The sequence below is a fragment of the Delphinus delphis genome, chromosome 3 (genome assembly GCF_949987515.2).
Source record: "Delphinus delphis chromosome 3, mDelDel1.2, whole genome shotgun sequence".
NCBI lineage: Eukaryota > Metazoa > Chordata > Mammalia > Artiodactyla > Delphinidae > Delphinus > Delphinus delphis.
In genome coordinates this window covers 36,513,064-36,584,720 of record NC_082685.1, presented here as the reverse complement: position 1 = coordinate 36,584,720, position 71,657 = coordinate 36,513,064, and the positions used below count along the sequence as shown (strand labels likewise).

The 71,657-nt window shown below is 48.1% G+C and overlaps 2 protein-coding genes across 2 annotated transcripts; one reads left to right on the top strand and one right to left on the bottom strand.

The window, feature by feature from the left end:
- Positions 1-8,004: 8,004 nt before the first annotated feature.
- FABP6 (fatty acid binding protein 6) lies at positions 8,005-13,901 on the top strand. The gene is made up of 4 exons (XM_060006823.2): positions 8,005-8,071; positions 9,198-9,373; positions 11,328-11,417; positions 13,848-13,901. The coding sequence occupies exons 1-4, from the start codon at positions 8,005-8,007 to the stop codon at positions 13,899-13,901; spliced, it is 387 nt and encodes a 128-aa protein (XP_059862806.1).
- Positions 13,902-20,296: 6,395 nt separating this feature from the next.
- CCNJL (cyclin J like) lies at positions 20,297-70,209 on the bottom strand. Its single transcript, XM_060006822.1, has 5 exons — positions 70,110-70,209; positions 42,813-43,026; positions 26,105-26,407; positions 24,137-24,296; positions 20,297-22,628 (listed from the first exon to the last, which is right to left on the bottom strand). Exons 1-5 carry the CDS (start codon positions 70,173-70,175, stop codon positions 22,205-22,207), a joined length of 1,167 nt encoding a protein of 388 aa, XP_059862805.1. The 5' UTR covers positions 70,176-70,209; the 3' UTR covers positions 20,297-22,204.
- Positions 70,210-71,657: the final 1,448 nt, after the last annotated feature.

Below are 71,657 nucleotides of genomic sequence, written 5' to 3'. Positions count from 1 at the left end.
TGTCCTCCACTGGTTTGTAATCCATGAACTTCCAGAAGATCTTCAGCCCCACCCTACTCACCTCAAGTAATACCACAGTTGACCCTTGAACAACAGGGGATTGAACTACCTGCCTCCAATTATATGCAGATTTTTAAAAACAGTAAATACTATGGTACTACACAATCTGCAGTTAGTTAATCTGCAAATGCAGAGGAACCACAGATACAGGGGGGAACTAAAAGTTTTTCATGGATTTTCAACTATACAGAGGGTCTGTGCCCCTAATCCCTTGCATTGTCAACTGCATTCATGTTAATATATGATCTTGAATAATGTTTTTGTTTTTGTTTTCTCCACATGGTGGTGTTTCCTAGTCACGTGTGCACTTTTCCCTACCTAACCTGACTATCCAATAACAGGGGACTGGTTGAAGAAGTTGTGATATATCCATACAGTGCATTGCTATATGGCCATTAAAGCGATGGCTGGGGCTGCGGTGAGCAGGCGGGCAGTGGGAGTGATGTAGAAGACTTGATAAGGGTAGTTGGCATGGAAAGTGAGGTTGAGAACCACCCACTGATGAAGGGGAGTACCACTGAGCTGTTCAAAACTTGGCTGAGGGCGGACCATGAATCTGTGGTGATGTGCACCCCCCGATCCCATGCCTTTTCTTCTGGTTGTAGCCAGCAGTCCTGGAGATGGGAGGTAGAAAGACACTTTTTTTTTGGTCCAAAGATGGGACCTGGGAAGTCAAGGTGGCCAAAGGACATTGAAGATCCTAGTGAAAGAAGTGAAGCAGCCATGGGCTGGATAGGAAAGGAAGTGAGGCTTAGAGTAGGGGATGAACTGGGGGAAAGGGGATGAGCTGTGAGGCTAGGAGATTCATTCAATGGGGGTGGGGACTATCTTCTATTCTGCTGCATATCTTCCTTCCCTAACACAGCCAGGTGCTCAGTAAATGTATTTTGAATGAACGAATATGTGGGTTATAACTCTGACATTAGAGCCAGAGACTGGCATTCTGCTTTTCGTCAGAGAACCAGCGGTACCCATAGTGGTGGCAAGTAGCACTTCAGGTCAGAGAAAACTGGGTTCACATCCAAGCTGCATCAACAAGCTGTGTGACCTTGAACAAGTCACCTAACCTTTCTGAGCCTAGGCTTTCTTTTCAGTAAATAGGGATAATGACAGCTTTCTTGGAAATTTGTTGCAGGGATTAAATGAGATGCCATGTGTCGAGCACTTAGCACAGTGTCTGGCACTTTGGGATCACTTGCTAAGTACTGCAGGAGGAATAATGGTCTCCAAGAGCCTGGCTGGTTCTGGAGGCTGCATCCTAATCCAATTGCTGCATTTAGTTAGAGTTCATGAGCGCAAGACCTGAAGCTAAACCGCTTCCTCAGTCAACTAACTGTGACATTTCTGAGCCTGTTTACTCATTTATACAGTGGGAATACTATCAGGACCTATCCAATAGACTGGTGGGGAAAATTGGGTGATAATTTATGTAAAGCATTTAGCATACTGCAGGTGCACAGCAGAGGCTGGCTGCTGGGATCCCTCATTATCTGAGATGCAGAAGGCCATGAGAGGAGCTGACTTTGTTGAGGGCGGAAGAACAGTTTTGGACCTGTCAAACTTTGAGATGGCATAAGACATGAAGTGCAGCTGTTAGGTGGGCAGTTGGATGTAAGTCCAGAGGGGAGGTCTGAGATGGGGAAAATATCTGGGAGTCATCAGCATACAGATGAGATTTAAAGCCATGGACTGGATGACATCACCACGGAAGTGAGGGCTTACAGAAAAGACAAGACTGAGGACTGAACTCGGGGTCATCTGATGCTTTGCAATGATGGGGATGATTGCTACTGCAAAGCTGGTGACCAGACACAGTGGGGCTGAAGCTGCACAGCCAGCCTGCCCCAGCAACATTTACTTAACATGCTCTTATATACTCGGCCAGGCTCTGAAAAAAGCGCTTTACAAAAGTTAACTCATTTAATGCTCGTAACAACCCTTTAAGTTAGAGGCAATTACTATCTCCATTTTGCAGATGAGAAAACTGAGACACAGGAAGATAGTTAACTTGCCCTTGCATACACAGCCAGCAAGTAGCAGAGCTAGGATTCAAACCCAGGCAGGCTGACCTCTGAGTCTCTATCTCTTCCAATTTTAAAATTCTAATTCTAATTTCTAATTGTGGATAAATAAAGTGCCAACTGGACTTTCCAAGGGAATGCTGAATTTCTTAGTCTCTGACCCTTGAGAGCACAGCTAGGCGAATCATCCTGGAATAAACTACCATCAGAGGTCCCATTGATCCTCCAGGATCAGCCCCAATTAGCATTTCAGATCCTTGGCTGAGAAAAGAAGAGGAAGGGGGGTTTGTTCAAGGAATCTAGAGGATTGGCCAAAAAGTTTGTTTGGGTTTTTCTGTAAGGTGTTATGGAAAAACCCCAACGAACTTTTTGGCCAACCCAGTATAACACTGATGGATCAATTACTACACCCACGGCTCTGGAAAGTCCTGGGGTGGGGAGGTCAGGGAGAGGTCAAGGGTTCCTCTTCCAACCACAGACTCCAGCACCTGCATTTCCTACTTTCTTCACTAGTTACTCTTAGAATAATGGTGGCTGATTTGAGGCAGGAGCCAGAGTCCAGGTGGGAAGTTGGGATGGCCCCAGGAGATTAGCCTTGGGGCCATTCTTTATCTCCATGGGGTATAGCTGCTCTATTGGTTCAACTGCCCCATAAAACCTCACTGTGATAGGGAGGCAGTTTGAGTTCATTTACTCCTCTTGGAAGGTTCTCAATAATGAGTGTCTGAGCAAATAGGTGAACCCCAGTTGAAGAGGGAGAGAGAGAGGGTGTGGACGGGAGGAGGGTTGGAGGGTAAAATTCACACATAAACTCCAGTGAAAGGGAGCACAGCTGAGTCAGGTGTCTCAGTGCCAAGGCTGTCCTTTCCCACACCCTTGCCACTCCCATCCTGCCCTTGACGCTGGCTTTGGATGAGCTACTAAGGAGAAGAAGGTTCTGACCATGCACAAGGAAGTCGATGGGAAAGGGACTTAATTGGGGTTCTGGAGAGCCCATCTGCCAGCTCCTGCCCATGTCCGCTGGCCTGGAGCTTCTCAGGGTAACTGCAGCACAACCAGCAGGGAACTTGTCAGATGCAGATTCCAGGGCCCCACCAGGCCTACCAAATCAGAACTCCTGTGGGTCAGGGCCCAGAGGTTTCCGTTTTTCACAAGCCCTCCCCTCCTGCATGTATGATAAAGATCATGTATGATAAAGTGTATGATAAAGATCACATTTGAAAAACTGTCTCACAGCCTATTCCAGACTGATCTGAACAAATAAAATCAGAGGGATCCCAGTGCCTACTAGCTGCACAGCCGTAAGGAAGTATGAAATGCAGCCTCTTTCCTTAAAGGGGTTATAATCTAATTGGGAGGGACTTCCCTGGCGGTCCAGTGGTTAAGACTCTGCATTTCCATTGCAGGGGGCATGGGTTCAATCGCTGGTTGGGCAACTAAGATGCACATGTCGCGTGGTCAAAAAAAAAAAATCTAATTGGGGGATAAAAGACATACTTTGTGAAGAGTTAAGTTAATGCTACAATGAATAATTCAAAACAGTAGGCAGATAGGCTGGACAAACTGCCAATGAGTGGGAATAACAGTATCATTCAATAAGCAGCTACAAAATACTAGATCCTATGCTAAGCTCTTTATTTATATACTGATTATCACACTAAAATCCTGGAAAACAGGTATTTTTATCCCCATTTAATAATGAGTAAATTAAGGATTTGGCTTATTTGCCAATCTCTCTCACATCCGCCTTCCCTGACCCTTAAGAGGTGATCAGGGTGATGCCTCTGTTTTCCCACAATACCCCAATGTTACAGACTTTATCTCAGTTATCACACCGTGTTACAATTGCCTGTGTACTAGGCTGGTTCTCTCACAAGATTTGAGGACAGATACTTGGTAGTTCCAGAATCTAGTGAACAGTAGGTACTCAGTATTTTTTGAATGACTAAAGATTGTGTGTCTGAAGTCTCAGGGCTAATACTGTGACTCACAAGCCCAGGTTTCCCCCTGAGCTATTACAAGCAGCTGGTATACACCTGGGGGGTTCCTGTAAAGGACAATCTACAGGTTGGAGTAATCAGAGAAGACTCCCGGGAGGAGGTGGAGTTGGAAAGACAATTCAAATTTGGAAAGATGGCTGAAAAGTGAGCAGTCATTCTATGCAGGCCAAGGCATAAAGGTGAGATTCTGCAAAGGGCACACCTCCTTCGAGCCTAGAGACCCCAGGGGATTTCGGGAGACTACACCCCTTTCCCTAAGCCTCCCTAGCCTCCTTAACCATCTTAAATCGAACCTACATCCCATACTTCTGTGAAATTACAGGGAGATGGCAAATGCTCTATTGTTTCCCCATGCCCAGACCGGTATGACATGTTTTTTATTAGTGGATTTCTCCATTTGGAAAGTCCCTTTTAAGAATTAATGGGAGGGCTTCCCTGGTGGCGCAGTGGTTGAGAGTCCACCTGCTGATGCAGGGGACGTGGGTTCGTGCCCTGGTCCGGGAAGATCCCACATGCCGCGGAGCGGCTGGGCCTGTGAACCATGGCCGCTGAGCCTGCGCGTCTGGAGCCTGTGCTCCGCAATGGGAGAGGCCACAACAGTGAGAGACCTGCGTACCGCAAAAAAAAAAAAAAAAAAAAAAAAAAAAAAGAATTAATGGGATAGTTTTCAGTTTCCATGAAGAAATAAGACTTTACCCAGCTTTGAGCTTTTGTCTTCTTAAACACTGAGTATGTATTAATTTTACAACTGAAAAACAAGACCCCATCGTGGGATTATACGTAGGTTTTAGTTTATTTGTGCTTTGTTCTTCCCAAAGTATCTACTATGAACAACTATTGCTTTTATGAACAGAAAATTAAAAACCCTTTCCTCCATAAAGATTGTTTAAAGAGGAAAGAAAGAGAATCTCAAAGTGGCACAATTCATGATGTTGGGAAGCAGGATGTTTGGGGGAAAAGAACTAAAGATGTTCTAAATTCTGAGTTCCAAGAACTTCAGCACCCAGGCAATCTGGGGCTAAACCAATTCAGTCTCAACATGGCAAAACATATTAAGAGCTGTAAGAATGTTCCAGAGCCCATAACTTTGTAATCCCATCCTGGGGCTTTAGCTCAAGGAAATACTTTAAAAAAATTATCTACATATAAAGAAGCTCACTGTGGCCTCTCATTTAATGGGGTAACCTGGGCTCCCCCTAAAAGTCCAACAGCAAACATTATGCAGCCATTTCTAACAATAAACATGGCAGCTTAATAGAAACATGGCACTGTGTTTACAAACTAATACCGAGCAAAGAAAAAAAGAATGGAATATTGCATTATATAGTGACGATGGCTATTATACACCTGCTATAATTAGAGTGGTGGGAAAGAAAGCAGGGATGACAGAGGAGAGAGATGAATGAAAGAGGCAGGAAGACAATTAAAAAAGTAAAAATAGTTATAGTGTTAGGGTAATGGGATTATGGAGGACTTTTGGAAATCTGTTTAAATGATGATGAAAGTTGCCTTGGTAGTAAATATGAACTATACATAGGGGCACTGTGACTTTGAGCAAGTTACTTAACTTCGCTGAACCTCAAGTTTCTTCCCTGGCAAAATGGGGACAATAATGGCACCTACTTCATAGAGTTGTTTGGAAGATTAAATGATATAATTCATATAGAGCACTCGGCATCATGCCCAATGCATGATAAATATTCAATAAGTGTTAGCTATTATTGTCAGTGTTATTTCATCATTATTATCAATGAGGGGAAATTCTCATATGCTCCAGGTGGGAGTGTAAACTGTTCTAGCCTCTGAGAAAGGCATTAGGGTATAGATATAAGTTTATATATAACTTTAGATACAAAACCCCTTTGGTTCCAGGAATTGCATGTCTAGGAATTTATCCTTAGCAAATAATCTCAGTAAATAATCTGACATGTACACCAAGGGGTGTGAATGAGAATGTTTATCTCAGAGTTATTTATAATAGAAAAAGACTGGGAACAACCTAAAGACCTGGCAATAGTTACATAAATTATGTTTTGTTTTTTTCTTTTTTTTTTTTTTGCGGTACACGGACCTCTCACTGTTGTAGCCTCTCCCGTTGCGGAGCACAGGCTCCGGACGCGCAGGCTCAGCGGCCATGGCTCACGGGCCCAGCCGCTCCGCGGCATGTGGGATCTTCCCTGACCGGGGCACGAACCCGTGTCCCCTGCGTCGGCAGGCGGACTCTCAACCACTGTGCCACCAGGGAAGCCCCTCAGAGTTATTAATAGAAAAAGACTGGGAACAACCTAAAGACCTGGCAATAGTTACATAAATTATGAAACATACATACCACAGAATATGTACGATATACCTTTATGTAATGATATACACGTGTACTTACATCATTACATGAAAAAGAAATGACAGAACAATATAATCTTATTTATAGAAGAAAGTATAGGTGTGCATTTAAAAGTCTAGAAGGATAGCTACCGACCGTTATCAAGGGCCATCTCTGTCACTTGCTCTGAATTATGAAATTTTAATATATACAATTCAGCATCAGAAAATCCACGATGAGGTGTGGGTGAGGGGAGTGTGGGTGTGTGGTTTTGTGCTTTTTTAAAGTGAGACACCTGGCTGGAGTGAGGAATTCTAAGATTGGAGATTGCAGACTGGCAAAATGTGGCAAAGCTGGTTTCATCAGTTCAGAAACCACTCAGTCCCAGGTCTGGGGGGTTAGCAACTGTGGTGAATTCTGCTTTGGATAGAAATGATGGGGATTCTTGGAGAGCCCACTCTGGAAGAGGAGACAGATGCAAAACTTTCCTTATTTATAACAATAAGAGTGACGGCCTTTGTAAGTGCTTCATACTTTCATGGCCAATCGGTTTGATCCAGAGAGCAGTCCCACGAGACAGGCAGGGCAGGAGTTATCACCGAGGAGATGGGAGTCCTTAAAGTGAAGTGGTGCCAGAATCAGAACAGGGACAGGAAGTGGGGGCTGAATTACTAGCCCTCCCAGTGGTGAAGCTGGAATAGAGTGAAATTCACCACGCTCCCAGCCCATGCCTGGCACATAGTAGGTCTTCAGCGCACCTGGCACTGCCTCCTCTGATCGGCTCCCTGGGCCCTTGGGCAGCTGCTTCCCTTTGCTCGCACCATCTACACCCATCTTGTGCCTATTCTCCTTCAAGTGCTCTTTGCTGCAGACAACTCATTGTTTCCTTTCATTGTGGCCCTTCCCACCTTCATCACATTGTTCCCTCAACTTAGAATGTTACCTGCCTCCATTCTCAGCGTCTTCCAACCTTACCACTTCTGTAAACATCCAAATTCCTTCAAGACCTGTATTAAATGCCATCTCCTATGCAAAGCTACACCAGCCAGCTGGACACCATCACTCCTTCCCTAGGCCCCAGGCCCCAGATCTGCACGTCTCTCGGGACACATCCCATCCTGCTTGCACAGGGGTTCTCTGCAGGTGTGTTTTGTCCCTGGACCAGACTGGAGGCTGTTTTGGGAAGGGGGTATGTCTCACTGCTTCCTCAGTGCTGGCCCCAAAATGAGGTGCCCGAGGCACTTTGGTCGATGAATGCAGGGGTGACTGAGTAAATGAGGGAAGATGGGAGCGTGGATAGAGGGAGGGCTGGGTAGAGGTGGATGACACCTCAAACCCTGTGGCAGAGCTGGCCCTGGCCTTGCCAGTGGCAATGGGATTCCAGCCAACGAGTCCCCAGGGTGAATAACCTCAGGTTTCTGCTGCCTGCCTACATCATAAAGTTGCCAGTGCTTCCTCTTCAGGGGTGGGAAGGAGAAGTGGGGTGACTTTGGGGCTGAGCCTCAGCATCTGGGAGGGTTTATAAGCTGAGGCACCAGACCCCTCAGCACTGCAGCCCTGCTTCCTTATCCTTCTTCTCCTGAGCCTCCAGCTCTCCGGCAGCATGTCCTTCACCGGCAAGTATGAGATGGAGAGCGAGAACAACTATGACGAGTTCATGAAGCGCCTGGGTGAGTGAGCTCCTGAAAGCACCTTCCTGGGGCTGGGCTGTCACGGCCAGCTCTGCACAGGGAACCCACAGTCTGCGAGGCTCAGAGAAGTTGAGTGACTCGTGCAAGGTCACACAGCCAGTAATGGGTGAGGTGGAGAGTTGATTGGTTTATTCATTCAAACATTTACTGAATGCTTGCTACACGCAGACCAACCCAATGTTACTGATGGGGTGCCTCAGCAAGCCTTGCCCGAGGTCACACTGTGCATCAGTGGCAGATGTCATTAGACCCCCTGGACCCGAGGATGAGATGATGAGTGGTGTCACCACATCCTGCCTGGGGAGAGGTGACCAAGGGGTGGGAGCACAGAGATCAGGTTTGACAAGCCACTCGTTCACTAAGTCACTGAGCAAACGGGGGCCTCTTACAGTGCTAGGCACTCTGGGTGGAGATCAAAGACCCCACTCTTCTGTTTGATTTGCAGCACTGGTTGTGAAGAACCAAAGAGACAGTGGACTTGACAATCCTGCAGAAATCTTGGTGTGCTAGCTAAGTGTGAGGCAGTGCAGTTTTCTAGATTGAGGACAGCCCCAGGGGACCAGGGCCTACGACCTCCTGGTAGGAAATGGGCCCCAAGAGCAGGATCCATGTGCCCTGGGGCCTTGGGAAGGCAAGAGCCCTTCTGAGTCAATCACTGGGACTGGCCCTGAAGGAACAGGGTGACTTGGTTTCACCTACAACAGTCTAGATGTAGCAATCTTTATCTGTAAAGCAAGAGCATTTCAAGACAGTCTTGAAGGTCTCATTCATTTTAGAAATTTGTGAGGTTGGCAAATTTCTGTTCTACTACTATCAGAAGAGCAGCTATTATTTATTCTTAACTATATGCCAGCAGTTTTACCAGACACAAACACTGTAATTTAATCCTTGCAACAGCCCTGTGAAATGGGCCTTATTATCCCCATTTTTTGGATGAAAACACTGAGGCTGGGAGAGACAGTGACTTGCCCAAGCCACATGGCTCACGACATGGGGCTTGTGCTCGACTGTCAGGCTAGCCTGCCGTAGGGGAGGCAAGCTCGTGCCCAAAGCCACAAGTCGTAGGCAGCTCTTACATGGCCACTCTGCTTGTCCCCTGGCCCAGGGCTCCCCAGCGACAGGACTGAAAAGGGTCGCGACCTCAAGACTATCTCAGAGGTGCAGCAGGACGGGCAGAACTTCACCTGGTCCCAGAACTACCCCGGGGGCCCCTCCATTACCAACAATTTCACCATCGGCAAAGAGTGCGACATGGAGACCGTGATGGGCAAGAAGTTCAAGGTGAGAGGCAGCTGGCCACCCCTCCCTCCTTCGCCAGGACTCTGGCTGACTTCTTGGTCCCCACCATGTCCCTGGGGGCTGCTCCCCGAGCTGAGGCTTCTTCTCGAGTCTAGCCTCCAGCTTTAACAGCCTGAGTTACTTGGCAGTTTAGCCTCTCCTAGTTATTAATGCTACCGTCAATAACGGACACTATAATGATAGTAAAAATTGTTAACATTTGCTGAATCCTTCACACATATATCCCAGACACTTGCTGGATCTGTCACACATCTTAATGCAGGTAAGCCCATGAGGTCGCTACAATTACTGCCCTGTTTTACAGATGGGGGAGCTGGGCTGAGTCATAGGATGAAATAGCTGCCTGGATCCCACAGCAGGGGTGGGCCTGTATAACCAGGCAGTCTGGTTCCGTAGAGCACAACCACATTTTTTTTTTAATTAATTTATTTTATTTATTTATTTTTGGCTGCACTGGGTCTTCATTGCTGCACGCGGGCTTTCTCTAGTTGCAGCGAGCAGGGGCCACTCTTCATTGCAGTGCACAGGCTTCTCATTGTGGTGGCTTCTCTTGTTGCGGAGCACGGGCTCTAGGCGTGCGGGCTTTGGTAGTTGTGGCCCATGGGCTTCAGCAGTTGTGGCTCGCGGGCTCTAGAGCGCAGGCTCAGTAGTTGTGGTGCACAGGCTTAGTTGCTCCGCGCCACATGGGATCTTCCCAAACCAGGGCTTGAACCCATGTCCCCTGCGTTGGCAGGTGGATTCTTAACCACTGCACCACCAGGGAAGCCTCCATAACCACATTTTAATGCTTCCTCCAGCGTGGCCTAGAGATTAATTGCCCAGGCCCTAGAACCAGACTCATCTGGGTTTGAAACTGCAGTCTTGGGTAGCAAAGAATTGAAAGGTGGTTGTTTGTCCCTTCCTACCCAGACTGGTCCCCCAGGTCTTCCACCCATTCCCCTCTGTAGCCTCCAACCCTGGCCAAGAGAGTACTTTGCTCCTTCAGGCTTCTAGGCTGCCAAGGTGGAGGATACGTAGTCATAATATTCATATTCTGCCACTTGGGTATTTTAAAAATTTAACAATTTCTCACAGATGTCTTTCTGTGTCAGCACATATTGACTTGCCTCTTCTTTTTTAATGGTGGTACAGTATCCTATAGTATGGAAATGCTATCATTTATTTACCACTCCCTCATTAATAGATTTTTAGGTTATTTACCAGTGGATAATACAGCATTGTATTACAAACAATGCTGCAATCAACACCCTTGGATGACGTTAGCATCCTTCTAAAAATGATGATCATAACTGACTCCATAGTTAACAAGGGGTGCTCAACACCAAGCCAGGCACTGCTCTAAGCACTTTATATGTATCATAGTAAATCATTTAATCCTCCCCATAACTCCAGGAAGTAGGTACAGTTACTACCCCTATTTTAGAGATGAGAAAACCGAGGCACAGGGACTTCCCTGGTGGCGCAGTGGTTAAGAATCCGCCTGCCAATGCAGGGGACACGGGTTCGAGCCCTGGTCCGGGACGGTCCCACGTGCCGCGGAGCAACCAAGCCCGTGCGCAACAACTACTGAAGCCCGCACGCCTAGAGCCCGTGCTCCGCAACAAGAGAAGCGACCGCAATGAGAGCCCGCGCACCACAACCAGGAGTAGCACCCACTCACTGCAACTAGAAAAAGTCCATGTGCAGCAAAGAAGACCCAACGCAGCCAAAACTAACTAACTAAATAAAGATAAATAAACAAACAAAACCGAGGCACAGAAAGGTTCAGTGACTTGCACAGGTTATCTGTATCTTTGGATATATGTAATCAGATGTCTATAGGGTAAATTAATTCCCAAAGGGTGATTGCTGAGGCTGCAAGCAGGCCCTTCATCCCTCAGGGGCTGGCCTGTGTTTGGGGGGTGCTCTGCAACTCTGTGTTCTGCTTCTCTTCCAGGCCACTGTGCAGATGGAGGGTGGGAAGGTGGTGGTGAACTTCCCCCACTACAACTACACTGCGGAGATTGTGGATGGCAAGCTGGTGGAGGTGAGTGTCCCACTGGTTCCTGGCAAAATCGATGAGAATGTTTTTCTGCCCCCAGCCACGGCCCCCAAGAGGTGGTCCTCTGGGCAGCTGGCTTTATGGGCAACCCCCCCTACCCGCCCAACCATGGGCCAGGCTCTGTGCTGAGCACTGGGTGCACATGACCTCATTTGACCTTCACAATCACCCTGTTAGGTAAGGATTTTTATCCCCATTTTGCAGGTGAGGAAACTGAGACACGGGATGGCTAAGTGCTTGGCCGGAGGGCACAGAGCTTTTTTGACAAAGCAGGGATTTGGCTCTGGGCAGTCTGACTCCAGTGCCCACGCTCGGCCACCGCAGGGACGCACGTCTGGACCCCTCCCAGAGTGTGAATGAAGTGGGGAGTCTGGGCGGGCCCTGCAAGGGTAGCCATCGCCATTCTACTTCCACAAGGGACTTTAGGCCCTTGCTGCTAGATGTTCTGGTGTTTCAAGAGAAGCTGGAAATTGGCACTTCCAAGTGAAATTTCCAGTCTAGCAAAAGTTGCCAACTAATTAAACATATATTGAAACGCTGACAGGGACAACTCACACACCTGTGGACTGACCCCTCCCACACGCCATTCTCTGTAAACACAGGTTGGAGGTGCTGCCCTGCAGGGCCCTCATCTCACATCCCTCTCTTCTCCCTGGGGCTCCAAAGTTTTCCCCAGGTGAAAGAAACGGTGTGAGGTTAAGAGGAAAAGGAAGGCGTTTCTACGTGTCATTCCCCCTTCGTGAGCCTGTGTCCTGGGCTAGAGTCCCCCTGGGGGAGGTCTGGTCTGTCCTCCCCAAGCCTCTCCAGAAGGGAAGTGATGAGGAAAGCAGGGTTTGCCTCCCCCTGTCCTCTCTCTCTGTCTCTCAATCTCTCCCTTGTTTCCTTGTTTTCCTCATCTCAAGCCCAGTCTAGAGAAAAGGAGCACGTGGCCCAAGAGGCTCAGTGCCCTCGCATTACTCCCATTTTACAGAGAAGCCATAGAGTCTCAGAGACACGAGTAACTTGCCCAAGGTCACACAGCTACTTTGTGGTGGAGGCAGATCGCATCAGCTGACTTCTAAATTCTCTGCCTGCTCTTCCCAGGCCAACGGGTCTTCTTTCTCCCCTTCATTTTAGTTTAAAAAAAAAAAAAATCTAAAAATAAATAGATGTACAGTGTTTTAAAAATATATCTATGTGTATGTGTATATGTATGTATGTATATATGTGTGTGTGTGTGTGTGACATAAGTGACTATACCTTTTCTTCTGGATGGAAATCAACCTCTTGGAGAACCTGATGAAAGCTAGAGGCAAAGCTCCCCAGCCTGTAAGGAGTGCAGGGAGAACACAGGGCAGGAGAATGGAGCACATTTGTGCCCAACTGAACTGATCTTCCCAAATGGAACAAACCCATTTCCTAATTCCTAGAGGCGCCTGACCGTGGAGCCTATATGGTGTGAGCAGAGCCCAGAGTTCAGGGCCATTATACACACGCACGCGCACGCACACACGCAAATGCACACGCACACAGACTAGGCACCAGAGACAAGCCATCTTGGTTGCAGATCTCCCAACTCTGGAGGCCCAGAATCGTTCTGGATACCTCCCTTCTTCTCTACCAACATGGGTGCATTTTGCAAGCACCCCTCCTCCCATCTCCACCCACCACCAGCACCCCTTCTCTCATCACCTCTCCTCTAGACCGTGCCCCAGCCTCCTCCCCAGCCTCCCCCTCCACTTCATCTTCCATCCATCCCATATGCAAATCACACATCACTTCACACTGCTGCCCTTTGACAAAACTGCTTCCACCAAACTCCACTTGCCACCCACCCCTCCTCACAAGAAAGCTGCTTTCCTCTGCTGGGGATCTGGACCAACTGATGCTACGCACACATCCCAAGACAGCGTGTCTTGGCCTTGAGCCCAGGGCACCACACACAGTGGGCCTTGGCCGAACAGTATCCTCTTGCAGCCTCTTCCATGAATGCTTACACTTCCTGAGGACAGAGAATGTTTCTTCCCATCACCGAGCACAGGGACCCCATAAATGCTAAATGGTGCAGAGGGTGAGCATGGCCCCTCGGACTTAGAGGGGTGACTGATTTCTCTAACCTTCAGTTTTCTCATCTGTACAATGGGGACAATCTTGGTGTCGTGCAGATGGGCCTGGCATGGGTGAACTGATATGGACAGATGGGTGGAAGATTATCCCACGAAAAGCCACATCACGCCAACATCTGTTAGCACTTTGGCCATGTAGAGTCCACACAATGAGTCCTGTAACAAATTGGGAAACTGAGGCCCGGAGAAGCAGTGCAGCAGGCTCACTCCCACTCAGGGCTGGGACTGGAAGCTGTTCTACCTTCTCTGGGCCCCATGGTCACCTTGGGGCCCCTGCACTGACACCCCCTGTTCCTGCTGCTTCTTCCAGATCTCCACCGTTGCAGGTGTGTCCTACGAGCGCGTGAGCAAGAGGCTGGCCTGAGCTAGTAGGCAGGGCTCCGCGGGGGCCACAAAGCCACCAATAAAGCTGATGTAACAACAGACATTCTGCTCCTTCCAGAGCCTCTGCCTTTGTTCTCTGCTGTCTTGGGGCAGTTCTGGCTGGTGGGGGTGGGAAACCCCTGACGATGGCTACACAGGCCACACCTTGGCCCTGAGATCTCTGCGGGACCTGTGTCATGGCAGAGGGAGACGGGTATGGACGGAAGACCCCTGGCCCCGGGGAGAGGGCAAAGGCGGTGCTCAGGATGCACGGCGGGCACACTTCTGTGGACCCCTCGCCCCAGCCTGCCATCCACATTCTGCGTGGAGACCATCCTTTCAAGAGACAAATATCACCTCGGAGGTGGCACACTGACTCTCAGATGGGCCACAGGAAGGCGGGGAAGGGCTCCCCGCTGCTGGGTCCCGAGGCTGCACGGACACTGGGATGCACCCACCAGGGCTTAGCCAGGGAAGGTGTTTCAGCATGGCTGTGGCTCTCTGCTAATCTGCTGTGGAGTCGTTCCTTTGGGTTTCAGTTTACCTGCTGGTACGAGAGGGGGCCAGGAGGACCAATGAGGGACTGAGGAGAAATGGGAGTCTATGAGATGGCAAAGGGGTTATGGGAATGCCAGGCAGGAAGCGAGCTGTCAGAGTAGGGCTTAGACAGGGGGGCCTGGGAGAAACTTGGAGACGCTGCAGTGGGCTGGGAAAGGTGGTCAGAAGGGTCACTCTGATCCCCTGGTAGGTGCCTGGAGCCCTGCATCAGGAAGGATTCTGAGGCAGCATTTGGACTGAGCAGGCATCCCTGCCTGATTACAGCGTCTGTCCGGGGCATGGAAGAAGAGGAGGGAGCTCTGCCTGTCCCGTGGCTAGATAATCGCTAATCCTGATGCGCTTTTTTTCATTCTCCTCTTTCATACTCCTTGGGAGTATTCCCCATCCGGGTACCACCCTAACTTCTATTTTATTACTTTTTTTTGGCCGCGCCATGCAGCAAGCAGAATCTTTAGTTCTGGACCAGGGATCAAACCTGTGCCCCCTGCAGTGGAAGCATGGAGTCTTAACCCCTGGACAGCCAGGGAAGTCCCCACCCTGACTTTTTTTTTTTTTTGTGGTACGCGGGCCTCTCACTGTTGTGGCCTCTCCCATTGCGGAGCACAGGCTCCGGATGCGCAGGCTCAGCAGCCCTGGACTTATGGGCCCAGCCGCTCCGCGGCATGTGGGATCCTCCCGGACTGGGGCACGAACCCGCGTCCCCTGCATCGGCAGGCAGACTCTCAACCACTGCGCCACCAGGGAAGCCCCACCCTGACTTCTTCTTACCCCATATTTTTCTCTATGGCAACTCACTTATTTTTACTACAATGGAAACTTTATATCACTTATATACATGGAAAGCCAACATCATTTCATAAATAGACTAGGACTACTTAAAAAAGTCAAAGCTGAACAATGTTGACTTCTAGCTGGATTCTGCTGCCACAGCCATGACTTTGAGGCCTCCCTTAGTGAAAAGCGTAAGAACCTTACAAGAGCCAGTAGCATCAAATGGGAAACTCTCTCCTTCCCTAATCAAAAATCCTGCAGGACTCCTTGAAAAGAGAAGAATGCACTCACTGTAAGAGTTGAATTATCTAAGTGTCCATCAGTGGATGAATGGATGAAGATGTCTCTCTCTCTCGCTCTTTCTCTGTCACACACACACACACACACACACACACACACACACGCACACAAACACACACAGGAATACTATTCAGCCATAAAAAAAGAATGAAATCCTGCCATTTGTGACAACACAGATGGACCTTGAAGGTATTATGTTATGTGAAATAAGTCAGATGGAGAAAGACAAATATCGTATGATTTCAAAATAAAACAAAAACTCATAGATGCAGAGAACAGATTAGTGGTTACCGGAAGGGAAGAAGGTTAGGCGGGTGGGTGAAATGGTTAAGGGGGTCAACTGTATGGTGGTAATGGATGCTACCTAAACTTGTGCTGGTGATCTCTCTTTAGTATATACAAATATACTGCAAAGTATATACAAATATACAAAGTATACAAATATACTGCAGAGTTGAATTATAATACTGTATACCCGAAACATATACTACAAAGAGAGTTGAATGATCTAAATTATCTTGAATATACAAGTCCCACATATGGGTTATTAGAAATAAGGTTTGCCCGACACCTTGCGAAGGGTCTGGCACACAGCAGGTGCTTAGTAAGTGCTACCTGACCTCAGGTCCTTGCAGCCTGTGTAATCTATGGCCTTTCACTCTCAGGGGCCAGCCTCAACTTGGACGGACAGCACAGCCCAACTCACTGGCAGCTCAGTCCTCGCCTCCCCCCCCACATTGTGCCCTGAAACTTGTTGCTTTCCAAGGACAGCACTCAGCCTCCCGCACCCACCCACCAAGCCAGGACCCTGTGAATGCCATCATTTTGCCAAGACTTATTGCTAATTAAGTTAACTAGGTAAGCATTAAATTAAACTAGCAGTGTTGCTGTTTCCCCTCCAGACTGAATAGTTACTCATAATGAGCTTGGATAAGAAGTCTGTAAATAACAGAGAGGTAACCATAATTAGGCTGAAAATTGAGAGAGAGAGAAGGAAAGGAGAAGAGTAGAAAAGAAAGAAAGACCTGAGGGGGAAGAAAGATTGTTTATACTTTGGTAACCGATTCAAGGACAAATTCAAACACTGCAGCCAGTGTTACAGAGTCACAGATTCATGGAATAGAAGGATCTCAGAGCTCAACTAGTTTAAACTCTGTATTACACAGATATAGAAACCAAGGCTCAGAGAGGGGAAGAAATTCACTAAGGTCACACAGCAGATTAATGAAGGGCTGGGCATCACTGGCTGATGGAGGCTACAGTTTCTTATTCCAGCTTATGGGGGTAAGTGGAGTAAGGTGAGATGCGGTGAAGTGTCCATGTTGCTGGCATCTTGGAAAAGAGGTTTCCTCAGCCAGTAGAAGGGACAGTGGTTAAGAGCTTCGACTCTGGAGTCACATTGCCAGGGTTCAAATCCCTCTTCTACCACCTAGAAGCTGTGTCACCTTGGGGTAAGTTCATCCATTTCTCTGAGCCTCAGTTTCCTACCTTGTCAGCAGGGAAAACAACTGCGCTTACCTAATAGAGTCGTCATGCTACAAATTAAATACTAGCCACTGCGACCGCGACCACCATCATTCCATTCTCAGCACTGTCATTCCCAAGCCAGTGCGATCAAAGTGTTAGGAGTGCCCCCTCCACTCACTTTAAGGCGCACGGGCACGCTGTAGTATTTCTTGGCATCTTGTCTTGTCCATGTGTAAAATAGGCTAATAAGACCTTCCCTTCCCAGGTGACAGAGGAGTTGCAAGAGTTAAAGGTAAAAATCCTCGCTAGTGGCCTCCATAAAGTTAGAGGCGCTTCACTATTTTGCTGTGCTGTTCAAGGTGCGGTAGTGACTCCCTGCTCAGTTCAGGTGCCCTTCACCCTGACCCTTGGAAGTCATCTCTAGCAACCATTTCCCTCCTGCCAAGCTCATCTGGTGAAACGGGGGCTTCTCAAAGCATCTTTAAAGACTACCACTAGGTGGCGTTCCACCACACACCTGTGGCCCCCCAAGGATACCAAGAGGTGTTTGTATGCTGGGGGTGGGGCAGGGGGGTGAGCAGTGAAATCCCAAGTGATTGGTCCATAGTGTGGGTGTGTGTTTCCTCTGGGGGGGGGGGGGGCAATGCAGAGGCCACAAGTCTCCTCAGTCCGGCATATCTAAGTGCAAAACTGAGTCCACACCACTTGCCCATGGTGAGACCTTGGGCCTCTCTGAACCTCAGTATTCTCATCTGGAAAATGGTGATAATGATGTTGTCGTGAGGACAAAAGAAGAGCAGGGGGGATAAGAGACCATGAGGAAAGTGTCAAGTACAGGGCATGGAACACAGTAAGTGCTCACTAAACAGGGCCCTTCTTGGAGGTTCTACTGGTGTGACTGGGAACACACTAGGTCAGAGCTTCTAGAGCAGAGAGATATGGCCAGACCTGGCTGTGCATGTGCATCTCCTGGGGATCCTATTAAAAGGATAGCCCAGGCCCCACTGCAGACCTGCAGAACAGGACACTTTGGGTATGACGACCAGGGAGATGTCACTGTTCTGAAGTGCTCCCCAGCCAGGTGTGACCTTGGAGACCATTCCAGTCCCAACCCTCCCATTTTGCAGATGAAAAAACTGAGATCTAGAACAGGGGACTGACTGGCCCTCGTCCACACAGCTAGGGAGTAGCAGAAGGCCTGACTCCAGTATATACTGCCTGCTGTGGCTCTGGTAAGGGCAGGGCCTGAAACAATTGTCCGAGCTGGGCCAGCAGATGGCTGACCACTTGAGTTCTTCCTCCTTTAAAGCTAGAGCTGGGACGGGGGGCGGTGAAGCTCTGGGGCTCATCTGGGCCCCTCCTCAAAAGGGAGAGGCCCACTCACCTACAATATTTGTCACAGAACTCACTGCTGAATAATGATGCCACATATTCCATGTCTTCTTATCATAAACCTGAAGTGCAGCCCAGGCTGACAGCTTTCTCACCTTACAAATGAGAAGACGAGTTCAGAGTGGAGAAGCAGCTTTCCTCAAGGTCATCTAGCTAAGAGCAGACAGACCCGCACCTTCCACCTCTCGGGCTAACGTTCTTGTCCGTACACTAGAAGTTGCAAGCTTCCAGCCTAAGAACCACCTTAACCTGCAGTGTGTTTTATTGGTCTTCTATTGCGTTGCAATTTAAAAAAAAAAAATTTTAATCACGAAAGATTAGATTTCCTAGCAAGTGCAGATATCCAGTTTCTCTGAAAATCTGAAGTTGTGGCAACATAAGGCTTATATCCCTGAAAGGTTGTAATTAGCCAGAGCTGAACAGAAGCCACACCCCCTACAGGGGACACACTGGCTTCATCAGTCCCCATCACCTCGCGCTGTCTCAGTCATCCAGCGGATTCACTCACTATGTTACCTGCCTGGTCCTGGTGGGCCTTTGGATTTGAGACGCCTGCCAAACGCTATGGCCTTTCTGCTGAAATTCGTCCCAAATGGCTTCCCTGAGGAACAGAGAATGAGGTTAATGAGATTGGTAAGATTCTTTCCCAGGAACTTGGTGCCAGGGATTACCAGAGGCAGCCCAGAGGTGGGGTCCCTCCCAGGGGATGCTCTGGGGAAGTCCCAAGCCTGGTCCCAGATCTTCACCTTCACAGATGGGGCTGGGGGAACCCCTCCCACATCAGAGCCTGTTGGGGGCAGGCAGATGCAGCCGTAAATCACGTTAGCCTGTGGCAGCTGTGCAAAAGCTATGTTTCTGTACGTTTACTGCTGAGCACACTCTGAGAATCCCCTTGACCCCGTCAGTCAGCAGCACGCATGCCTGGCCACTCTTTTGCGAACCCATATCCATTACTCTGTCGTGTCTTCTTCACCAGGCGAGCAGGACGGCCAGCTGGAGCCTTGCACTTATTCAAAACTCGACTGAGGCATCTCAGGGCGGCGGGGCAGCTCCAGGCTGCCTGGGTTTGAATTGTGCCTCCTTCCTTCACCACACTTTTAGGCAAAGAACTTCTCTGTGGCCCTGTTTTCTGCTCTGTAAGGTACAGCTGCCTTGTAGGGTTACTAGGATGATTATAGTAAATAGTATGAGCGAATTCCTTAGCAGAGTGCTTTATAAACAGCAAACGCTTAATAAACGTCAGCTGGGTGATTAGTGTCACGATCACCAGGTATCCATATATTCTGTTGGCTGCAGGTGGTTTAGGGCACAGCCATCAAACCCAGTAAACAAACTAACAAGATCGTTCCAGATGATTTAACAGCTATGATGAAAACAAAGGGGTAAGGAAAGGGACCTGGGGGATGACAGAGACCTCTTTGGAAGGTGACCTTGTGGGCTGAGGTTTTTCAACCATGGCACGGCGGTCATCTGGGGCCAGTCCATTCTTTAGTGTGGGGGCTGTCCTGTGCGTTGTAGGATGTTGAGCAGCATCCCTGGCTTCTGCCCACTGAATGCCAACCACGTCCCTCTCCCAACTGTGACGACCAAAAATATGTCCAGACATTGCCAAAAAGTCCCCTGGAGGGCACAAATGAGCCCCGCTGAGAATCACTGATATAAGGGATTGAGAGAGGGGAGCATTCAGATGACAGAATAGATGGCTTTGGAGAGATGGACTTTGAACCCAGAGGGTATGAGGAAGTGGAACCTTAACCCTGACCTTAATCCAGGCATTTGTGACGTTTAGCCGATTTCCTTAAACTGAATCACTCTCACTACCTCCACAATGGGTTCTGTTTTTCTGGAGAACCCCACCCGATTCAGAGCTGAGATGTCAAGCCTCACTCACTCCCACTGCCCAGCCTGTGTCCCAGGGAGGCCCAGCTCCAGCTCCGAGGGCAGGAGCCCGTCTTGCTGTCACCCAAGCCCACAACCTCTTGGCACCAGTGTGGGTGCCCATCCCCGGAGGCTGACGTGGGAGAGGGAGGGAGGGCTGGCTGAGAGAAGGCCAGGAAGAGAACCCAGAGAGGCCACGAGCAGGTGATGTGTTTATTGCGGGACCACTTTTTTTAGGGGCTGGGCTGGCTGTGAGGTTCTACTGGGGGGGTGACGACGACACGGATGGACGGACCCTCCCAAGCGCCCAGCCCCAGAAAAGACAAACACAATAACTTGGAATCCAAACCAGTTGCACATAAATAGAAGGAGGTTGGCAAAAGAAAAAGAGAAAACAACAAATGAATGTGCACTTTCCTATGCTAGTGTGACAAAGCGGCCCCGCACCGCCCACGTCCAGGCTCTTCTTTACTCAGCTTCCATGCTGAGGCTCCCATCTGCTCTGAAAACCACCTTCAGATCCGACTCCTGGCAGCCCCCCTGCCAGTCTCCTGGACTGGCAACCAAGTCAAGAAAACCAAGATGGGTTCTTCTCCAAAAAAAAAAAAAAACCAACCAAAAACCGCCTTCGTGGTTCTCTGCACCTCCCAGTCCTAGGGGGTGAATAATGGGACCTCTGACCCTAAGCCAACCAAAAAATAAAACACGCTGAGCACAAGCCGTGAGTCAGAATAAAAACATATTGCACATGCTTCCAAGAGTCTTCCTGAGAGCCCTCTCACTGCAGAGACCCAAATACTGGCTTCTGATCCATCCTGTCACTGGCTGTCAGTCGTGTAACAGACCCTGCACACCCCCAAATCCCCAAAGCCAGTTGGCATCAGGCATACAATCCCACATTATGAGCCTCTGCTCTGAGCCAAACTTGAGGTTGAGGCTGGGTTTAGCCTCAAGCAGGAGACGCATGCGGTGGAAGGACGTGAGTATTGCTGGGTTTAAATCTTTGTCTACTTTTCAACAAGCTTCCTCCTCTGGGTGGTTATCGAAGTTCTACAGGTGAACAGAGCATCCAAGACGTGGAATCTTCCAGAACCGAGAGCCTGGAAAGTGGTTCTCCCCAACTATATGCTTTTGCAAAGGGCGCTCTGTGGTTGACCACAGGGCTGCCCCAAGCCGGGTTAAAAACCTACAGCCCTTGCGTGGGACAGGCAGTGCGGCAATCACCATCATCTTTCTCCTAAGGACTTTTCAAGTATCACAAAATCCCTGATACAGCATGTAAACAAGACATCTTACTGAACAGAAAGCTAGGTCACTTCGGGAAGCAGCAGCATGTGAAATATCTAAAAGGCTGAAGAGGGTTTTAGGTTCCATAACAAAGCAACAAGACAGCTGCCCACTGTGCCTCGGAAGGCAGACAGACGCTCGGGCACGAACACACACACAGGCCCCTGTGGATGGAGCCAGGGAAAGAAAAGCACCCCAGATAGCATCTACCGGGGGTCTGGAGACACATCAGGCTGCCCCCTTTTCAGTGGTGTAGCTGCCATCGGCAAAGAATAAAGGAGTCTTTGATGCTAAAACCTGGACGTGCTCATGAACTGCTGGTCTGCATCCAGTCCCCAGTCTCCTGGCCTCTTCCCAGGTCTTTCTCGACCCGCTGGGCCCCTCTCCAGAGGCTGGCCACCGAGCCATCCCCTTGCATCCCAGCCACACGTGGAAGATGTTTTCCAGAGCAATGCTCTTGGGTGAGGTATGTCACTGCCTGTTTTGCCCCAGGTCAGTTTTATTTAAAACGAGCATGCACCCTCTCCGTTCAAGGGTCCTGAGGCTCTGCGGGGACAGCCTCCCAGGCGCCTCACTGGGCTGAGCTCCCTTCGTCAGCATCCTCTTCCTCTGCCCAGATCTCCAAGGCCTCCCTGCGTGGCTAAAGGTGCCCTATCTGTCGAAACAGCCCGCAGGGAACGCGTGGCTCCCGCTGAAGTAGCTGCTCCCGTAGGTGGCGGCGAGGCAGTGTCTGGGCTCAGCTGCAATAGCCATGTGCATGCTGAGGGACGTGGGCAGCGGCACGGGACACACGTCCAGGGGCTGGAGGGTGGGGTACAGGGCATGGAGGGATGAGCCGCTGCCCCCTGAGAGCAGGGTCCCCGAGTGGTGGGCCTGCAGCGAGTCCCGATAGGCCACGCACAGGTCCTGCACAGGGGTCTGGAACTGGGCCAGGGCCATCGCTGTCGGCTGGCCGAGGCCGGGGTAGGCGGGTGGCTGGAACAGCACCTGGGTGGGAGCTGGGGGTGTGCCGGGCACCATCGCCAGGGCCTGGCTCTTGACCGCGACGGCATCCTTGAGGATGTTGTCATAAGCTCTGAAAGGAAAGGACTTGGGTGAGACTTGGGAGGTCAGAGGCTCCAGCACCAGACACCTGCCTTGCTGAGGGGGATGCCAGGAGACCCATGTGCTGTGACTGCTGGGCCTCTCCCAGCCTGGGCTCACTGCCTGAAGCACCGCCTCAGCTGTTCTCTGACTAAACTCAGGCCTCAGATCTCAGCTTGGATCTGCTTCCTACAAAAACCCTCTTCTGACCCCTCAAGACTAGCCTAGCTGTCCCTGCAGCCCCTCTGCACTGCCCCACCTTGGCGGTCAACACCGCAGATGATAACTTCCGGTCACTACCTGGTCCCTCGTGCAGAGTTCGAGCTTCGACCCACCTGCTTTTGCTCATCGCTGCATCCCCACACTGGGCACAGCGCCTGCCCTGAGAGGGCAGAGCTCCCGGTGCTTAGGTGAGCACAACCTCCGCCTTCAAGGCACTTCCAGCCAGCTCCATCCCCGGCTAAGCTAGCAGATTTCAAGCAGGTTGCCCCCAGGGACCTAAGTGTCTCCATCTGAAAAGGGGGATGGAACAGGTCTTTTGCCATCTCAAAAAAAAAAAAAAAAAAGCTTCCCGTAGTAAATCTTTTTGGGAAAACAAATCAATTCGAGGCTTCGGTAAGAAAGGAACAAGTGGAAGCTGCAGCAGGTCTGAGCAGGGGGCTACCCCAGAGGGACAGCCTCGGGGAAGAGGCAGGGCTGGTGGCTCAGTATCCAGGGGCACCCATCCTCACTCAGGCTAGACCGTGTTCTCCAGCTTTGGGCACCCTCTAGAAGGCAAAGACTCTAAAATAAGGGCTAGGGAGCAGGACTGATTCCAGAGGAATGGGACAAAGGCAGTTGCACCAGGAGGCTGAGAGGTGGCTCTTCAGGGGCTGGCCCCGTGGTCAGCGGGGCCAGCATCCAGGAGATGCCACCAGCCGTTGGGTGGAAGAGAGACCAGGTGCAGCCAGGCGAGGGCTTTCTGTCCTCTCTCCCCTCCTGCCTCCTCCCTACTGAGCTCTTTTGCTTCCGATATCAGTTTCAGGGTGTTCTGTCTATGATGCCTTTAAGCATCCTCTCTGAAACACTGAACACTTCCTCCCCAAGATCCCCAAGGACCCTTGCAAGGAGGCTGTGGCCTCTTACGTGAAGCCACTCTGGGCTTAGCTGGCTAAGAGTCAGCTTTGTGGCCATGTCTGAGAAAAGCAGCTCATGATGAGAGTGTCTCAATATAATCACCCAGAAGACTGATACACTGGGTCAAAGAGCCCAAGACACTCAGAAAGATGTGCACAGAGCCCTTCTGCTGCTGCACTCTTGACCTACAAATTGCAAACCCAAAGCTACTCAAAATAGGAAGGACCAACTCCCCGAATCCCAATTCTTTCACGAGTCACCACGGCCCACTTTCCGTGAACAATCAGCCCACCATAAGCCTCCAGGAAATTGCCTGAAGTGGGTCTTATGAGCAACTGGAACTTCGGTATTTCCGAAACACAAAGGATCAGGAGGGGAACTTACACCAGCAGGATTTCGATGCATGTGCTGAGATGTTCCAGGGAGTAGTTTGAGATCCTCTGCAGGTCTCTGGTCCAGTAGGGAGAGAGCTGAAGGCAAATCCTAGAGGCCCCGACGCAGGCTGCGGCCACCACAGAAGGCTGGAATTTGTAGAAAATATGATCTGAAAGAGAATCACATAGAAAGAGTCAGCATCAGAAAGCCTGGTCCTGGAGTCCTGCCTTGTGCTCCCTGGCAGACAAATGATTAGGTCCAAGGTTGTTCACTGCTCCCGCAAACACACACACACACACACAAACACACACACAATGAAAAATTAAAACAGCATGAATTTCCATTCTTGAATCTTAAAACACCTTGGCTCTCTCGGTCTGGGATTTCTTATGTCAGCCTAGAGCAGCAGTTTTCAAAATACCATCCCTGGCTTCTAGGGGCTGCAGTGGGCTTGCTGATGGGCTACAAGCAGAACTGCCAAACACCTGTTCCTTCCTTTGGCTGTTAGGGGTGACCGACACACTGTTTCAAAGGCTTCTTTTTGAGGTTATGACTGAAGGCTACTTAGTAACAAAGCCTGGCCCTCAGTAGGCACTCACTAACAATCTGTTGAAAGAACTAAAGAATGAATGAATGCCTGTAAGTGTTTGATATTCTTAACTAAAATTGGAACTTGACTTATGGTTACTGGGGAATCCTCCCCCCCACCACCCCAGCTTTACTGATGTATAATTGACAAATAAAACCTGTACATATTTACAGTGTACAGCGTGATGTTTTGGTACATGTACACACTGGAAAATGATCTGAGAAATCTTAATGTCCTACTTTGATATCTGGCAACATGGCAAAGCTGGGACTACTTATGTGCAAAGGCAAACCATTGAAATTCCCACAATTCTCATGAAGAACAGTCAGTTATCAGCGCATTATTATGCTGTCTTAAACTGTTTATGACTTTCAATGATTTCAACATTTGCCTGTTAAAGTATGAATTAGGCAGGGTGGTATGGTTACAGACACAGAGTCAGACTCCCCAGGTTCAAATTCCAGCAACGGCCTTGGGTAAGTTACTTCACGTCTTGAGTAACAACTAAGGAAACTGATTCGTAAAATGAGAATAGCACAAATGAGTTTCATGTGAAGTCGTTGTGAGGTTCAAATGAGACAATGCATGCAGAGAACTAAAATAAGGTGCCTGGTACATAGTAAGTGCTCATTTAATGCTTGATATCACAATTGTTGATGTTGTTACTGATATTATTGATATTTGGTTTGCAGTGGGTTATCAGGTGGTTGTATCAACAGTATTTCTGACCTAGTGTTGTACTTAATACCTAGATCTTTAGATACTTCAAATAAAAGTCCCCAAACAGGGCAAAAGTTTATTGCTAAAGCAGATGTAAACATAATCCTCTCTCCCACCCTACCTGTATAATGATAGCTCTTCCAGAGTGACCTACTTGTGGATTTGCATTGTGTTCCAGATTAGTGTATAAAAAACTACCAGGGCTTCCCTGGTGGCGCAGTGGTTGAGAGTCCGCCTGCCAATGCAGGGGACACGGGTTCGTGCCCCGGTCCGGGAAGATCCCACATGCCGCGGAGCGACTGGGCCTGTGAGCCATGGTCGCTGAGCCTGCGCGTCCGGAGCCTGTGCTCCGCAACGGGAGAGGCCACAACAGTGAGAGGCCCGCATACCGCTAAAAAAAAAACAAAACAAAAACTACCAGGTGATCAGTAAATAGGCTACCAGCTGCCTGCATACAAGCTGCTACTTCTCTTTTACACGTTACTGCTAACACATGGTTGAATCGTCGCTCCTTCCCTGCTGATCCCTGCCAAGTGGAGTGATCTGGTGATTTGGGTGGATGGTCCCCCTTCAGCAAGGACTCCCTGGGGCAGGTCTCTCAGGGCCCCTGACCCCGGCCCCCATGTGTGTGGGGGGGAAGGGCGGACAGGCCCTGACATCAGCCCCACCTTGCAGGGTGACCTCTAGGAAGTAGTGGGCATACTCCTTGAGGCACTCTTTGGTCTTGCGGGGGCAGGTGGTGGGCCAGCTGTGGCAGTGGTGGTCCTTCTGGCTGACGGAGGCCAGGAGGTAGTAGTCGAGGAAGTGGGCGGGCGTGGGCAGGCAGAGGTTCCAGCCGAAGGCCTCCAGCAGCAGCAGCTCTGTGCTCAACAGCTCCTTCTTGGTAAGGGAGAAGTTCTGGCTGCTCAGGATCCTCGTGCTGTTTATCTGTTCCAGCTTGGGGACGTGGTCTTCCCTATCCTCGAACTTACCTGAGGGAGAAGCAGAGGTTACTGGGACTTTTACAACACTTGCTGTAAAAGCCCACCTTAAAGTACCTGGACGGTGCTGGCAGGGAGAAGAGCAAGCCCAAAGGCACACATTCCAGATCTGTCACACCTGGGCTCGAATCCCCAGGCCATCACTTCCAGCTGTGCTGTGTGGTCATGGAAAGGTGTCTCACCCTCTCTGTGCCTCAGTTCTCTCACATGTAAAATGGAACTTATACATCCTAAAGATTTTGTCAGATTCAATGGGAAACCTCACACCAAATGTTCAGACCAGCAATGAGGATCCCAGAAGGTGATCGACAGCAGTTAGCAACAGCAGCAAGGGCCTGGGGAGTAAGGTGGCCCTCCCATCTGGTCCTCACTAATTCAGCCTCAGGACTGGTCAGGGGGCCATTGTCACGGTGACCTTGCAAATCTGGTCCTGTCCCTCCAGACGTGGAAAAGCCCTTCAGTGGCTCCCCAGTATCTTCAATACTGAGTTTAAACTCTGTCAATGGGTTCTTTAGTTTGGATTCCCCCAGACACAGTTTGCTTGGGATGTGAGCCTAGGAAAGATCTGTAAGTAGGAAAAGACAGGAAAGGGACAAAAGCCAAAAGGGCACTTGATCTTGAAGAGGTTTCTGCACCCCTATGCTCACTGCAGCATTATTCACAACAGCCAAGACAACCTAAGTGTCCCCTTTCAGATGAATGGATAAAGAAAATATGGTATTTATATACAATGGGATATTATTCAGCCATAAAAAGAAGGAAATCCTGCCATTTGGGACAACATGGATGGACCTTGAGGGCATTATGTTAAGTGAATAATGAGAGAGTCAAAGAAAGACAAATACTGTTATGATATCTCTTACATGTGGAATCTTAAAAAAACAAACTCAGATACAGAGAGCAGACTGGTGGTTGCCGGAGGGGGTGGGGGATGTGAAGATAGTCAGAAAGGACAAATGTCCAGTTATAAATTAGTCCTGGGGATGCAACGTCGGGCATACTGACTACACTTAACCGTATTGCATATTTGAAAGTTCCTAAAAGAGTAGATCTGAAAAGTTCTCATTGCAAGAAAAAAAAGTCTAACTATGTGAGATTATGGATGTTAACTTACGGTGGTGATCATTTCACAATATATGCATATATCAAACCACTGTACACCTTAAACTAATGCAGTCTGCCAACTGTATCTCAATAAAACTGGAAAACAAAAAAAGTGGCGTCATGTAACTTCCAAAGCGAGGCTTTAAGAGGTCTTGCATCTTCTGCCTTTGCCCCGCCTGGAGTGCCATTCCCAGACCTCTGTGCAAGGAATCAAGTCTAGCCTGTTGGAGGTGAAGAGGCCACAAGGAGGAGAACCAAGATGCCCAGGCAACAGCCCAGCCAGCACCGACTCTCACACACGTGAATGAGGCCACCCTGGACCTTCCAGGCCAGCGGATCCTCCAGCAACTGTATGAAGGAGTCCAGGTAATACCAGCACAGGAACCACCAAGCGACCCACATCGTTGTTGTTTTAAATCACTTAGTTTTGGGGTGACTTGCTTTGCAGGAACAGACAACTGGAATACATTCATATCAATGCACAGTGGCAAAAAGATGCGAAACCCCGCAGACAGACATGTCACACAGCTCGGGAAGTACTGAAGGAACAATGACCTCATACTGGAAGGTCCTGGAAATAATCTGCAGGAAATAAATCCGCGTGACGCTAGATACAAACAAACAGAAATAAAACACAAGCCTGGGGTTATCCCACTCAAGGGTCAAGGAACCGAGGACTTCCACAGCAACGTCCCCCTGGCAGTCAGCAGTTGTGGAAGGCCCTAGTGGCAGCCTCTGCTGTGGAGGGCTCTGCAGGCAGGGGGCGTGCAGCCACCACACCCTCACTCGGGGGAACCACGCACACCTGGCTGTAGCCTCGGCCACGGAAGTTCTCTGCAGGCACGGCGCCCTCCTTGCCTACGAGCCTTTGTCCGCACAGCCCCTCTGCGCAGAGCACCCTTCCCCATCCCCTCTTCACTCCGCCAAGCTCACCCCGTCCTTCACCTCAAAGCCACTGCCCCCTGGAAACCTTCCCTGACCATGGTCCCCACGTGCTGCCCGATGCCCACATCGGATGGTGGTGGCCTCGGTCTAGTCACCTTGGCCTCCAAGCCTAACCTCACTGGCTGCAGAACAGCTGCGGGAGCAGGTGTCGGAAGAGGCAGTGGGCGACCAAGTTACGCTCCGAGCACACATCTGTGCCGATGAAGGGAACAGCCAACAAATCATCCACACACCTGTGCTCAACTGCCAGCGCCCCCTGACCCAGTTCTCAGCAGACGCTCAGGCTCGCTGAGAGATAAGGAAGTAACCACTTCAGGCAGGCGGCCCTACAGCAGATACAACACATTCCTCACGAAGGCCTCAAAAGACATCACTGAGAAATGAAACACTGACTCTGGGAAGCCTGCATCCTTCTTCTCAGGGAGCCAGGCAACAGCCCACTGGGTGGGCAGAGATGGTGACGTGAAGCTCTAGTGCTTGCCACGGAGGAGCAGAGACGATGCTGACCGGTCCCGAAGCGGCTTACAGCAAAGCAACCCAGACTCATCTTCCAGAGCTCCATCCACGGCCCCGCCGGCGGAGCACACACCTTATTCCCTTGCCTTGTACCAGGGCAACTCAGGCAGGAAAAGGTGAGGACAGTGCTGCCCCTTGCCCAAGGGGAAGAGGCTCTTGAACGCTGAAATCCTGGGTAGGGGGGACCCTGCTGACCAGGCCTTGCTGCCTTCCACAGCCTCAGGGCCCCTCGCCCTCCCCAAGCACTGGATCCAGCCACACTTGGAATCTGGCCCCTCCTCCAGCGGGCATGCTCATCCCCTCACCCCCTTATCATGTGTCCTCCAGAGCTCAGTTCAGAGGCCGCCCGGTGTCATCAACGCACTTCTCACACTCGGATTGTTTCATCTCAAATAGTAGTAGCAGTGGCCAGCACCTGACCATTAATAGGTCATTAACAAGCGTGAGCCCCAGAAGGATAGGAACCATGTCCCACGTATTCGAAGGTGTGCCCCGAGGTGCCAGCACAGTCCCCGGCACACAGTAGATGCCCAATGCCTATTTGTTGAGAGAATGAATGGTTCTCTCTGGATAGCTGAATTGTAGGCCGTTTGAATTGTTCTCCGATGCTCTCTGATTATCTGTATCTGCTATTTTTTTCTCCAACAATTCACTTATTCTTTATGCAAATTAAAGAGAAAGAAAATAATATTTTTCTTGCAAAATTGTCAAGGTTTCCCTGAACCTTGGGCTGACCTGAGCCAAGGCTGTTCGCAGGCACTCGATAGCTAGAGCTCTTTTCTTCCCAGAGCAGAGGGTGGCACGGTGAAGGTCACCGCTCTGGCAGAAACCTTTGCATCTGGTACCTTTAAAATGGAGAGATCTGGTGTCAGCACCTTAACCAAGCGAGCAAATGCAGCATCTCTATTGCATCGTGCCAGCGGTGGCACCAAGACCCTTCCACGGTCTTGCCGGCAGCCAGCAATCTATTCCGATGGCAGATGTGCTCAATCAGATTAATTTCTCCCTGCCCTCAGTGCTTTTCAAACCTTTCAGAGTTCTGCCTTTTCCGCAGCCACCAGGCCCAAAAGGGATCACCCTCAAATGGAAGGGGCCGTGGATTACTGAGGAATCTGATTCATGTGCTCTCTCTGCTCCCCACACTAGGGAGGCTACATGGCGACCCACCGCACTGCAGAGCAGGGCGGAGCTGGATCTGAATCCTCGACAAGTTGACCCTGGACCTAAAAGCACTAAACTCCACAGGCTGTTCATTTCTTCTCTAGGAATCCGCCCCAACAGAGAAAGCATACCTATGCAGGATGCAAAGTGCTGTAAGAAGTACCCAGCACACAGAAATGGACAGAGCTCCCATGCTGGGGCTGGGCACCAGGCTTTGTGCTGGACACACAACAGATCCTCCCAGGTAGGTTCTGTTCGGAGCCCCAGAGGCTCAGAGAAAAAGCTCACGCAAGCACTCAGCTCCACACCTAGGAGTGACCTTACAGCCCCTGCTCTTAGCGAACAACACATTTCACAGCCAGCAAAGATTTTATGAGTTTCCTGGTGTTGCACGTGCCCGGCAGACGTTTCCTCCCCTCCTCCCATGACCGTGAGCCGGGCAGCCCTTTGTCCCCAGCCCGCCACCACCGAGCACCGCCACTCAGCTGCTTGCTCCCTATTGACAAATGGCACAGACAGCAGATGCCTGGGAGTCTTTAGGCAGGTCCCCCAGGAGGGGTGGGGTACATTAGTCCGAGTCTTTGCAAGTCAGACAAGAGCCACAGACTGTCTTCAACTTGTTTGATGTACTTTTTATTTGGAAAAGTTTCAAATCCACAGGAAAGAAGAAAGAACTGAACAATGAACCCCGATGACCCTTCCCCAGATTCACCAACAGCTGACACGGAGCCACACAATTGCCGTGTGTGTGTGTGTGTGTGTGTGTGTGTGTGTGTGTGTGTGGTATATAAATATCGGTTTTACTGGACCATTTTTTAATTAAGTTGCAGGCATGACATGCCACCCCTGGATATTTCAGCATCCATCCCTGAGGTCATTTTCCTACCTAATCATAATGTTACTAGCAATTGCAAGAACATCTGCATTAATGTAGTTAACATTTTCTAACATTCAATCCATATTTGACTTTCCCCAAGGGTCCCAAAAATGCCTTTATAACCTTTGTTTTTTTGATCCAGATCCAAAAGGCTACACATGGTGTCTGTTACATCCCGTTGGTCCCATTCTTTGTTTGTTTTTCATGACATGGACTCTTTGGATGAATCCAGGCCAGTTGTACAATGTCCCATATTCTGGATTCCCTGATTGTTTCCTCATGATCAAACGGTTTGAGCAAGAAAACTACAGAGGTGACGTTTTGTCCCTCTTAACAGATCACATCAGGAATTATACAACATCAGTTTGTCCCAGCAACAGCGATGCTACATTTGATCGCTTGGTTAAGGTGCTGACATCAGATCTCTCCATTTTAAAGGTACCATTCTCCTGTGAAATTAATAAGTCATCTGTGAGGTGACACTTCAAGAATAAGTGAATATCCTGTTTCCCAACAGCTTTTAACTCAATGGTTTCGCATCCATGGAGGAGCCTTTCCTGAATAAATTATTACATTGGGGTTGAAAAAAAGAATTTTTAACAATTCTACCATTTCATCTACATTTTTCTTTTTGGATATTCACACTGTCCCAAATTTGAACAGTGGGAGCACTGTCAACATACTAAGGTTAAGAAAAAAAATCCTAAGCCTGTCAGAGCACTCACCCTGAATCTGGGAGGCCAGCCACACGCACATGAGCCCCTAGTGTTGGTGGCAGTGGTGAAACATACAAACAACACCTCTGAGGATGCCCTGCACACCAGCTGACGGATTGCTCCCACACTCCCAGGGGCTGGTGCAAAGACAGCCTGAGCCACACTTGGCAGGTCACAGAGTTAGTTAGTGGACTGATGACCGTGAGGCCACCAAGTGACCTAAACTCTTAACCACAGACTAGGCCACAGTGGCCAGACACTGTAAGCCAGCAAGCCTCAGGAGTGACACTCACACACTGGCTTTTTTTTCTCTCTCTCTTTTTTTAAATGGCATTTAAAGAAATTATAGTAAAAGGCACATAACAGAAAATGTACCATTTTAACCGTTTTTAACTGTACTGTTCAGTAGCATCAAGTACCTTCACACTGCTGTGTAACCCATCTCCAGAACTCTTTTCATCTTGCAAAACTGAAACTCTATACCCATTAAACAACTCCCTGTTTCCCTCCACCAACCCGATAACCACCTTTCTACTTTCTGTCTCTATGAATTGACTAAAGACTGGCTCTTTCTTCTTCTACCTACTGTCCTGACAATCAAGCCTTAAAACAGACCAAACAGATTCCTGACTTTTCTGAAGTAGGGTCAGGAGAAGCAGTATTTTCAATTGCTTAAAAAACAAAACAAAAACCAAACTCTTTATTTTGGAAAAATTTTTAAATACCAAAAAAGTAGAGAAAATGTTACAGTGAAGCCCCATGAATGCGTTATGCAACTCTAACACTCATCCACATTTACACTGACTTTAGAAAAATTCTTAAATAAAAACAAAAACAGCACAGAATGGGAGTCTACAAAAAGCCAGTGTTGCCCGTTTCTCAAGCCCAGGCCCAGCACTGCCCACTCTCTAGACAGGTCCCAGTTAATCCCCCCAACAGTCCTTCATGCCTGGCAAGATGCCCATTTATAGACTCATTCAGGATTACCTGCTGCCCATTCAGGAGGTAAACCTAGGCTCAGACATGAGGCCAAAGTTCCCCGGCTAAAGAGAACCAGGTTTTAATGCAATAGCTATTAAAACTATTCTTCTTTGCTAAAGAAGTACAATGCCTTTAAAAAGAGTCAAAGCTGCTCTTTCTGAAGAAAGCCCTCTCTCCTATTTGAAGCCCTCCCCCCGCCCTTCATCTGAGAAAGAGAAACAAAATTTGATGAGGAATTGAGACCCCATGGCTACCCTCCCCCTTCCTGCAACTCCCTGCCCTACTCTGTATGCTGCTGATGATAAAGGGAAGGGAGGGAGGCAGGTCAGAGGGTAAAGAGCCACCCCAGTGGCTGCCTGGCCCTCCAGGTGGACCTGACATCTTCTGAGCTGACTGTAGAAAAGAGATGGGCGGTAGAGGAGCTGAGGACACAAGAGGAAAGAGAAAGCCCTGGTGGAAAGGGCTTTTCACCAGTACTTGGGAGAGAAAGCACTGGGCCCTTTAGTCCCCAGGCTGGGCCAGGCTGAGTGGAGACCTTTCTGATACTAATTCTTCCTTCTTCAGATCCTTCCTTCATGGAAGGGGAGAGCAGTGGCCATTAGGTGGGGCAGAACCGGCCAGCTTTATTTACAGCTGGAGCCCGTGCTCCATAACAAGAGAAGCCACCGCAATGAGAAGCCCGCGCACTGCAACAAAGAGTAGCACCCGCTCACTGCAACTAGAGAAAAGCCCGCGCACAGCAATGAAGACCCAATGCAGCCAAAATTAAATAAATTTATAAAAATAAATAAATAAACAAAAGAAAGTGATCTGCTGTGGGACAAATGCTGCTGTTGTGTAGCAGCTGAGAGCAAGGACTCGGGAGGCAGGGTTGGGGGGCGGTGATGGCCACCTGGGTCCCCATCCTAGCTGTGTGCTCATGGGAAAGTTACCCGACTACTGGGCCTCAGTTGCATCCTCTGTCAACTGAGGAAAATAACAGTGCCTACTTCACAGGATTGTTCTGAGGATTAAATGAGCAAACCCACACAAAGAATTCAAAACACTGCCTGGCATAGAAACAATAAATATTAACCGTTCCATGATCACTGAGGCCAGGATCTGCCCTCCACCCGCAAATTCTGATTATAGAAAAAAATGCAGTGAGTTTGCAAGTAGTTTTTTATTTTATTCTTTATATTTTTTTCTATTTTCTAATTTTCTACAAGGAACAAACACCACTCTCCTGCTGAGGAAAAGCAGTTTCAACTTCTCAGAAGACGGGCCCCTAGAAGCCAGAACCAGCAAAGTAACTGCCAGAGAAGGTTCCTGAATGTGGATCTGCCCTAGTCCAGGACTAGGACACAGGGAAAGGCAAGGCATGCTCCTTGAAGACCAATTGAAAATCCACTCCTAACATGAAAATAATCTCATCTCACCACCCAGAGAGGGGACAGGCTGGCATATTTCCTTTGGGCCTGGAAGGGGCTTTTGTTTTTGTTTAGAGGACAGTGATCTTTATTTTAATTTTTAAAAAATAAATTTATTTTATTTATTTATTTTACTTATTTATTTTTGGCTGTGTTGGGTCTCCGTTGCTGCACACAGGTTTTCTCTAGCTGCGGCAAGCGGGGGCTACTCGTTGCGGTGCACAGGCTTCTCATTGCGGTGGCTTCTCTTGTTGCGGAGCATGGGCTCTAGGCGCGTGGGCTTCAGTAGTTGTGGCTCGCGGGCTCTAGAGCGCAGGCTCAGTAGTTGTGGCTCATGGGCTTAGTTGCTCCACGGCATGTGGGGGTCTTCCCAGACCAGGGCTCGAACCCGTGTCCCCTACATTAGCAGGCAGACTCTTAACCACTGCACCACCATATAGTTGATTTACAATGTTGTATTAGTTTCAGGTGTACAGCAAAGTGAATCAGTTATACATATACACATATCCACTCTTCTTTTTTTTTAAGATTCTTTTCCTATATAGGCCATTACAGAGTATTGAGTGGAGTTCCCTGTGCTCTACAGCAGGTTCTTATTAGTCATCTATTTGGAAGGGGTTTTAAAACCAACTGAAAGGTGCCTTGCTGGTACGATCGAGACCAATGCTGACCAGGCGGTGGGTGTCCCGTGGAGGGCAGGGTGCTGTGACCAGGGGAGTGAACACCCACCATGTGGAGCCCGAGTCTCCTAGGCAAGGCAAGGAGGGGCTCTAATCTGGAAGACAGTCTCTGGGTGTGGGGAACGGATGCCTAATGAAGGACTCTGAGCTCTGCCCTCTCAGACTTCAGCACCAGCAGGAGAATGCGTATAATGCAATTCTGGCCATAAGAGCGGAGAAGGTACTACAAGACACAAGTATTCACTACAGAGAGGGTTCAAGGCTACTGCAAATAAAAAGAAAATAAAGATGAATGCCTAGTTCCCAGCAGCCAAACTGCAGACAGCGTGAGGAGTGGACAGGCTGCCCAACGTCAATGTCCGGGTCTTTGTGTGAGCCGGGCTGTTCTCCTAACAGTAAGGACACTTGGATTTTCTCAAAAGGGCAACTGGCTTGTTCCAGGCAGGTGCCCAGAGACCTGCTGGTCATGCTTGGCTTGAAGTCTGCTTCTTTAGGACGGGGACTTGATCTACTTTGTACATTACAGTCTCCCAGGCTCAGCGCATAGTAAGTACATGTGTGTGGAATGAACCATCGTCAACGAAAGGGCCTGTAGGCACCCCTACTGTTTACCCCCATCTCCCCGGGGCTGAACACAGAGTCTGCCATATCGCAGAGGTGGAATAAATGTTTTTTGACTGGTTTACCCATGCAGGGGTCAAGGGCTCCTGAACACTGCATGATTAATGAACCCATGCAGCTCAAGATTCCCCCTCCTCTCAAAAAACCCCAGGCCTTGGCCAAACAGGTCTGGGCACTAGAATTGCTAAGGCAAATGGTGTGATTTCTGAATTTCCAGCCCAGCCAGCTATCCAACCGGCACGTCACACAAAATCCCTCCCCCCAAATAGTTCTAAGCCTGCCAGTCTGCAGAGATGGGAACAGGAAATGGAAAATCACCGTGTCCTCGCTCACTGTGCCGTTACACTGGAGCCCCGAGCCCGGATCTGCTCAGCGTGGCCCTCACGTGACAGACCACTGTTTTCAGTCCGCCCATGCTGTGTGGCCACTGCCAAAATGTCACCGATTAGAAGATGTACCACTGATGTTGCAGCAGCTTTTTGGAGGAAATAATAAACTATGGTCATATGAAGCGCACACATCAAAGGTAAGACCTATTCTGGTTTCTGAAATGTGAAACCATGGCAGGGAGGAAACTGAGTGCTGGCCACTCTTGCATGAGAGGCAGGGAGTGTTAAATTATTTTCTGCACGGGGGCTGCCACATTTCCTCACAGATTTGGGTTTAATCCTATAAATAAATCTTAGGCTTTGTCTGAAGTACACCCCTGAACAAGGCCACCTGGAAAAATTGCTCCCTTTGCATCTGCTGCCTACAGTTAGTGCCCCAGAGGGGTCCCAAGCATTCCTAGCTTTGGGGGGAGCTGGGGTGCCTTCCTTCATCCTTGTGCAGAAGGGAAATCCAGGAGGGATTAGGACTGCTTCCCCCCACTTTGCTGTCAAAGAAGCTGCTTCTCAGTCATCAAAGCAGGGGGAGGGGAGGGGAGCGGAGGGGAGGGATGCAGGGATGAGAGAGGGGGAGTGAGGCACTTTCCTAGGAGAAAGACAGGCCTCTCCTAGAATCTCCCGAGACCCAGAGGCAGTGCCTTTTTTGGTACCTGCCCTAAGAAATGAGGCTACTGATTTCTGGCTTAAGAAGCCTTAAAAGCAGTTGGTCTGGGAACTCATTTCTCACCTGGACACCCTGGACAGGACAAGGCAGAAAGGCAGGATGCAAATGTACTCTCTGCTGGGAGCATAGACAGAAGCTCAAAGTGGATGAGGGGCCAGGATGAGGGAGAGACAACGCTCCTCTTCTGATGGTGTGTTGCTCTCGTGGAGAAGCACGTGCTTCCAAAGGCTCCCACACATTAAGTTCAATTTAAGAAAAAAGGGATCTGCTCAGCTGTTGGTCAAAACCTCTGCAAGGCAATTCAGTGCTACCCACCAAAACCTTAAATGCACACACCTCTGACCAAAGCAATCCCACAGACATACCTCAGTGTGCAAAGATGCAGAGGAAAGGACAGCTGTTGTCATATTGTTTAAAGCGGTAAAAAAAAAAAAAAAGAAAGAAAAAGATGGCAATGCAAATATCCATCGACAGGGAATCATTCTATAAATGTCAGTGTTTATAATATGGAGAACTCTGCAGTCAGTAAAAAGAGTAAGGTAAATCCATACAGATGGGAAAGATGTTCCCTAAGGTACCATGAAGAAAACACCTTTGGTATTAATCCACTTGTGCAAATGTAATGGATTCTGATTATTCACTGTGCACACTGATCTGGTGAATACAGAACCACACTCCTAGAGGAAGATACAGGGTTAGGTTCCTTTAAGCCTCTGATCACACCCGATCAACACATAACCTTTTTTGTGTATTTCTGTTTACTGTACTGTTGACTCATGATCACTGAACTCACAGCCAACAGCACTTACACCTTATACCTGAGCAAAGCTTACCTAACACACACATTTTCTCCTAAGGTACACACACCACAGCCTTCCCAAATGTAGGAACACGACACCGCAATTCAGCACGATGGTTAGGGCCCGTGTTACACAGCAAAAACACCAACAAGCAGAAAAATGAGAAAACATGGCACTAAACAGCAAAAAAAGGACACCTGTTATTAGTATGAGAGCTGAGAAGGCACAGCGCTGCCTTGTTCAACCTCAGCTGGGAACACGCACGCCAGGCGATTCACATCTTCTGCTGCTCAGCACGTGTCCACGAATGACCCGAAAAGTTCCGGGAGTATTGATTTTGGGGTTACAAATAAATTTTAGTGAGTAGGCAAATTCACAAGTATGGAATCTTGGACTCATGAGGGCTAACTGTATGTTTGTACATGCACAGAACATTTCTAGAAAATACACTCGATCCATTTTGGAAAAAGATGTAAGGAACTGTTGCCAGAAGTTATCTCTGGAGAATGAGATGGGTAACAGATTTTTTATTTTATTCTTTGAATCTCATTTACAAGTGAGCACACCATTTCTAATTTTAAAACTCTACAGGAGGGAGATGGGCCTTTCTGCAGGTAAGCACAGCAGAGCATGACAGACTCACGCCAGGCTACGGGACCCTGCCCTGCAGGAGGACCTATGTGTAGAGAGGGGTCCTTCCCTTGCAGAGGCCTTGGGACCACCCTCCTGCTTGATGTTTCCCACTCCTGGGGAGGAGGATGAGGGCTGAGATGAAGGCCAGCATTGGACTCAGGCTCACCTACAAAAATATGGAAGTCAGAACTTTATCCCAAGAAACAGATGGACTTGTCCCCCATGAGCTTTCACAGCTTTTCACAAGCCAGAAGCCAGGAGCAGGACAGGGCTCACCAACAACTCAGCACTAAGAAACCTTGTTTAGGGGCTTCCCTGGTGGCGCAGTGGTTGAGAGTCCGCCTGCCGATGCAGGGGACACAGGTTCGTGCTCCGGTCCAGGAAGATCCCACATCCCACATGCCGCAGAGCGGCTGGGGCCGTGAGCCATGCCGCTGAGCCTGCGCATACGGAGCCTGTGCTCCGCAACAGGAGAGGCCACAACAGTGAGAGGCCTGTGTACCGGGGGAAAAAAAAGGAAAGAAAAAGAAACCTTGTTTTCCCAGGGAGTGGGGTGGGGGTCTGGAAGTCACAATGAAAGAAAACAGAAGTCTGTAAAGAGAAAGTATGACGGAACTGGGATTAGAAAGGAAAAAAAAAGAATAGAAAAAGGAGGAAGGTAGGGAATCTGGCAATTTTGTTTAAGGGCAGTTTTGGGGGGTTTTTTTGGCCACACCACGTGGCATGTGGGATCTTAGTTCCCCGACCAGGGATCGAACCCGTGCCCCCTGCAATGGAAGCGAGGAGTCTTAACCACCAGACCACCAGGTTAGTCCCTTTACGGGCGGTTTATACGGCTGTTAATCTATGATTCATTCCCTCCTCTCACCCCCGGAAATGAAAATAGGTTTGTTTTCCCAATTCTGAAAATACATAAGTACATCTAGAACTGGAAGGATACACCCCAAATTTTGGGAATGGGACTATGGATTTGGGGGGAAACAATTTTTTTACACTAAGTCCTTCTGTATCTTTTCTATGTTTCTAACAACAAAAATGTATCTCATACTTTTTGTATCATCACATTTAAGGCCGTGCTACCGTAGCAATACCACCAAGCATGCCTCTTGTCTTTCTGGTTTTCTTTCCCTCCCTCTCTCCTTCCTCAGGCTGGTCCATGCCCTGAAGCTAAGAACTCAGCACCCAGTCATCTCTGAGCAGTGACAACCAGGCAAAAGTAAAACTCCAAGTTTCCTTAAAAAGTTCAACATAGAATGACCGTATGTGACCAGCAATTCCACTCCTGGGTTGCTGCGCAAAAGAATTGAAAATAGATGTTCAAACAAACTGGTGCCCGAGTATTCACAGCAGCACGAATGCTAACAGCCAAAACGTGAAAACCACCCAAATGTCCATCCACAGATGAATGGATAAAAACAAATGTGGTCTATCCATACAACAGAGATTATCTAGCCATAACAAGGAATGAAATACTGTACATGCTACAACACGGATGAACCCTAAAAACAGAAAGTGAAAGAAACCAGACATAAAAGGTCACATGTTGTATGACGCCTTTTCATATGAAATACCCATAATAGTCAACTCTATACAGACACAGAACAGACTGGTGGTTGCCAGGGGCCAGGGGTGGGAAGGAATGGGGAGTTACTGCCTAATGGATACATGGGCTCCTTTTGGGGTGATGAACATGTTCTGGATCTAGAGAGAGGTGATGTCTGCACAACAGCGTTAATGTACTGTCACGGAACTATATACTTGACAGTGGTTAAAATGCTAGAGTCTATGTTGTGATATGACTTCTACCTCAATTAAAAAAAAATAAAGCAAAGTTCCAAACTGTGTGACCTTGGGCCTCTCTGAGCCTACAGAATGATCAGATGACAGCACAATCACACAGGCTGGTTGTGAGGCTTCCAAGCGATGTGTGTGTAAAGTGCTTGGCACGGTGCTGGGCGCGTAGAAGGGGACCAGTGAGCAATGAAGCTGCCCCCGCCGGGACGACGATTATTACGTGGCACTGTGAAAGCCAACTCACCTGCAAGTGGTGGGGTTTCTGTGTTGTCAAATTGTCCTTTTAGTTAAACACCAACAAGCAGAAGACAGTTGGGGAGGGGTGCTGTGTGAGATGAAAGACTAAAGAAGAGAGTGGCTCTTCTCTATTTATGGTATATTTATATCTAGATTATATTTATACTAGAATTCTCTCCTGTGTCAAGGTAGGAAATGCAGTTAACTTGGTCCTAGAAAGGCAAAGGGTGGCTTTGTCAGTGGTCCCCCAAGGAACAACCCACAAGCTGTTGCTTTTCTGCCCCCTTCCACAGGCTTGGAGACATGCGTCCTTGACTGCCTCCTGTTTTATGGGGGCAGAAGGGGCTATGTGTAGGTGAGAGGGCTCCACCTATGCAAAGGCCCTTACCTGGAAGCAGCTTTAAAAATCTAAGAATGGACAGATGGGGGCAAGAAGGACTATCCCCCTTCTTATCTGGGAATTAATTATTTGCAACAAAATTAGCAGAACTCAGAACTTCCTGAGGCAAGGTGAACCCCCTTGTGGCTGACAGTCGGCCTGGGAAGAGGGGAGGGAGGAATGAATAGGATTTCAGGCTGTCATGGAAACTTTTCTTTCCTGGGGCCTCTGAGCATATGGCAGGTGTCCTGAAAAATCCGTTCCTGCTGCCCAAGGCTGGCTGCTGTCCTCAGACATGTGGGTGAGGGCCTCTGCCTCTCCCTCTGAAAGGCCCCCTCCCTCTGCCACGGCAGCAGGCACAAAGGAGTCCCCAGTGCGCACCTCTCATCCCAGCTCCCCAGACAGATGCTGGGAGCCTCGGTGAACCCATGGAAATCCGAGTACCCTGCCCCCAGGGCCCTCGAGGCAACCCGCAGATCTCAGACGGCAGCAGGCCAGAGGCCACGGTGCAGACTCCTCGAGGGCCGCTGCAGCGGGGACAAACCCCCCAGCTCCTCCCAAGACGAAACAGAGCTGCGTGCTGATTTGAGACTTTGAAGTAGTGAGCAGGCTGGACTCCCAGCAAGACAGGCCACCCTGTATAACATGGGAAATCCAGTTGGCTCAAGGTAGAGAAAATCACAAGTCAGGAGGCTGTAAACCCAGAGCAGCCAAAGGGATTAAGATAACAGCAGGTGGCAGATGCCAGGGTGGAAAACAAGGCAGAATTCTGAAAACTCTAAAGCCATGTGTCTGGACCTGGGTGATTGTGCTGGAGGGTCTGTAGCAGCATGCCAGGGACAGACAAAGCCACAGGAGAAAATGGGCATCAGAGGGAATCAAGCACTGGGGAATGGGGAAGGGACCCATAAAATAAAATAGGACAATAACATATTGTAGCGGAGAATGTAAGATGTGATTGAATTTTAAGGAGAAAAGACTAGATGTCAAGGAAATGTGACTGCAGCTGGCCACTTTGGGGTGTCCCACTCGTCTGCATGAAGGGCAACTTGGCCCAGCTCTAAGGGAAACTCTGGCTCCATTCATTTCCTTTAGCCCACAAATATTGTTTTCATTTTATTTCATTTTATTTTCTTTGGCCACACCACATGGCATGTGGGATCCTAGTTCCCCAACCAGGGATAGAACTCCCGCCCCCAGCTCTGGAAGCACGAGAGTCCACAAATCTTATTTTTTGAGGCCTTACTATGTGTTCCTTTCCCTCCCTGAAACTCACTGCTTAGCGGGGGGAGGTGAGTGTCAATCAAAAGTCCATGAGGCCATGCGGCTGTACCTCAGGGATGCCTTATGTACACCCCACTCCCAAGGCGGCAGGGGAGGCTTTCTCAGGGATGTGAGTACAGGGCCCAAGCGCCATTTAACCAGGACCAGATGGGCAGGGGGAAGGAATGGGAAGTGCTGTGGGCAGAGGGAACAGCATGTGCAAAGATCTGTGACAGGAGGGGCTTGGCTGGAACCTAGGGATGGAAGAGGAGAAAGGCCTGAGGTCAGAGAGGCAGGACCCTGACGGACGGTCCTTCTAAGACTGTCGGAAAATCAGGGGGCAATTTTTAGTTGCAGCGTGGCATGGCAGACTGTGCTTTAAGCAGATGACCAGAGTAGTAGCATATTTATTTCCTACCTAGGCAGACAGATGGTCAAAGCCATGCCGTGTTTTGTTTTGTTTTTTTAAGATTTTTTTTTTTTTTGGATGTGGACCATTTTTAAAGTCTTTGTTGAATTTGTTACAATATTGCTTCTGTTTTATGTTTTGGTTTTTCGGCCGTGAGGCATGTGGGATCTTAGCTCCCCGACCAGGGATCGAACCCGCACCCCCTGCATTGGAAGGCGAAGTTTTAACCACTGGACCGCCAGGGAAGTCCCCATGCTGTGTGTTTAGTGAGGCCTCACTGGAAGATGCAAACTCCAAGAGGCCTGTGCCCAGGCCTGGAGACTACACAATGGGTCCTGCTTGGGGCCCACACAGTCACATTTCTAAACACCTCTAAGAACAGTGGTTGCTAGGGCTCCCCCCCTCCACCCCGGCCAGCAATTTCAGAAGCCCTATGTCAGAAAGCAGGTAACATGGGGTTAAGACACAGGTTCTGGCACCATGCAGTTCTGGGCTCAAATCCTGTCTGCTATAGATGAGCTGGGTGACCCAAGGCAAGTTTCTTAACCTCTCTGTGCCTCGGTGAAATGGGGGTACTAAAAGTATCTGTCTTCTAGTGTCACTGTGTGGATTCATTAAGATCAAGCTGCTAAAATCCTCATCCCTTGGCCTGGTACATTATAGATGCTAAAGAAAATGTTGGTAATTATCACTATGGTTCGCATTCAGCTAAGGATGAACACGGAAGACGTGCAAAGACCATGGAAATGTAGAACGATTCGGGAGCGCCCGGGCTCACCGGGTGAGGAAACAGCACAGGGAAAGAAGTGGGTTCCACGTACTTGCGAGCAGAAGGCAGGAGACTGCCACAGCGTAGAGCTGCTTGGAGGTGGTGATGTTATAGCGATCCAGGAAGTGGTCCAGCAGGTAGACGGCCAGGTGCCGGGCAGCGGGGCAGAGCTGGCAGTGGCTGCTCAGCAGGGTTAAGATGTCAACAAAGAACCGGCGGCTCTTCAGGAGCGGGGAGTGGGCTCGGAAGGTGGGCAGCTTCAGCTCCTGGAACAGGCAGGGCAGAAGAGGGGTCAGGGCTGTCTCCCGAGAGCCTCAGAGGCCCACCTGCTGGCTGGTGAGGAAGCATTGATTCCCTCTACACCCTCTTCATTTTCCTTCAAGTCCCAGGATGGCAGTTCCTCTATTCTAGAAACTCCTGGACCGTCTCCCACCTGCCCTCACTGAGCATAGGCTCGTAACGTGTCAAGAACATGAAGACAGAGGCAGGTGAAGGAGCGGGTCATTCCCAGCAAAAGCTCGACTATCTGAGATGCACGAGGCCATAAAACATGTAGGAGGCCTTGAGTTGGAGACCCACATCCAAATCTTGGTTCCTCTACTCAACCAGTTTGACGGACCTTGGTCAGCCTGCCTTCACCTTCATTTCTTCCTCAACAGCAGAGGATTAAATGAAAAATGGATGTGAAGCACCTATTTTGAAAAAATTCACCATAAAAATGTTATTAAAATAACAGTACAAAGAACTCCCAAATAGCCTTCACCCAGATTCATTAGTTGTTGACATATTACGTTTTCTCTCTCTGCAGACATACGTGCTTTTTTCTAAAAGTAAGTTCTAGACATTATATATCCCCCAGGAGGTGACTTTTCCTTTGTAATTCATACACTGCCGTGTCACCTGAATTTATTTAGTCTAACGCAATAAAAACCAACAAGAGAAATGTCACCCAATCAAGATTTTTATGACGGAAAAATTTTTCTTGTATATCTACCATATTTATAATTTAACCAAAGTAGACAAGACACAATTTATTTAGGAAATGTCTTAGCAACATTTTGTCAAACAGGGAAACAAAATTGAGGAAAAACAGGAAAAGAAATGCTGGCAGAAAGGGAATTGTGAGAGCTCACTAAGGGCAGCGTCCCTGGGGGAGGAGATTAAAACAAATTGGTGCCCATCCTCCGTCTAATGCCCTCTCTTAACCCTGGGGCTTTACTTAAATAGCAACAGCTCTGGGATGAGAAGATATCTGTTCACTCACTCATTCAAGAGATATCAGTTCATTCATTTCACTCAGTATCAAGTACCTCCTATACATCAGGCATTATTCTAGGCACAGGAGGTACAATCTGGAATGAGGTAGAAACAGACCTAAATATAAGATTAAAACTATAAAACTCTGGAAAAAACACAGGAGCAAATCTTCATGACTTTAGATTAGGCAATGGCTTCTCTGATCTGGCATCCAAGACAGAAGGAACAAAAAAAGAAAAAAATGCATAAGTTCGACTTCAAAATTTAGAACTTTCAAAAGCTTCCCTGGTGGCGCAGTAGTTGAGAATCCGCCTGCCGATGCAGGGGACATGGGTTCGTGCCCCAGTCTGGGAGGATCCCACATGCCGCGGAGCGGCTAGGCCCGTGAGCCATCATGGCGCTGAGCCTGCGCGTCCGGAGCCTGTGCTCCGCAACAGGAGAGGTCACAACAGTGAGAGGCCCACGTACCGCAAAACAAACAAACAAACAAAAAAACAACAAAAAAAGAAAAGATAACATCAAGAAAGTGAAAAGACAAACCACAGAATGGGAGAAAATGTTTGGAAATCATATATCAACAAGAGACTCTAATTCAGAATATATAAAGAACTCTTACAACTCAGCAATAAAAAGACAAACAACCCAATTTAAAAATGGGCAAAAGGGCTTCCCTGGTGGCGCAGTGGTTGAGAGTCCACCTGCCAATACACGGGACACGGGTTCGAGCCCCGGTCCGGGAAGATCCCACACGCTGCGGAGCGGCTGGGCCCGTGAGCCACGGCCGCTGAGCCTGCGCGTCCGGAGCCTATGCTCCACAACGGGAGAGGCCACAACAGTGAGAGGCCCGCGTACCGCAAAAAAAAAAAAAAAAAAGGGCAAAGGACTGAATAGATATTTCTTCACAGAAGATATAGAAATTGCCAATAAGCACATGAAAAGATTCTCACATTACTAATCATTAGGAAAATGCAAATCAAAAGCACAATCAGATACCACCTCACATCCATTAGAATGGCTATTATAAAAACCAAAACCAAAAGAGAAAATAAACAAGTGTTAGCGAGAATGTGGACAAAATGGAACAAACTGGAAGCCTCAATACACTGCTGGTGGAAAAGCAAAATAGTGCAGCCAGTGTGGAAAACGATCTGGCAGCTGCTCAAAATGTGAAACACAGAGTTACCACATGACCCAGCAGTTCCAATCCTTGGTGTATTCCCAAGAGATGGAAACACAGGACCACATAAAACCTTGTACTGGAATGTTGATAGTGGCATTATTCATAATAGTCCCCAAATGGAAACAACCCAACTGTCCATCAACTGATGAATGGAAAAATATGGTCTGTCCATCCCATGGAATATTATTAGGCCACAAAAACAAATGAAATACTGATATGTGTTACGACATGGATGAACCTTGAAAACATTATGTTAAGTAAAAAAAATCCAATCATAAAAGGCCACATATCCTGTGATTCCCTTTATATGAAATGTCCAGTATAGGAAAATCTGTTGACCAAAACTGCCTGCCTCAGCCAGGCACAATAATAACCACTTGCACGAGTTGTGCCACAACAGGAGGTCCCGATAGGGCACACTGCCGCTGAAAACTAACCAGAATTCGGGAGGGGCCAAAAGGAGGGAGGAGACGTTGGCCCATAATATGTCCTGCCAACCTCCCAGAAACCCTCACGCTGGAATCCATCTTGGCTGAGAGATGCACACACCATCAGGAAGGACCTTAGTCAGACCAAACAGGGGCACAAGCAAGATGACTGGCCAGAGACAACCTGGAAAGCTAACCCCATCACCATAAAACCTGAGACTGTGAGTCACGCGGCACAGCAGTTCTCCTGGGCTCCCTTATTCCACTGTTCTCTGCCCGGGCGCCCCTTCCCAATAAAGTCTTTTGCCCTGTAAGGATAACGTGTCTCCTCGGACAATACATTTCCAAGCGTTAGACAAGAGTCCACTCTTGGGCCCTGGAAGCGGCCCCCCTTTCGGTAACAAATCCATACAAACAGAAAGCAGATTAGCAACTGCTGGGAGCTGGGGGCAGTTGGGGAGGTTAGTGGCAGGGGGACCTGCCAATGGATATGGGGTTTCTTTTAGGGATGATGGAAATGTTCTGAAATTAGATAGTGTGGATGGTTGCACAACTCTGTGAATACCCTAAAAGCAATTGAATGTATACTTCAAAAGGGTGAATTTTATGGTGTGTGACTTGTATCTCAATAAAGCTGTTATAAAAAAATAAGATGGACACATCACCCACTCTCATGGAGTTTATGGCCCAGTTAGAAAGAGATGGCCATCAAAGAATAAGGCAACTGCAGAGTTCCAAACCATGATCAACACTACGGAGGAAAGCTGTGGACTCTGGGAAAGCTCCTCTGAAAGCGAAGCCTGGTGGAGATTTCATGCTGGGATCTCTTTTCTTCTGGCTTATTCCCCCAGAGCCCTGAGTCCACAACACAGCTCTCTCAGTAGCCCTAGAGCTGTGCTCAAGGAAGATGCCCAAAGCCTGAATCAATTATTTCCTGTTCCTAACATTATACATGAAGAACTGAGTTTGACAAAGTCCTACAAAACCCCAGGGCTTAACTAACTAGCAATATTAGATCTGAGACTAGAAGAATTTTAACGTATCCTTTTTCTCAACCTTTTAATTTTTTAATCATGGAGAAAATCTTTTTTTAATAAACAATTTTTTAATTGAAGTATACTTGAGTCACAATATTTTGTTAGTTTCAGGTGTACAGCAAAGTGATTCGGTTAACATATATATATATTTTTTTCAGATTCTTTTCCACTATAGGTTATTACAAGATATTGAATATAGTTTCCTGTACTATACAGTAAACAATCCTTATTGTTTATCTATTTTATATATAGTAGTACATATCTATTAATTCCATACTCCTAATTTATCCACCGCCCCCTCTTCCCCTTTGGTAACCATAAATTTGTTTTCTATGTCGGTGAATCTGTTTCTGTTTTATAAATAAATTCATTTGCATTGTTCTTTAGATTCCACATATAAGTGATATCACATATTTGTCTTTCTCTGCCTGACTCACTTCACTTAATATGATAATCTCTAGGTCAGTCCAACCATGTTGCTGCAAATGGCATTATTTCATACTTTTTATGGCTGAGTAATATTCCATTGTATATATGTGCCACATCTTCTTTACCCAGTCATCTGTCAGTGGACACTTAGGTTGCTTCCATGTCTTGGCTATTGTAAATAGTGCTGCTATGAACATTGGGGAGCATATATATTTTTGAGTTAGAGCCTTTGTCTTTTCTGGATATATGCTCAGGAGTGGGATTGCTGGATCATATGGCAATTATATTTTTAGTTTTTTAAGGAACCTCCATACTGTTTTCCATAGTGGCTGCACCAATTCACATACCCACCAAGTATAGGAGGGTTCCCTTTTCTCCCCATCCTCTCCAGCATTTATGATTTGTAGACTTTTTCAATCATGGAGAAAATCTTAACTTCTTTATGGAAAAGATCTGACTTCTCTGTGTATTATTCATCTGTGTTGTTTGATGGATTCATGCTGCTCCTTGAATGTGGGGGTCTGGGTCTGCTCTTGCTTATGTTTGTTTTGCCACCACCCTGGTGTGATGAGAACATGGTCAGGTGCCCGAAACTAAATAGTGAAGGAGTGAAGGAAGGGAGGGGAACAGGAAGGGAGGGACTGCAGTGATGAGTATCAACCACCCAGGGCCCAGAGGAAGGTGTGGCTATCTGTGTAGAGTAGCAGGTCCGTGGGGACTTCAAGGAGAAGAGACCTGTCTAGCCAAATTCTGGAAGGATGTCTAGGAATTAACCTGTTGAAGAAGCAGGAAGGAAAGGAAGCTCAGCAGGAAAAACAGCACCTGCAAGGCGACACTGGTGTCCTGTCTGGGGAATCTGGAGCCCTTGGAACAGCCGGAGAGGGAGGGTATGCTTGAACAAAGCAGGCTGCGAGGGTGGGCAGGGTCCCAGCCTGTATGTCCTGCTAAGATATCCGGCCTGCCCTGAGGGCAATGGGGAGCCAGCGAAGGGTTGAGAGCAGGGCACTGACGTGGGTGCAGCAGCCACGTGGGAAGACCGCTCAGCCAGGCTCGTCCTGGGCTACAGCCAGACAGCTGGAATCAGCAGCCAGCGTGTGGCTGCAGCCCCTCAACGACAGGGCCCTCTCCCCACCCTCCAGCAGCCTCCACAAGCTTGCAGCCTACTTGGGCATTTCCTCTAAGCAGAGGGCTCTACGGCTCCTGACGAGAAGCAAGCAGTCACAGATCCTTGGTGTTCCACAGGCAGCAGCTGGGGGAAATTAGCCAAGCGACCTTTGGCCCAGGCCGCGCTGCCCTCATCAAGGCGGTTCAAAGGCCCCAAACACAGTAAGTCAGATATGCAATGTCCTGACTTCCCTCCCGGCTCAGCTCAGCCCAGCCAAGCTTCACTCCCTCCCTCTGGATTTTCCCTTGTGTCAAGAGAAACTCAAAGCAATACGTTGTAGGTCTTTCCTCTGAACACTCCCCCGGGAAAAGGGCCCACTGGCTTGAGCAGATTCTCACAGGAGGCCATCGGTGCATAAAAGAAAAAGCTATGGACCTTCAGAACAGGCAACAATAGCTCCGGAAGGAGTTAGCAGGGAGGGCTTCCTGGAGAAGGCTGGTCTCAAGGGTGGGCAGGCTTCTGAACACTAGCACAGATGCCTGCGATGCTTCCCAGCCCCATTTCTTCTCCTCCCTCAGACACGGGTTTAAAGGTCACTTCCTGAGAGAGGCTTTCTCTGACCTGTCATCATTCCAGATCAGGTGCCCCTTGTTTTCTCTCTTAGCACGCTGTTCTTCGCAGCCAGGTATTTACTTATTTATGTGTCTTTTCCTGCTAAACACTAGCTTCAGAGAACAGGAGCCATGTCCATCTTGCCGATACCATCTGCCCAGCGCCCAGAGCCTGGCCCAGGGGCAGGTGCTCAAAAAAATATCTGCACGAGCAAAAAGGAATGAACAGCCATCAAAAGTCATGGAGGAAACTTACATGCATATGACTAAGTGAAAGAAGTCAATCTGAAAAGGCTGCATACTATGACTCCAACTATATGACATTCTAGAAAAGGAAAAACTATGGAGAGAATGAGAAAAGATCAGTGGTAGCCAGGGGTTTGGTGGGGAGGAGATGAATAGGGGGAGCACAGAGGATTTTTAGGGCAGTGAAACTACTCTGTATGATACTATAATGATGGATACGTGTCCAAACTCACAGAATGTGCAACACCAAGAATGAACCCCAATGTAAACTGTGGACTTTGGGTGACAATAACTTGTCCATGTAGGTTCATTGGCTGTACCAATGGACCCCTCTGGGGGGGGCTGTTGATAGTGAAGGAGGCTGTGTGTGTGTCAGGGGGCGGCAGGGGTACATGGGGAATCTCTGTACCCTCCGTTCAGTACTGCTGTGAACCGAAAACTGCCCTAAAAAACAAAGTCAATTTAAAAAAAAAAAAAAATGAATGAACACAAGGACATCCCTCCCTGTTCCAAATACACCCATCCCTGCCATATATGGGGGAGCAACTTGGCACAGATTGTAAAGTCAGGCAGTTCTGGGGTGGAGTCTCACTTCCACTATTTACTAACCTTGGGCATGTGAATTCTGAACCCGTGTCCTCATGCAAAAAACGGGGGTCATAGTGCCACAACGTAAAGCATCTGGCACTTAACAGCACTCAAGCAAGCGTCAGTGGCCTTTCCCTCAAACTGGGCAATCAAATCTCAGGTAAGTTGAGCTTATCTGCCTCTGTCGGGCTCTCATAGGAAGCTGCTTTGTACGCTGGAACGAGACATTCTACCTGAGGGGTTATAGCTGGGCCTGGGGGTCTGTGCAGAAAAGGAAGCCTGACCACTCCACGTGCTCTGCGGAGCCCCGGAACCAAAGGGAATTAGGAGCTCTGAGCCTCTGCTTTTCTCCTGCACCTCAGAGCAGGGCGATTCTTTGGCAAATGAACAACAATGCGGGATGCCAGCATGCCTACCCTGCTTAGTTGAGAGTCCAGCCGATTACTCCCCTAACCCAATTAGCGGGGAAAGGCATTCATTACAAGGGCTTTGCTCTAAGGATCGCATTCCTCCCCAAGCACTCTTGACCTAAGTCAGCTCCGGGTGCATGAAGCCAGACCCTCCGCTGAGTGCTGAGTGGCCTGGATTCCAAAAACCAAAGAGCAGCCTGCTGAGAGGCGGCTCAGGAAGCTCTCCTGGATTAGGCAGGCACTTGGCAGGCACGCAGCAGCTGGCGCGGGCGGAAAGGGGGCAGGAACCAGTCAGGCAGGGTGACTTTGCTAGAGCTGGGGCCAGGGGCAGCATCGGCGTGGCCGGCACAAAAGCTGCGGGGAGGGCACTGAGAGGAGGGGCGGAGGGGCGGGCAGAAGCTTCCTGAAACTCTCCCTCCCCAGTTCTGGCTCTTTATCACCTGAGCCAGACGGGAGAGCACCTGTGCCTCAGGTACATCTAGAGGCGGGAGCACAGGGACAGATGGCCATGATAGGGTGAGGGCAGGGGGATCCACCTTAAAAAAAACCCTGCTCTTGTTATCTCAGTAGTTTACCATATTTTTTAAAATAATAACAATGGACTAGGAAAAAAACTATTACATGTATACCAAAGTGGTTACAGTGGTTATCTCAGAGGGCTGGGATCCCACATGATTTTTACTTTCACGCTTTTCAACACCGCCCAGATTTTTAAAAAACATTCACTGTAAAAAAAAAAAAAAAATCCGCTTTATTATTTCAATTACTGTGTTTCCAGTTTGAAAAAAATGGAGAGAGGGACTAGATACCCACTATATTAAGGCCCAGCTCAAACCTTATCCCCAAGGATTCCCTGGCAACCCTGAATCATCACTTTGACAAAATCAGCTCTTTAATAATAGCATCCCCCTTGCCAGTGCTGGGCTAAATATCCCGCTTCATCCTCACAAGATGCAAAGACCCCACCAAGGCACTACCCAGAAGTAGTGTTTTTCCTTGTTTCTTCTTTTTACTAATTATAAATTATGTGCTCACTGATACCTTTTCTAAAGTAAAAAAGAATAACAAATATCACTGATAATCCCTGGTGCAGCGAGAAGTACTGTTAAGTTTCACACGGATTCTTCGGATGTTTCTCTGTGCAAACTTTCACAGAACAGGAGCCTCATCTACAAGCATGTCCCTTTCACAGGAATCTGTGGTTTCAATGGCTGCCTGGAGTTTCATTGTGAGGTTGTGCTGTGACTTAACCAGACCCCCGATTCTGGACATTTGGGCTGTATCTCCTATCTTCCTTCGGGTGTCGTCTGAGAGGCCTTCCCTGACCCCCCTCTGCTGCAGCAGCCCTACAATCAGCAGTTACTGCTGACTCAAGTGTTCCATCTGTCGCCCCCGCCCTGCCTCTACCACCCACAATGTGATCTCCGGGAGGGAGGGAGCCACCTTTTTCCAGGTCTTGGTTGTACCCCTGGTACCCGGCACACAGTGAGGGCGAATGAGTATCTGTTGAATGAGGGCATGAATGTATGAATGAATGAATGGAGTGTTCTGTGATGAACACAGGTGCGACCCAAGCAAACACCAACTGGGGGAACTTCCCTCCACCTGGGGCCTTCTCTAACCTCCTCCCCTGAGTCTCCCTTACCTGGTCCTGCACCCTTCCCTGGGGTAACCAACGGGGTGGGGGAACAGCCCCCGAGTGGGAAACCCCAGGGATACCAGAGGTGCCATTTAGGGGGAGAGGAAGGCTGTAGGTGTCAAGACAGGCTTGAGTCCTTTAGAAACACTCTCTTTGCTGCCTAAGGGCTCTGCCTGAGGCTTTCAAAGCAGAAAGAGGACTTCCTGAGAGGTGCAGGGCTCCAAGAGAGGCCAGGGACAAGCGAATCATGACCCACATGAAGCCCCAAACCGAGCTACACACAGAGGCAGCAGGACCACCTGTAGAGGCTTTGGAGGTTTCCATGCTTCCCCCTCCCCTCCCCCCAGCACCGAGGTGCTGACCTTGGCAGAGGTTGGCAAACCCTCTGCACCTATGCTGGGCTCAGATGTGCATGGGAACATGGGCAAGGCCAGCCCCAAGTGCACTTCAACAGACCCTGAGCCCGTAGCCAGGACCCCAGCCCATCACTGTTGCAGGAGAGACGGGGAAGAAAATTCAGTGTGTGCCCCTCACAAACAGCCTCTGCCGGCATTTGAAGGCTTACCTCAGAGGGCTCTGAAGGTCACGCGTACTGTGAAAGTTCAGCCAGTCACCCCTGGTTTCTCATATTAGGGGAGAAAGGGAAGTCTTCATTTGACCCCTTGGTGTCCTGCACTGTGTTACTTTCTAATTGACTATTAACCCACTCTTTCTTCCGATCTCTGCTTAAAAGTCACTTCTGAAAAGTGTTCCCTGGTCATGCCCCTGTCAGTCCCCGAGCATCCAGGACTTTCCAGCCATCCATCCATCCATCCCTCCATCCACCCCTGCCTCCCTCCCCCCATACAAGCACCACCTTCTTCACCCCTGACTGGGCATCAGGAGGGCAGGGACTGGGTTCATCTTGTTGGGCTCTGTGACCCCAGCGCCTGACACAAAAGAGATACTCAATACTTACCCAAATCTCCAAATTTGGGGAACCGCAAATACTTGAAATGAAAAGGTAAGAAAAAATGAGTTGCTCCTGATCTCAGGTTGAATAAAATTATTCATCTAGTTGAGCAATTCCAACTACCCACAAAGCCCGGCAGTGTGAGGATGGGGGGTGGGGTGGGGGAAATGCTGAATTCCAGGGGAAGAGAAAGCTGTCCTTGCCTTAGGGTGGTGTGTGCCTCAGTCTACTCAACAGCAACACAGGGTGACCGAGGAAGAAGAAGGTCAGTGTTTACAGAGGGCTGGGAGCTTTAAGAATCATAATTTATGCCCTCCACACTTGATCATGCCAAAGGTAATGCTTCCCAACATGTGTTCCATGACACCCCAGCCCCTGAAAAAAGAGTTCTCTGGGCCATTAGTTTGGGAAACACTACATACACATTAGCCCATTAGAGGCCCTGAAACATTTGTTCAGGAAAAAACTTACATAGTCTTGAGAAACGCTAGGTTAAATTTATTTATCCACAGACCACTACCACCCGCTGTCCTTTTTCAGGGGCAGACTAACAACATCCCAGAGAGCTTGTTCTGTGAAATGGTGCTTTAGGGTGCCGGCAGCTGGGCCCCGGTGCGCTGGGGAAAATGAAACCCCGGCGCATCTGCAAGGCAAGACTCTGGTGAAAATCCTTGGCTTACTGCCTAATAATGTGATGATTCGAAATCAAGAGATTAACTGAAAAGCTTGCTGAGATTAAAAACCCCAGCTTCCACCTGAAGAATGGCCCCTGGTAAGAATTTCCACATGGCTGTGGTATTAGGAGCCTAGGAGGGGCACAAGAGGCCACAGACGCCAGCCACAGAAGCCCCGGGCAGCCAAGTGCTGGCTGCCCTGCCTTGAGGGGTCCAGGGACTGGGCCCAAGATTAAATCTCCTGCCCCGTCCCATCTCTTTTATATATATATATATATATATATATATTTATAACTTTGGCAGCTCCCAATTCTCCGTAAACCACAGACCTGGTTCCTCCTTGGTTACCCTCTGTTGCTACTGGATAGACTGAGGCACATGTCAGCCCAAGGCAAGGACAGAGCTTTCTCTTTCCCCTGGAATTCAGCTCCCTGAGCTTTATACCTCCCCTCTGGTCTTCACGAGTATCTGGACTTGCTCATTATGATGAATGTACCATATTTATAATTTGAAAACATGTATGTATCATATTTATAATTTGAAAGCTTATATGTATGTATCATATTATACATACCATTTTATATATACGTATCATATTTATAATTGGAAAGCTTCTATGTCATTTGCCAGACACTGCATCCCATGCATTTTGTCCTCTCATCCTCCAACAGGCCCAGGAGATGGGGATCGTCAGCATGCCAGTATTCCAGACAAGGATGGCTCAGAGAGGCTAAGTAACCTGCCGAAGGGCTCCTAGTTAATAAAGGACAGATGTGGGCTTCCCTGGTGGCGCAGTGGTTGAGAGTCCGCCTGCCGATGCAGGGGACGCGGGTTCGTGCCCCGGTCCGGGAGGATCCCACACGCTGTAGAGCGGCTGGGCCCGTGAGCCATGGCCGCTGAGCCTGCGCGTCTGGAGCCTGTGCTCCGCAACAATAACACAACAGTGAGAGGCCCGCGTACCGCAAAAATAAATAAATAAATAAAATAAAATAAATGACGGATGTGAATCTGGGCTTTCTGACTCCGTGATCTTAACACTATGTTTTGGGGTCCCCATGGGATATCTTAACACTATGTTTTGGGGTCCCCATGGGATTTGTGTTTTCCTTCCAAAATAATGCTATAGTTAACTGATTATAAAATATCTCATCACTACAGAAATCGGAGAAAATACGATGAATACAAAGAAAATTTAAATCACCAGCAATCTCTCCACCAGGAGATAACTGTGAGTATGTATGAGTGTCGATATATGCCCTTCTGACACTGTTTCTCTGCACACAGACACCCCCGACAATTTAACCCAATTTAGGCTCTCCATCCCAACACCCACCCTCTTGACATGGGCCCGGGCAGAGGTACTGCCACTAACAATAGTACCCAGGAGACTGAGGCACAGAAGTTCAGTGGCCAAGGCCACATTCCGGGTTAGTGGCAAATCCTGGCTTGGACATCAGAGGAGCTGGCCGGGCCCGGGGTGTGACATTGCTTTGAGCGTGACAATTGCTTCATACAGCCCAAGGTGCGGAGCACGGCTGAGCTGCTCTCCCACACCAGCCACTGAAAGAAAACCACTCTGGGTCTCCTCCCGTGCTTCCCACCATGCTCATCCTCCCCGCTGCCAACGGCTACCTCCCGAGGGAGGCTGGGCCTCCAGGCTCTGGGCCAGCTGCTTGGGAAACAGCTCCAGGGGTTGAGTCGGCCTGAGAACAAAGAGCTGCAAGACGTGAAGAAACGCCATGGGTAACCAAGGTGACCAACAGGAAGTGGAGACATGCAAATTGAAAGGGAAAAAGAAAGGGGACGAGGTGGGTTGGTTCTTCAGAGGCCTCAGGAGGACACACCACAGACCTGGGAGGCCCTGCAAAGCCGGAGGATCACTCACCCTCCCTTCCTCTCTTGCCCGATTGCTTCATAAACCCCGAGGAGACATTTTCCGTAAAGAATCAACTTCTCTGCGGGAACAGTATTTCAACATTCTCGAGAGGGTGGCTTGCAGTACATGAAGCCAACAATGCTGGTGACATCCTCTCCTGCTGATATCTGGCCTGCAGCTTCCTTCCAGCAGAGAGAAAGGTCACCCCCAGCCACCCCATCTCTCCCGGGCCCCCTGAACTCTGCAAATGGCAGGAAGGCCAGCTCCAAACACACCTCCTCATTCCCAGAACCGAAAACACCCACAACCTTTGTATTAAACGCCCCCAGAGTTCTTCCATTCAGCAGCTTCCTGATATGACCATGCCCCACACCTTCTCGACTGGGGGTGCCCCTCATTCTCCCACACCCTCCATCACCTGGGGGAGGGGTCATGATGTGCCCCCTTCTACGGTGGTTCTCTGCAACAGGTCCAACCCTGGACTCTCTCTTCCTGTTCCCCTGGGTCACCATTCCTACGCTGTGGCCTCAAAAGCTCTTCACTCCACACTTCCAGCTCCCCTCCCCAGTTTCCAGATTCCTTCTGATGGATTCTCCTGGGCACCCAGACCCTACCGTGCAGCCCAAAACGAGTCAGTTAGGGTAACCACCACCACTAACCCCCGGTCACTCCAGCTGGGACTCCAGTCCCTTGCTGACCTGGGTTTCTGCAACCGTGGTCAGTTGATCACAGGCACTGGAATCTCCTGGGGATCTACTGAAACATGGAGGCTGCCCCCAGGTCCTGAGTTGGATAGCGTTTCACCCAGATTCATGTCCACCCAAAACCTCAGAATGTGACCTTATTTGGAAACAGTCTTTACAGATGCAATCAAGTTAAAATGAGGTCACATTGGATTAGTGTGGAGCCTAATCCAATGACTGGTGTCCTTATAGGAAGAGAAAACAGAGACGCACAGACATACAAAGGGAAGATCAGGCAAAGACAAACACATGCAGAGGGCCAGGTGAGGATGGAAGCAGAGAACGGAGGGATGCAGCTACACGCCAAGGAACGCGCAGGGTGGCCGGCAACCACCAGATGTTGGAAGAAACAAGGAAAGATCTTCCCTGCGAGCCTTTGGAGGGATCACGGCCCTGCAGACACCTCGATTTCAAACTTCGGGCCTCTACAACTGTGAGGGAATAAACTTCTGTTGTTTTAAGTCACCCAGTTTGAGGCAGCCCTAGGAATCTATTACACTCCCCATTTCCTGACTTACTGAATCAGACGTCCTGGGATGGAGTTGGGCACCTAAATATGCTTTACAAGCACTTCATGTGAGCCTGATGCTTGACTATAAGCTCCGTGAAGACAATTTTGTTTTGTTCATCGCTTATATCCCCAGTAGCTAGCAGTGTGTGGCATGTGGTCGGCTGCTAAAAAACATGTGTTGAATGCAAGAATGAACCTGCGCCGACGTGCAAGAACTACTAGTGCCTTGCTTGATCAGGACATTAAGGCAACTTTCATTATCAAATAAGATAATACGCAACAAACATTCAACAACGTCTGGCATACTGTGTCCAACAAACACCTACTCCCTTAATTTAGAGGGCAGTGGGAGTCTTGAAAGATTACACAGAAACTAGCAATTAATTGCTGGAAGGAGCTTTCTAAGAACACTGCTCATCATGAAAAAGGCCAATCCCTCAGCAATGGAAAATCTCTCTGTTCCAACAAGTAAGAAACATGAAATCTTTCACTGTTTGTTAACTAGTCCTTTTGACCCTATTTCCTAAAACTCTCAAGTCTCCCCACTTCCTGCCCTGGTTCAGAAGCCATCTCCTTGGATCATTACTAACACCCAGGTCTCCAAGGCCAAGGTCATTTTCCAGTGATTCAGCCCTCGCTCCTCACAGCTCTCCATGTGTTTCAGGATAAGTGTAAACACCTACGGAGACCTGCATCCCAGAGCCAATGCTCCCGGTCCATCTCCCCCTCCTTCCCTACTCACCAGACCGCCCCGGCAGGTCACTGATGTGTGACTATCACACGGGGCCCTGAGCCCTGGTAGATGAACTTCCTCCACATCTCACCTTCTCTTGGAAGCTCTTCACACTTCCCTAGGCAATGGGGTGTCACCGCTGGTACAGTGGTTAAGAGTGTGTGCTTTGGGGCTTCCCTGGTGGCGCAGTGGTTGAGAGTCCGCCTGCCGATGCAGGGGACATCGGTTCGTGCCCCGGTCCGGGAGGATCCCACGTGCCGCGGAGCGGCTGGGCCCGTGAGCCATGGCCGCTGAGCCCGCGCGTCCGGAGCCTGTGCTCCGCAACGGGAGGGGCCGCGACAGTGAGAGGCCCACGTACCACACGCACAAAAATAGAGTGTGTGCTTTGGAGCCAGGTTGCCTGGGTTCAAGTCTTGGCTCTGCCATCTACCTGCTGTATGACGTTGGGGAAGTTATTTAACTCTCTGCACTTTAGCAGGCTCATCTGGAAAGTGGGGATAAAATGAGGAAAATTTAGTACTTACTAGAGGGGGTTGCCGGAGGATTTAGATAACAGGAGGGAACATACTGTCGAGCACACAACAAGCACCCATTAACTGGGAATAGCATTGCTACATTTCACTGGCTGTTACGACCATTAACAAATAGAATGGCCAGAAGTGGTCTGAGATGATTAGCCTCAGCTGTGCTAAGAACACCCCCCTCTCCCAACCCCCAGGACCGGAGTGGGGCTTGGGGCTGTGGTATCTCCTGGGAGAGCCTCTCAGGGTCTGCAGGTCATACACGGAGTTCAGCAAATGACTGCCTAATGAAGAAGCCGTCTGCCAGTAAGCCACGGGGATGGTCCAAGGAAATGAGCCAGAACTCTGCCTTCCCAGATTCACGGCCAGGCCACCTGTGGCCACCCGGCTTCCTCCCTCCTGATCCAAATGCTGAATCCCCTTCACCTGAACCAGTCTTCCAGGGAGGATTCCTACCTGGGAAGGTGTCGCTAGGGGTTTGACTGAAGTTCCCCCAGAAAGTGCTTTATGGCCCATCTTAAAAGTAGCCATGCAAGATAAACCCTGAAATATTAAGGGATAATGGAGTATTATGTCTGCATCTTGGTCCAGGAGGGGAAAGAAACCGCCTGACAGAAAAAGGGGATGATAAGGCAAATGTGTTAAAGTGTTTACAACTGTGTACTGTGCTGGCAACTCTGCTAAGTTTGATAATATTTCAAAACAGAAAGTTAACACTAAAAGAAGAGACCAACAAGAGATTTCCACTCAGAGCCAACAGCTCTGTACCACTCGCCCCGGGGTGGAACCGCCGCTGAGGGGAAGTCCCTGTTACACATCGCTGCCTTCAAGGCTGCGTGCGACTCCTCTGCTTTTTCAAAGTCAGACTCCGGACAGCAGACCGCGAGGTTTTAAGGTCCCAGCTCCCCCACTTAATGGGGGCCTTGGCCAAGTGCTGAAGCCCTTGGAGGCTGTTTCTCTCCCAATAGATGGAGTTACTGGCAGCCGTGCTACCTACCCCAGACCAGGCATCCGTGATGAGCACACACCAAGGGGCTTGTGGCTACTCTGCTCAGAACTGGGGAAACATGGCCCCAGCCTGCTCTCACGCACCTGCCGTCCAGAGAGGGAGCCAAATCCAAATGGAACAATCCCACTAAGAAGTGTACAATTACAAGTCATGCTGGGTGCTGAAGGCATAATCGAGGGTAGTCTGAGAACGTCACAGGGGTGCAGACTGACCTTGTGTGCGAGTGGGAGAAGGTTCCTCTGAGGAAGTGATGTTTGACGGCCAACTAGAGAACAAGGAGATTGCAGCATATTCTAGTCCCACAGAGTAGGGAAGTATACAAGCCAAACTGTTAACAGTGAACGCAAGTTAAGGATACCATGAGGAAGTAATAGGCCAAATTAAGAACAGGGGGTGTCCCTCAGGACAAATGACCTGGTTTCTCCAAAACCCAATGGCATGAAAAAAACAATTTTAAGGAGCTGGGAGACAGGGAAACCATTACAGAATAAAAGACTTAAGAGTAATTTTTTAAAACCTACTGAATAGAAGATATTTGCAAATGATATGACTGATGAGGGGTTAATATCCAACATATATAAACAGCTCATACAACTCAACATCAAAGAAACAAACAATCCAATTAAAAAATGGGCAGAACTGAACAGACATTTTTCCAAAGAGGAAATGAAGATGTCCAACAGGCACATGAAAAGACACTCAACATCACTAATCATCAGGGAAATGTAAATGAAAACCACAACGAAATAGATTACCACCTCACACCTGTAGAATGGCCATCATCAAAAGAGCACAAATAACAAATGTTGGCAAGAATGTGGAGAAAAGAGAACCCACCTACACTGTTTGTGGAAATGCAAATCGGTGCAGCCACTGTGGAGAACAGTATGAGATTTCCCAAAAAACTAAAACCAGAACTACCATATGACCCAGCAATTCCACTCCTGGGTATATATGTGGAAAAACAAAACCCAAAAAACAGAAACACTAATTCAAAAAGATACAGGTACCTCCATGTTCATAGCAGTGTTATTTACAATTGCCAAGGTATGGGAGCAACCTAAGTGTCCTTCAACAGATGAATGGATAAATAAGATGTGGTACATATATACAACGGAATACTACTCAGCCATAAAAAGAATGAAATTTTGCCATTTGCAGCAACATGGATGGACTTGGAGGGCATTATGGTAAGTGAAATAAGTCAGACAGAGAAAGACAAATACTGTATGATATCATACGTGGAACCTAAAAAATACAACAGACTAGTGAATATAACAAAAAAGCAGACTTACCGATATAGAGAACAAACTAGTGGTTACCAGTGGGGAGAGGGAAAGGGGGTGGGACAATATAGAAGCAGGGGATTTAAAAAAAGGGTTATTACAGGATTATATGAAATCATGTATGTGACACTTTTGAAAATTATAAAGCACTATAGAATTTAAAGAAACTTACATTCAATTAAAAAAATATGCATGGATCTTATCTGGATTGTGATTTTGAACAATGCAACTATAAATGCCATTTCTGAGACAGCTGTGAGAACTGAATTATGGACTGAGCAATAGATTATTAATGAATGACGGTGAGTTTTGTAATAATGGCATAGTTGTTATGTCAAAAAAAGAGGTTTTTATTGCTTAGTAGATATTTATGGGTGAAATGACATGCTGTCTGGGGAAAATGAAACAGGTACTGAAGCTGGGTAGAGGGTACATGGGGATTCATTCCACTTTTCTTTCTACTTTTGTGTATCTTTTAAAATTTCTATGATAAAAAGGAAAACACAGTGGTGCACTCCAAAGAGTCAGCAGTACTGAGTTACTTGCATTTTTTTTTACAAGGATCAGGAAATTAATTGTTATTAAGCAGAAAGTTATCTACCTCATCATATTTGATAACTCCACCTAGTTTAGTGTATGCATGAACCACAGTGAAACCAATTCCCCTCTGATGGGCATTTAGGTTTTCTCCAAGTTTTCCTTACAATAACTGAATCCATCCAATTCCTGATGCTTTTCTCTGTTCTTCCGATCTACCTCACTCCTTGTCATCCCAACCCACCCACGCAAGTCAATGGATGACTGTTTTTGGACTAAGTAAGTAGCTGGTGCTACCAGGGGAGATGTCCCTAGCACAAAGAAGGCCCAGGCCCTGGTACCATCTGTTCCAGTGACCTTGCAAGGGAGCCAGTGCCGCAGGACAATTCAAATTCCACCTCAAGATTCAAGTTTCCAAGTAACTGCCACTTGGGGGTAGAGGGAAGCACACACTGCAACAATGGGGCTCAGAGGGAGCCTGGGGAGTTTTCTGGCCAGGGCCAAAGGTCAGCAGCCCTCACCCAGCCTGACACAGGTCTCAGGCTGGTTCCCCGCTGCATATGGGCCTCCCCAGATCCTGGAAAGTATTCAGAGTTCTCTACCCCTTCCTTTCCATCCGTTAGCACTTTTCCCATTCTGGGTTCCTGATTCTTTTAAACATAGCCAAGGGACACCATTTTGACCTACTGAAATGGCATGGAATTTTTTTTTTTAATAAGTTTATTTATTTTATTTATTTTTGGCTGCGTTGGGTCTTTATTGCTGCGTGTCAGCTTTCTCTAGTTGCAGTGAGCGGGGGCTGCTCTCCATTGCGGTGTGTGGGCTTCTCACTGAGGTGGCTTCTATTATTGCAGAGCATGGGCTCTAGGCGCACGGGCTTCAGTAGTTGTGGCTCGCGGGCTCTAGAGCGCAGGCTCAGTAGTTGCGGTGCACGAGCTTAGTTGCTCTGCAGCATGTGGGATCTTCCTGGACCAGGGCTTGAACCCGTGTCCCCTGCACTGGCAGGTGGATTCTTAACCTCTGAGCCACGAGGGAAGCCCAGCATGGACTTTTCTTTTTTTTTAAAGGCTAATATCCAGGGTTAGCAAAGTCACTGGGAAGCTGACACCCTCCCACACCACTGGTGCAAGTGCAGGCTGGTGCAAGTTTTGATAATTTATTAACTGGTGAAACTCAAAGTTCTTAAAATCACACCCCAAGACCAGCAATTCCATTTTAGGCATTTATTCTCATGAGCACACTCGCAGACAGAAGAATAGGATCACCACTGCAGTGCTGTGTAAAATCAAATGGTACAGGAGAAATGACCCAAAAGACCATCAAGAGGGAGATGAATGAACAAATTATGTAATACACATACTGTGGAATATTACTCAGCAATAAAAAAGAAATAAACTCCTAATAGATACAACATAGGTGAATCTCAAAAATGTTCTCAAAAGTGAATCTCAGGGGCTTCCCTGGTGGCGCAGTGGTTGAGAGTCCGCCTGCCAATGCAGGGGACACGGGTTCGTGTCCCAGTCCGGGAAGATCCCACATGCCGCAGAGGGGCTGGGCCCGTGAGCCATGGCTGCTGAGCCTGCGCGTCCGGAGCCTGTGCTCCGCAACGGGAGAGGCCACAACAGTGAGAGGCCCGCGTACCGCAAAAAAAAAAAAGTGAATCTCAAAAGTGAATCTCTAAGTTAAAAAAGGCAGACAGAAAAGAGCACATACATATAACTCCATTTATATGACACTCTGGAAAACACAAACTAATCCACACAGACAAAAAAGCAGATCAGTGATTGCCTGGGGCTGGGAGCATGATGGGGTGAGTGACTGAGAAAAGGTACCTGGGAACTTTCTAGGTTGATGGCAATGTTCTGTATCTTGACTATGCTGGTAGTTACATGAGTATATACATTTGTCAAAACTCACTGTATACTCAAAACTGCATATGCACTTAAGATCTGTACATTGTATTATATATAAATTAACTTCAATTTAAAAAAATGAAAACGCAGCTCCATCTAAGTATCTAACAAAGAAATGAGTTAAATCATGGTATATCCATACAATAAAACATTATGCATGATACCGGAGAAGAATAGTTAATGACATACAAAGTTACTTAGTATATGCAGTTAAGAAAAAAATTGTTATGAAACTATAATATACTATGATAACATTTATATAAAATAAAATGTATATATTTGGATAAAAAATTACCAAAAAGAAATATTTTGTTCATTCATTCAACACAAATATATTGAGTATCTACACTATACCTTTATTGTTACAATGAGCAGAAAAGACCAAAAAAAAAAAAATCCCTTCTCGTCATGGAGCTTCTGTTTGGTTGTTTCATAAAAAATATTTAAATTATTAAACTGTACACATTTAAAAACATCAAATGGTACAGGGAAGTGTGTAAATGCTACTACCACTTGTGTTAGAACACACACACTTGGTTTGTTCATGCGGAGAACAACTCTGGAAGGATTCATGAGAAACTGGGATCAGCGGTACCTTTCAGGGAGGAAAACTAGAGCCTCTTCACCATCCACCCTTTCATATAACCTGGGTGTTTTTCCTTTTTGCCATGTTCTTTTATTGTCTATTCTAAATAAACACAATCGTTTCTAATTTTTTGCTAAAGTCCAATAATCAGGAGTTGGGTGGAGAAGAATGATATGGAAATGTGAGCATGACATACTACAAAATCAACAAAGTGTTCTGAGAAAAGATATTTTCCATTTTTACTAAAAAAAACCTCCAAAATAAAAATGTATTGTGATGACAGGCACACAAAGAAACAGAAGAACCTACACCAAAATGTCAACAAATTACTTCCAAGGGGTGGGATTGTGGGGGGGAATTTTACTGTCTTCAAAAAGACAAATACCACCTCCTAGGACATGCCCAAGACCCAACGGAGGGTTCCTGGGAAGCATTCCTGCACCACCGTTCACCAGGCCCCCGCAAGTCCACCTAAGCCTCGTCCTTCCATTCTGTGCTCCCCCAGTGGCTGTGTCTGCAGCAGGTGAAGGGATGGACACCCCTTGCCCTCCCTCCACACCTCATCACACTGGTCTGGGAATCCCGAGATATCACACACACCTCATGCCTGCGAGGGGCTCACAATCTAGTGAGTAGGACAAGTTACTACACAGGTGACAAGGACAATGAAAGAAGCATGAGGTTGGGGCCAGGACACATGGGGGAAGGGAGAGAGGCCTGAAGGACCAGGAAGTTGGCCCTCAAGCTGACAGCCATCCCATGACCTAATTTCATCATGTGTACCCAGAACCTGCTAATTTTAAACTTGGGTGGATGCATCTTTTGGCAAAAAAAAAAAAAAAAAAAGTGGCTGTCAGTCTAATCTGAACACTCCTTGGGGCATACAGCTGGTTACTAGGAAAACACCAACAGCCTCATTGTCACCATCAGCATGGTGGGGATGATCTGCTCCTCCCCCCATGTTCAGTGAAGAAGTTCAAGGGCACAGGTGTGATAAGGAAGAATCCTGACTCCCCTGTACTGACTGGCACCCCCAGCCCCAGCAGAAAAGTAGTCAAAGGAGGAGGGCTCTAGCTCTGCTCCAGCAGAAGCAGTAAGGCCAGGTAGGATGATCAAAGGAGTAATTTAATATTTGAAAACAAATTAAGACCTACAAGGTCTTAATTTCCAAAATATACAAACAGTTCATACAACTCAATAACAAAAAAACAAACAACCCAATCAAAAATTGGCCAGAAGACCTAAACAGACATTTCTCCAAAGAAGCCATACAGATGGCCAACAGGCACATGAAAAGATGCTCAACATTGCTAATTATTAGAGAAATGCAAATCAAAACTACAATGAGGTATTACCTCATACTGGTCAGAATGGCCGCCATTAAAAAGTCTACAAATAATAAATACTGGAGAGAGTATGGATAAAAGGGAATCCTCCTACACTGTTGGTGGGAATGTAAGTTGGTGCAGCCACTACGGAAAACAGTATGCAGTATGGAGGTTCCTTAAAAAATGAAAAAATAGAGTCACCATATGATCCAGCAATCCCACTCCTGGGCATATATCTGGAGAAAAACATGGTCCAAAAGGGTATATGTACCCCAAAGGTCACAGCAGCTCTATTTACAATAGCCAAGACATGGAAGCAACCTAAATGTCCATCAACAGAGGAATGGATAAAGAAGATGTGGTACATATATATACAATGGAATATTACTCAGCCATTAAAAAGAATGAAATAATGCCATTTGCAGCAACATGAATGGACCTAGAGATTATCATCCTAAGTAAAGTAAGACAGAAAGACAGACAAATACCATATGATATCACTTATATACGGAATCTAAAATATGATACAAGTTAATTTATTTAGGAAGCAGAAACAGACTCATAGATGTAGAAAACAAACTTATGGTTACCAAAGGGAAAAGGTGGGTGGGAAGGGATAAATTAGGAGTTTGGGATTAACATATACACACTACTACATATAAAATAGATAAACAAGGACCTACTGTAGAGCACAGGGAATTATATTCAGTATCTTTTTTTTTTTTTTTTTTTTGACTGCACCACGTGGCATGCCGGATGTTAGTTCCCTGACCAGGGACTGAACCCACACCCCCTGCAGTGGAAGCGTGGAGTCTTAACCACTGGACCGCCAGGGAAGTCCCTCAATATCTTGTAATAAACCATAGTGGAAAAGAATATGAAAAAGTATATATATATATTATATGATATATATATATCATATATATGATATATATGATATATATACATCATATATATATCTCATATATATCATATATATGATATATATATATATATTATATATGAAGACCCTGTCACACTCGCGAACCCCTCAGAGAGGGTGGTCACAAACTCCAAGCCTTACCCTAACCACTCATGTCACAAAAGGGGCTGTCGGCCTCCCCCGGAGTGGTCGTTAAGTGGAAAAGCATAGAAAAGCACAGCACCTGTCAAGTAGCCGCCACGTGCCTCACACGGCTCTCAGGTTCTCTCACTGAATCCTAACATTCCTAGAAAACATTTCCCCCAGTTTACAGAAGAGGAAATTAAAGAAAATTCACTCATCTCATCCTTCTGCAGAGGGGGGCTCTGTTCTGGACACTGCTGCCCCGCACTGAACGCGACAAACACAGGCTTGTTCTTGTGGAATGTACATTCTCGTGTGGGGGAAAAGATAATAAGCAAACAGAAAATAATCCCAGATACTCGTTAAACGCTATATAGAAAACAAAACAGGATGATTCGATTGAGGGACACAGAGGAACAGTTATAGAGAAAAGGAGACTCCAGATAGAGGGAACAACAGCCTGTGCAAAGGCCCTGAGGCATGAAGGAGCTTGACTTATTCAAGGAAGAGAAAGGAGGTCAGAATGGTATGGGGTAGGAGACAAGGCAGGAGAGCAGGCCAGGGCTGGACTGTGTCAGGTAACAGAGGTGGTTATAAGGACTGGAAATTATAACTGCAATGGGATGACGGTAGAGGTCTTTAAGCAGAGAAGTGACACAATCTAGGTTCTGCCTGTTGTGGGAAGAATGAACACTGGGGCCAGGTTTAAAGAGGTTTAGAGAGGCTAAATAAGCACCTCAAGGTTTCACTGCCATTAGTAGCTTGCATTCAACACCAAGGTTTGTTTCCCCAGTGTCACATTTTATATACTGTAGTATAACACTATACTGGAATCTCATATCTGACAAAGCCGGGGGGGGGGCTCCCACTATCTCTGTCATCCCAGGCTTGCTTCCTACACCAGTCAAGTGAGGATAACTGCTCCTGGTTCTATGATGACAATTCAACAGCCTAGATGGAAACACACTTTGTATTCATCTGGCAGCATTCAACAAACAAAGAGTATGACATTATAAGCAAGGAAAGCCAGCGTAGAGAAAAGGGAACCCTCCTACATTGTTGGTGGGAATGTAAATTGGTACAGCCACTATGGAAAACAGTATGGAGGTTCCTCAAAAAACTTAAACTAGAGTTGCCACATGATCGAGCAATCCCACTCCTGGGCATATATCCAGAGAAAATTCTAATTTGAAAAGATACATGCAGTACTTCCCTGGTGGCTCAGTCGTTAAGAATCTGCCTGCCAATGCAAGGGACACGGGTTTGATCCCAGGTCCGGGAAGATTCCAGATGCCGCGGAGCAACTAAGCCCATGCGCCACAACTACTGAGCCTGCGCTCTAGAGCCCGTGCTCCTCAACAAGAGAAGCCACCACAACGAGAAGCCTATGCACAGCAACGAAGAGTAGCCCCGCTTGCAGCAACCAGAGAAAGCCCGTGCGCAGCCACGAAGATCCAACGCAGCCAAAAATAAAATATTAATTAATTTAAAAAAAAGAAATGAACAGAAAAGACACAGGCACCCCTATGTTCACAGCAGCACTGTTTACAATAGCCAAGACAAGGAAGCAACCTAAATGTCCATCAACAGATGAATGGATGAAGAAGATGTGATATATATATACAATGGAATACTACTTGGCCATAAAAAAGAATGAAATAATGTCATTTACAGCAACATGGATGAACATAGAGATTATAATACTAAAAGAAGTAAGTCAGAAAGAGAAAGGCAAATACCATATATTACTTATATGTGGAATCTAAAATATGATACAAATGAACTTATTTACAAAACAGAAACAGACTCACAGAAACAGAGAACAAACTTATGGTTACCAAAGGGGGAAGAGGGTGAGGAAAGGATAAATTAGGAGTTTGGAATTAGCAGATGCAAACTATTACCTATAGCGTAGATAAACAACAAGGTCCTACAGTATAGCACAGGCAACTATATTCAGTATCTTGTAACAAACCATAACAGAAAAGAATATGAAAAAGAATATGTATATGTATGTATAATTGAATCACTTTCCTGTACACCAGAAACTAACACAACATTGTAAATCAACTATACTTCAATTAAAAAAAGAAACCCAGGATTTACCCTAATAAGACCAGCTTCAAGTCACAGGTGACCCCGAGTATCAACCCAGTGAGTTTTCTGTCTCTAACCTGAAAAACCTGGACAAACCCGTCCTCCTTCAAGGTAGGCAGCCTAACAGTGAACCAATATGGCATTATGGCATGGGTGAGGCACAATTATTGGGGAACTGCCTGCCCTGCTCCTCTGAGTGGCTGGAAGAGAGATTAGAACAATCTTGCTTAAATACAAAAGGTTGAGGATTCTCAGGTAGTTGAGCTGGTTGAGTTTATACTGCTCTCAGAAATCCTTCCTGCTAGAAAGGACCAATGAGGTCAAAGCCATTCCTCCTAAGCTATGAGCAGAACTAACAACCACTTGAGCCTACAATGAACAAGGAAGCCCAATTTCCACGGCAGCCCTCACTAATTTATTTAGCCACCACCTCCAGAAAAGGACCAAGACCTTACTGCCTGGTCCACCATCCCACTGCCCCAGCTTTTTAATTGAAACACCAAGACCTGGATTTCTTCTCCAGAAGCCTAAAATATGCTTGCACCTTGGGCCATTCTGTTCTGGGAAGAAGACCAAGGGGAGCAGAGGAAAGCCACAGCCCGGACAAGCAATGCAAGATGGAGATAGACTAGGTACAGGAAAAAAGAAAAAATAATTTTACTAGAAGACAGCTACCCCCTGATGAGGAAAAAACCCTGAAAAGCTGGTGACTTTTTAAGCAGAACTCCATAGACATCGGGTGCAAATGCACTGGATGAGACCTGTTTGTGTAGGGAGCCAGCTAATCCACTAAGAAGACCTCTCCCTCCCTGTACTGGGTTGAATGGTGTCCCCCCCAGAATTCATGTCTACCCAGAACCTAAAAATGTGGTCTTATTTGGAAATAGGGTCTTGTCAGATGTAATTAGTTAAATTAAGATGAGGTCACACTGGATTAAAGTAGCCCCTATTCCAATGACAGGTGTCCTTATAAGGAGAGAAAATACAGATAGAACACCATGTGACAATAGAGACAGAGATGGGAGTGATGCCTCACGAGCCAAGGAATGCCAAGGAGTAGCATGGCCTTGCCAACACCTTGATTTTGGACTTCTAGCCTCCAGAACTGTGAGAGAGCATATTTTTATTGTGTAAATCCCCAGGTTTATGGTACTTTGTCCCAGCAGCCCTAGGAAACCAAGACACACCTTTATTTCACACCTGTTCCCCAAACCACCCAGGGGCAGGAGACAAGACACACAGGCCACATCTCTAACCCACCTGGACTCTTCCACCTTCCGGGAGCCCATCAGCACTTCTCCCTTTGAGGTGAGGGGAAAGCAGAGATCACATTTCAGGTGCCTCCACCTTCTGCCACCAGCGGCAAACTGGCAGGGGAGTGTTTGTTGTCTCCCCACATTCTCTTAGTTTTGTAGCCTCTCCTTTATTTATTTATTATTATTATTTTTTAACATCTTTATCGGAGTATAATTGCTTTACAACGGTGTGTTAGTTTCTGCTTTATAACAAAGTGAATCAGCTGTACATATACATATATCCCCATATCCCCTCCCTCTCGCGTCTCCCTCCCACCCTCCCTATCCCACCCCTCTAGGTGGTCACAAAGCACCGAGCTGATCTCCCTGTGCTATGTGGCTGCTTCCCACTAGCTATATATTTTACATCTGGTATATATGTATATATACCAGTGTATATATGTCGATGCTACTATCACTTCGCCCCAGCTTCCCCCTCCCCACCATGTCCTCAAGCCCATTCTCTATGTCTGCGTCTTTATTCCTGTCCTGCCCCTAGGTTCATCAGAACCATTTTTTCTTTTTTTTTTTAGATTCCATATATACGTGTTAGCATACGGTATTTGTTTTTCTCTTTCTGACTTACTTCACTCTGTATGACAGACTCTAGGTCCATCCACCTCGCTACAAATTTCGTTTCTTTTTATGGCTGAGTAATATTCCATTGTATATATGTGCCACGTCTTCTTTATCCATTCATCTGTCGATTAGGTTGCTTCCATGTCCTGACTATTGTAAATAGTGCTGTGTAGCCTCTACTTCAATGTTTCTTAAATCTTATTCAGTCCCATCCTAGATATATTTGGGGTGGGGCATTAACTACGTATGCCTTATACTATCATTTACCTAATTATTCTTTATGTAAAGTCACTACTTTTACTTAAATTTATTTTAAAAGGAACTACATCGTTACAATATATGGAAAATCATCATCAGTTAGCCTATGCAGAACTTGCTCGATATATATGTTTTTAAATTGCACATTAAAGTAAATACACGATGATTATTTTTTTTAAGTTCATTCACGTACCCTTTAAAATAATCTCGGGTGACAGTACTATGGGAAATACCACCTTAAGGGGTACAGTTTAGTCGTCTGAGAACTCTGGGCTCTTAAGCAGAAAAACCAATTTAAGCTCTCCAGTCTCGTTTCTCACCTCACGACTGTCCCAGGAGGAGGCTAAGAGCAGGAGGAAAGAAAAGCACCGAGAGTTCCTAGTTCCCACGCAGGGCGACCTGAGGATACGGAGTCGAGAGCGAAAGGGACTTTAAATACCCAGACCTGCGAGTGACAAGGGCGGGGACGGACTGACCTTCTCGCGCAGGGTGCAGTGGACGTCCGAGGCGACACGCCCTTCCCACCACGGCTCATCCATCATCGAGTCTACAGCGCCGCGACGCGAGGCTACCGGGCTCTCAGGGCGCACCCTGTGTGGACACGGGCAACTTCAGCGGCCGTAGCGCGCCCCCCGGCATCCCATCCTCTCTCGTCCTCGGCCGGGGTCTCTGCCGGGCGCCCCCTCCTGTCCCGCTCAGCGGAGCTGGCGGTCGCCTCCCATCCCGGGAAGGTTGCAGTGCCCCCTCCCCTCTATTCGCGGGACCTGAGGCGACCTGGAGCTGTGCAACAACTTGCAGAATTTTTATCTTCCCTTTTGCAAAAGTTACAGAGAAAGTTGCCGACTTCGCTAGCTCTCCAGAGGCCAGGGCTCAGGCAGCGGCCACCGGCTCGCCGTCCCCAACTCCTCCCCCGCCGCCCAGCCTTTGTCCTGCTCCCACATCCTGCCCTCCAGCCGGGGCGAAACTCACGCATCCCTCTCCGGGCGTGGAGGGCTGCGGGCGCCAGGCCCCCCCGGCCCAGGGCCGAGCTGGCTGTGCCCTGGGGTGCCTGCACGCGGATGGGCCCTAGCGCTGGGCGCTCCACGCTCTTGACTGCCGCCTCCGTAGCCCGGCTAGCCCCCGCCACCGCCGCGCCCCTGCGTGCGCTCGGGTCCCGCCGCGGCTCGCAGCCTCGGGGCCGCCGGGGGCCTTCCTCCCTCGCCGGGGGAATTGGGGGCCGGGCCTCGCGCATGCGCCGCCGGCCCCCGCACCCCGCGGGGCGGGGGGCTGGGAACTGGAGTCTTTCTTTCGCCGGCGCTGGCTGCGTTTCCTGTCAGCCCTCCTCCCCCGCCTCAGTGGAAAGCTTCCTCTCACCTTCGCGTGGGCGCCGGGTGGCCTCCTGGGCACCCCGCGGACTCACGCGGGCAGCGCTGGGACCGCGGCGCCGGCACCGCGGCGCCACCTGCGCGCGCCACTCGTGAAGGGCGCGGGCAGAATGCCCCCAGAAAGTTCTCTCTCCCGCGTGCGCTGTTCTAGCCAACCTCCCGTCGGTTCCACCTGGTTGTTTTTTTATTTCTTTTTTTTTTTTTAACCGGCCCTGCAATGGGGAGGTGGATTTCCAAACGGACAGTTCCCACGAAATCGCCAGAAATTCCGCTCTTGATTATTCACGAGTCCCTGATTCTAAAGGAGGCTCAGTAAATCAACGGATATTTTTTTATGCTCCTGCAAGGTATAAATTGTACGCCTTACATTGGGAGAAAACCAGTCTTTTTGGAGGGCCCGCTGGATGGAAGGCATTGTCTTTTTAATTGAGTTGATTGTTTTCGGAAAGGCACGCCCTTTAATTAGCTCCTCTGATGGCACAGAAGATTGATTGGTTTTTGTGATTCTTCTGGACGTTCACAGATCTGTTTCAAATCCAGCTAGCAACTGGGTGACTTTTGCCATGTTCCTCAGACTCTGTAAGCTTGGAACCCTCATGTGTAAATTGGGAATAAAAATTGCACCAACCTGCTGGAGATACTGAATCATTAAATAAGATA

Coding starts and splice junctions, on each gene's coding strand:
- FABP6 (XM_060006823.2), top strand. CDS start 8,005: ATGTCCTTCACCGGCAAGTATGAGATGGAGAGCGAGAACAACTATGAC. Junction 8,072..9,197: donor CGAGTTCATGAAGCGCCTGG/GTGAGTGAGCTC, acceptor CCCCTGGCCCAG/GGCTCCCCAGCGACAGGACT. Junction 9,374..11,327: donor TGATGGGCAAGAAGTTCAAG/GTGAGAGGCAGC, acceptor CTTCTCTTCCAG/GCCACTGTGCAGATGGAGGG.
- CCNJL (XM_060006822.1), bottom strand. CDS start 70,175: ATGATGGATGAGCCGTGGTGGGAAGGGCGTGTCGCCTCGGACGTCCAC. Junction 24,297..26,104: donor CCTAGAGGTCACCCTGCAAG/GTGGGGCTGATG, acceptor ATTCTCTTTCAG/ATCATATTTTCTACAAATTC. Junction 22,629..24,136: donor TGCATCGAAATCCTGCTGGT/GTAAGTTCCCCT, acceptor CTTTCCTTTCAG/AGCTTATGACAACATCCTCA.